Genomic DNA, 72,089 nt, shown 5'->3' on the forward strand with positions numbered 1-72,089 from the left:
CAATACTTTTTCTATAGAGGGTGTCTGCAGTGACTTGTGACATCTGTGCAATACCTTCTGTGTGTCAGGGACAGAGATAGGAAAAGTATAAGTGCTGTAATGGTAAATATTAATTATTGAAATTTAGGGTAATCTCAATAATTAATATTCATAAATAGGTGTGAGTCGTCTAGTGATGCCTCCGCCTATTTATACCTTGAGTACAAATTCACTCTGATTGCCCTACTCTATACTGAACCACCTTCGGCTATTGCTGCGGCGCCTAATGCAACAAAAAAGACTACACGCTGTGTTTAAATGAAAGGTATTTATTAACACACTACACGTCTACTGTCTAATTGTTGCTTATAATTATATATATCTATATCAATGGGAATATATATTTATATATTTAAAGCAGCACACAGTCTTATCCTCCTCCTCCACTTCTCCACATTATCCGCATGCAGCACCAGTCAGCCATCAGTCGGTAGCTGGAAGCAGTGTAGCACTGCAGTGGGGAAGCGTCAACAGGCCGTGCTGAAGCTGATATGCTTAGGGGACAAACCGCAAACCGCCGCAGAGCTGTTGCAGGGGATAAGAGACCAGACTGAGTTGTGGCTCTCGCCACTCAACCTAGAACCAGGTATGGTTGTGTGTGATAATGGCCGTAACTTGGTGGCGGCTTTGGAGCTCAGCAAGCTCACACAAATCCCATGCCTTGCCCACGTCTTAAACTTAGTGGATTAGCGGTTTCTCAAAACCTATCCCAATTTGCCAGAGCTACTAGTGAAGGCTCGCCATGTGTGTGCACATTTCCGCAAGTCATCGAAAGCTTCATCCAGTCTGTCAATGCTGCAGCAACACTTTAACTTGCCAGCTCACCAGCTGTTCGGCTCGAGCATCGCTATGCTCAGCAAATGGAGGTACTTGGCTGAGTACCACATGTGCTAGAGCGCCATGCTCGACTCTTCTCCCCACATGTTTCTTGGCTGCTATGCAGCCAACAAACGTACAGGTAAGTACTGCCATCACTGTAATGCCGTAGCCTTGTTGGTTACTGGCATTACAGTGATTGGCTGGCCGGAACACGTGATCGGGTGCTATATAGAACCCGATGGCGCATGTTCGGCTCATTATTAGTCAGGGAGAGCTGCGCTTAGGAAGGGACAGATAGTGTAGGGAGTATGATTGCAATCTATTTAGTTGAAAAACTGATATTCCGAGGAGCTCTTTTTATCGCCATTTCTTGATTTGGCCCTCTCGCCAAGCACGCTTGGAGAGGGACATGAGATCTTGTGCCCTGATTCCCAACCTCTTGAGCATCCACAGCGACAAGAACATGATGGTGGGGAATGACAATTAGTGTTTAATGAGGTGGATGATGATGAGACACCGTTGCCAATGAGTCAACAGCAATTACTGTCTCAAGAGGTTGATGAAGAGGATGAGACACAGTTGTCAATCACTGAGGTTGTGGTTAGGTCAACAAATCAAGAGGATGATCAGAATGAGGAAGTGGAAGAGGAGGTGGTGGACAATGAGGTCACTGACCCAACCTGGGAAGGTGGAAAGCCGAGCGAGGACAGCAGTACAGAGGGGGAGGGATCTGCAGCACTGCAACAGGCTGGAAGAGGCAGTGGGGTGGCAAAAGGGAGAAGGCAGGCCGCACCACACAGGCCCGCAACTGTTCCACGGAGCACCCCCTTGTGTAAATCTCTCTTGCTAAGGGGTAGGTGTTCCGCAATATGGTGCTTTTTTTTTGAAAAGTGCAAACGACAAAAGATTAGTAGTTTGCAACCTGTGCCACACCAAAATGAACCGGGGCGTGAACACTAGCAACCTCACCACCACCAGCATGATCCACCACATGGCATCCAAGCACCGTAATAAGTGGGATGAATGCCTGGGTCCACAATCTGTGTCCGCAGGTCACACCACTGCCTCCTTTTCCTCTATGGTACGTGCTGGCCAATCGCCTGTCGAAGGCACAGGCGAGGATGCCTCCCGCCCTGCACCTGGACCTTTGCAAGCACCATCAGCGACCACATTTACTTCCCTTTCCCAGTGCAGCGTCCAAATGTCATTACCCCAGGCATTTGAACACAAGCGCAAATACCCAGCCACCCACCCACAGGCCATAGCACTAAATGCGCAGCTTTGCAAATTACTGGCCCTGGAAATTTTTCTATTTATGCTTGTGGACACTGAGGCCTCTTGCAGTCTGATGTCAGCGGCCATCCCGCGGTACTCTGTCCCCAGCTGCCACTATATTTCAAGGTGTGCCGTGCCCGCCTTACACCAACATGTGTCCCGAAACGTCACACGTGCCCTGACCAATGCAGATAATGGGAAGGTCCACTTAACCACGAACACATGGACAAGTGCATTTGGCCAGGGATGCTACATTTCCCTGACGGCACACTGGGTGAACATTGTGGAGGCCGGGAGCGAGTCGTACCCGACGCCGAGGATTGCGGGCCCTAATTCCATCAGGGTTTCCGCCAGCACCTACGCTAGTGGCTCTAACCCCCACTTCTCCTCCTCCGCCTCCTCCTCCACTTCCACCTCCGTATTATCCACGTCCAGCACCAGTCAGCCATCAGCCGGTAGCTGGAAGCAGTGTAGCACTGCAGTGGCAAAGCGTCAACAGGCCGTGCTGAAGCTGATATGCTTAGAGGACAAACAGCAAACCGCTGCAGAGCGCTGCATCCCGCAAAAAATGAGCCCCTACCTAAAACAATCGCCCAAAAAATAAAAAATAAACTATGGTTCAGAATATGGAGACACTAAAACATAATTTTTTGGTTTTAAAAAAGCTGTTATTGTGTAAAATGTAAGTAAATTTTAAAAAGTATACATATTAGGTATCGCCGCATCCGTAATAACCTGCTCTATAAAAATGTAACATGACCTAACCCCTCAGTTGAACAACGTATTTTTTTTTTTTGAAAAACGGTGTAAAAAAGCAATTTTTTGTCACCTTACATCACAAAAAGTGTAATAGCAAGCGATCAAAAAGTCATACGCACCCCAAAATAGTGCCAATCAAACCGTCATCTCATCCCGCAAAAATCATATTCTACCTAAGATAATCTCCCAAAAACTGAAAAAAACTATGGCTCTCAGACTATGGAAACACTAAAACATGATTTTTATTTTGTTTCAAAAATGAAATCATTGTGTGAAACTTACATAAATAAAAAAATTGTATACATATTAGGTATCGCCGCGTCCGTGACAACCTGCTCTATAAAAATACCACATGATCTAACCTGTAAATAACAAAAAAAGGTGCTATTTCTTGTTACCTTGCCTCACAAAAAGTGTAATATAGAGCAACCAAAAATCATATTACCCTAGTACCAACAAAACTGCCACCTTATCCCATAGTTTCTAAAATGGGGTAACTTTTTGGGAGTTTCTACTCTAGGTGTGCATCAGGGGGGCTTCAAATGGGACATGGTGTCAAAAAAACAGTCCAGCAAAACCTGCCTTCCAAAAACCGTATTGCATTCCTTTCATTCTGCGCCCTGCTGTGTGCCCGTAGAGCAGTTTACGACCACATATGCAGTGTTTCTGTAAACTACAGAATCAATGCCATAAATAATGAGTTTTGCTTGGCTGTTAACCCTTGCTTTGTAACTGGAAAAAAAATATTAAAATGGAAAATCTGCCAAAAAAGTGAAATTTTTAAATTGTATCTCTATTTTCCATTAATTCTTGTGGTACACCTAAAGGGTAAACAACGTTTGTAAAATCAGTTTTGAATACCTTGAGGGATGTAGTTTCTAGAATGGGGTCATTTTTGGGTGGTTTCTATTATGTAAGCCTCGCAAAGTGACTTCAGACCTGAACTGATCCCTAAAAATTGGGTTTTTGAAATTTCAGATTTTTTTTTACATTTGATTCTAAACTTCTAAGCCTTGTAACATCCTCAAAAAATAAAATATCATTCCCAAAATGATCCAAACATGAAGTAGACATATGGCAAATGTAAAGTAATAACTAATTTTGGAGGTATTACTATCTATTATAGAAGTAGAGAAATTTGAACAATTTTCAGAATTTTTGGTAAATTTGGTATTTTTTTATAAATAAAAATGTTTTTTTTTTACTCTATTTTACCAGTGTCATGAAGTACAATATGTGTTGAAAAAACAATCTCAGAATTGCCTGTATATGTCAAAACGTTTTAAAGTTGTCACCACATAAAGTGACACTGGTCAGATTTGCAAAAAATGGCCTGGTCCTTAAGGTGAAAATGAGCTCGTCCGTAAGGGGTTAATGTACTCAATACACTGTATTTCCTTCCACCACAAAAAAAGGGTGTATGGTTAAATCTTCCTTTTCTTATCCTCCTCCTCTTCAATCATATCAACATGCTTATTCTTCACATATAATGCCCTCGCATATAATGTATATGCCCTCGCATATAATGTTTTAAAAGGTCATCTCACCTGTAGGCCGCCGCATATAATGTTTTACAGGGTCATCTCACCTGAAGGCCCTCGCATATAATGTTTTATAGGATCAGCTCACCTGCAGGCACTCGCATATAATGTTTTACAGGGTCAGCTCACCTGAAGGCCCTCGCATATAATGTTTTATAGGGTCAGCTCACCTGCAGGCCCTCGCATATTAAGTTTTACAGGGTAAGCTCACCTGCAGGCCCTCGCATATAATGTTTTACAGGGTCAGCTCACCTTCTGATGACGACAGCGAAGTCTTGCCTGTTCGTACTCTGGCACACATGGCTGACTTCATGTTAGGCTGCCTTTCCCACGACCTGCAAGTTATACGCATTTTAGACAACACGGATTACTGGTTGTTCAACCTTTTCGTCCCCCGGTACAAAGAGAACTTCTCATCTCTCATTCCTCTGGTCGAGAGGACAAGCAAAACGGTGCTGTACCAGAAGGAAGGTCCTTGTTGAAAAATTGATGCAAAGTTGATAGGGCAGACATCCAAATGGGTCTTTGCCGTCACGGGGACGTGCAATCGCCTAGAAGTTATCTAGAGTCAACAAAGCGTCAGCAAGCCTTTAACTACAAGTCCAGTCTCAGTAGCCAAGAGTCTGGTTAACACAATACTCACCATGACGGCACAATGGGTGAACGTTGTGGAGGTCGGGAGCAAGTTGGCTGCTGGCACCAGACTTGCCCTCCAATAGATCCTCGTTAACGGAAAGTGTACTCATTTCAATATCAGGGCCTCTTGTTATTTATCGTCACTATCTCCCCGAGTTAGGAGTGGGTAATTTCTGCACGCCTGCTGCCTTCCTTGGACGCTTGTGCTTTAATAACTTGACCCACCCTCTCTGGGTGGTTCACAATTATGAAAAAAAAGGGGGCAAGGCAACAATAGCCAATCAGATTTCAGCCATTGACCTCCCTTGGATGTGGTAGGCTCCTTCTCCGGCATCGAACCCTGATTCCCCGTTACCCGTTATCACCATGGTAGGCGCAGAAAAGAACATCGAAAGTTGATAGGGCAGACATCCGAATGGATTGTCGCTGTCACAGGGACGTGCAATCACCCAGAGGTTATCTAGAGTCACCAATGCAGAAGCAGGCCCTCACCCCTAATGTTTTAGATTGTCAGATCAGCAGGCTCTTGCTCCAAATGTTTTTGAGGGTCACCAGCAGGCAATCAATCATATTTTTTTCAAGGGTGTGTATGATGCCCTCCTTTATGTGTAACAAAGGGTGTTTTGGAGTGTCGGTTCCTTGTAATTTTTGGCAGCCCTTTCACTTAGTGCATAGGCTTTATGAGTGTAGGAGTCCCACTACCTGAACAATTGAACCACAATGTTTATGAGGCCATCTATTATGTGATATACAGGTTGAGCTTCCTTGTTATTTTTGGCAGCAGTTGCACTTTATATACAAGTAAATATACATGAAAGAATGTTTTTTTTTTTTTGGTTTTGTGCGTATTATTGTCAGTCTGTAAAAGTGGCGTACTAGTGGAGTCCAAGATGCATCCAGACATCCTCCCCATGCTGTTCCCGAAACATTTCGGTTCCATCAATTCCTGACCTTTTCCTATGAACCAGGCACCCTCCCCTCTTCAGATCAGGGATTGCCTGGTTTAATGCTCGGGTTCTCCCATTGACTTCCATTATACTCGGGTGCTCGGCCCCAGGGCATGTGCGGCCCCAGGAACGTCTGAAGCACTGTGCCCACTTCTATCCTCCTTTGCAGCCCCGCTTCCCTCCCTGCAGCGGCGGCTTGCTGCATACTATTTTTCTGTATTGCTGTGAATAGTACTTTTATATTACATCCTGTAACAGGCAGCACATAATAGGTGTCAAAACTTAGTTAAAACTTTGTAGACCTGGGGCCTTTCAGAAACATGGTTTGTAAAAAATTGAGGTCTATTTGTGAAAATTCCCTTACAAATGTCTCACCTCAGACACTGTTACAACCAATTGGAACGCTGTGATTTCAGCATGGGTGGTTCAATCAGATAGCCCCCGCTAGTGACTCAGTTAGACCACCAGACATTATAGAGAACCCATCACGCTTGAGACAACCGGGAGTTGTTTGCTGTGAGTCGGACCTTACTCTCCTGTAAGTCGCCCACTGGCCATTGGTATTGCCTATATGGCACAGGTAGGTTAGTGTTAGGTCCCGTGCTACTTGAGATACCTTGACGGGGTGCGCGGGCTCCAGTATGTCCTTCATATAAGGATATACTGGCTAAAGTCACATTTTAACACCAGTGAGGGCAGAGTTTGTTGATTGCATCCACCACAGTAGTGCACCTATTCCTGTAAATGTAAATTTTGCCTTCCAATCATCACCCTAATTAACTCAGATCAGCTTATATGTTCCCCAGTTTGGTAAAGAACTAATCCAGAGAGTTTCAAGATATGTATTGAGAATCAGTCCTTCACCATGAACAAGTTCAGATCACAATCTATGCAGAGTCTCCAAGATCTTCTTTGCTAAGAAGAACCTGCTCCAGAAAGTAAGCAAGATTTCTAGATGAAGTCACTGTCTAGGTTTTTCTTGTTATAGGCTGAAATCACCTTGGTTTCAGGAATTGGCGTTCAACCCTAGGTGATATTTTCACATTCACCTGGGGCTGATATTTTTCTGGGTTCTTTAGACATATAGGACAGTTGATGCACTAGTGACCCCCTTTTCCATAAAACAGAAAGAGACCAAGAGTCATTTGACAGGTTGAGTGACCTGATTGACTCTAATGGATCCTCATTTAGTGCATTGTTAAAGGTTGGCATGATGCAATGACATCAGCAGGCACATTCCCTCTCTCATGACCTTTCACAGAACCAGAGGGACACTCTAGAAGCTATGGAAATTTAAGCTGTCAAGAGTCATGGGGAGACTTTGGAATTCCAACTCTTATAGTGGCCAGACGTCTCATTAGATGAGTGAAAATGATGAGTGTACGAACGTTAATGGCATACTGATCTATAAATCCCCAGCATAATACCATGGCAGTGGTGGACTTTAAAGCTTAGAACCTGAAGGAGAATAATTAGTCTTAGGATGCTCAGTGGAAGTTTACTGGATCGTGGGTGCATCAGGTTTAGCAGATATAGTGTGTCTGAAGATAGAGATTTCTAGAGTGCCATACTACCTCCCATTGGCAGGCATTTTGTTGGGCCACTTGTTCAGCCAGCTCTTTGGCACCAGCTTAACCGATGTGTGGAGTCAAGAGATTTCCTAATATTTAATCCCATTACAGGGATCTGAACTTCAATGCAGGGAGTCCTAAGTCATAATCCTCGGAGTAGCCTTAGACCAGGCTGGACACACAAATATGAGGTCAGAAACAAGGTTGGCAACAAGAAGAAAGGAAGCCAAAGGGATGATCAAGAAGAATAGTCATGGGCTAGCCAATAATCAGGACTAGAAGAAAATGACAATGCCAGGAGAGAAACCCAAGTAACAAAAAGAAGCAAGGTTATAGACAATAGCCCACCAGTGTCTAACATGATTAGGAGGTGCAGTTTATCTTGACAACCTGACGCAGAGGGCCTAGAAGACAGGAGAGTTGTGGCATGAAACTGAAGAGCTGCTGTCCAGAACTGTAGAGGTCAAGGTGGAAGACAAATCAAGTTGTACAGCCAATTGATATAATAGGTGACTGCGACCAGGGCCGACGTCAGCACCCAGCATACCCAGGCAAGTGCCAGGGCCCGTTGCTCCTGGGGGGGCCAACTGATCACCCATAGAGATGTCCCAAACTATTCGCCGGTGAACAGTTCCCGGCGAACATCGCTTGTTCGCGTTCACCGCGGCGGGCGAACATATGCGATGTTCGGTCTGCCCCCTATTTGTCATCATTTAGCAAACGTTGACCCTGTACCTCACAGTCAGCAGACACATTCCAGCCAATCAGCATCATACCCTCCCTCCCAGACCCTCCCACCTCTTAGCAAAAAGCAAGGACAGCATCCATCTTAGATTCATTCGGAAGCTGCAGTGTTAGTGAGAGGAGGGACAGTGCTGCTGCTGCTGCTGCTGATTTAATAGGGAAATCGATAGCTAGGCCAGTGTATTCAGTGTCCGCTCCAGTCCTGAAAGACTCATCTGATCTCTGCTGTAAGGACAGCGTCCTGACAGCACCCCAAAAAGCCCTTTTTAGGGCTAGTACATCAGTCTGTTTTTTTTTTTTCCTCTGTAATCTAATTGCAGTTGCCTTCCAGCGTGTGTGTCAGGCCCACAGCGTATACTGTGCCCACTTGCCCAGTACCACCACTCATATCTGGTGTCACAGTAGATTACATAAAAAAATATATATATTTTGGGACTGTAATATAATTGCAGTTGCCTGCAAGCGTGTACTGTGTCAACTACTGCCAGTTCCCAGTGCCACCACTCATATCTGGTGTCACAGTAGCTTGCACGCATAGTACAACTAATCGGAAAAAAAATTACAGGCAGAGGCAGGCCACTCAGCAGGTGGAGATTTCCACTGGCCCTGGAATAATGCCCAGTGTTCAGAGGCCACGTACCCTGAACTCGAAAAGTTCTGAGGACATAATTGACTGGCTAACGCAGGACACCCAATCCTCCAGCTCAGCTTCGGGCACCTCTCAAGTTACCACTCGCCCGTCTGCCGCCACCACCAACACTAGCACCACAGCTGCTTCACTTGATCTGTCAGAGGAGTTATTTACACATCAGTTGGAAGAAATTAGTGATGCGCAACCATTATTGCCAGAGGATGTAGATAACAGGGATATGTCTCAGTCAGGCAGCATTACACACATGGACGTACGGTGTGATGATGATGATGTTGTACCCGCTGTTGCTTCCTTTGCTGAGTTGTCAGATACAAGTGAAGCGGTTGATGATGACGATGTGTCCGTGGATGCCACGTGGGTGCCCGCTCGAAGAGAAGAAGAACAGGGGGAAAGTTCAGATGGGGAGATAGAGAGGAGGAGGAGACGAGTTGGAAGCAGGGGGAGGTCGTCGCAAGGAGCTAGTGGCACAGTCAGACAGCATGTATCGGCACCCGGGGTCAGCCAGACAGCACACCAATAAACACATGCTGTTGCCACCACAAGAATGCCGTCATTGCAAAGCTCAGCAGTGTGGCATGCCTCTGATAACAGCGATGCCATTTGCAACCTGTGCCAAAAGAAACTTAGTCGTGGGAAGTCCAACACCCACCTAGGTACAACTGCTTTGTGAAGGCACATGATCTCACATCACAAACGCCTATGGGATCAACACATGATGACGAGTACAAGCAGCACACAAACTCAAAGCCACCATCGTCCTACTGGTCCAGCATCTTCAGCCACGTCAACTACTGCTGTCCTCCTTGCCCCCTCTCAACCGCCCGCCACTCCGCCTCTCACCTTCAGCAGTTCCTGCTCATCTGCCCACAGTCAGGTGTCTGTCAAGGGAATGTTTGAGCGTAAGAAGCCAACGTCACAGAGTCACCCCCTTGCCCGGCGTCTGACAGCTGGCTTATCGGAACTCTTAGCCCTCCAACTTTTACCATACAAGCGGGTGGAGTCTGAGGCCTTCAAAAAAAATTGTAGCTATTGGGACACCGCAGTGAAAGGTACCCAGCCGAAATTTCTTTTCACAAAGGCAATCCCCTACCTGTACTCTATTGTGGAAAAGGAAGTCATGGCATGTCTGGCACACAGTGTTGGGGCAAGGGTCCATCTGACCACTGATACCTGGTCTGCAAAGCACGGTCAGGGCAGGTATATCACGTACACTGCGCATTGGGTAAACCTGCTGATGGCTGCCAAGCATGGAATGCGTGGCTCTGCAGAGGAGTTGGTGACACCGCCACGACTTGCAGGCAGGCCTGCTGCCTCCTCCTCTACTCCTCCTACTCCATCCTCTTCGCTAACCTCCTTGGCTGAGTCCTCTTCTGCTACTGCGTCTTGCTCCACATCAACTGCACCCCCCCAGCTCCCCAGGGGCTATTCCACATCCCAGATACAACAGTGTCACGCCGTCCTGGGGTTGACTTGCCTGAAAGCAGAGAGTCACACCGGACCAGCACTCCTGTCAGCCCTGAACGCACAGGTGGATCAGTGGCTGACTCCGCACCAACGGCAAAGTGGTGTGTGACAACAGAAGCAATTTGTTGGCGGCATTGAATTTGGGCAAGTTGACACATGTGCCATGCATGGCACATGTGTTGAATCTGATCGTACAACGCTTTGTGCATAAGTACCCAGGCTTACAGGACGTCCTCAAGCAGGCCAGGAAGGTGTGTGGCCATTTCATGTGTTCCTACATGGCCATGGCTCACTTTTCAGATATTCAGCGGCGAAACAACATGCCAGTGAGGCGCTTGATTTGTGACAGCCCGACACGTTGGAATTCAACACTCCTAATGTTCGACTGCCTGCTCCAACAAGAAAAAGCCGTCGACGAGTATTTGTATGACCGGGGTGCTAGGACAGCCTCTGCGGAGCTGGGTATTTTTTTGCCGCGTTACTGGACGCTCATGCTTAATGCCTGTAGGCTCATGCGTCCTTTTGAGGAGGTGACAAACCTAGTCAGTCACACCGAAGGCACCATCAGCGACATCATCCCATTTGTTTTCTTTCTGGAGCGTGCCCTGCGAAGAGTGCTGGATCAGGCCGTAGATGAGCGTGAAGAGGCAGAGGAAGAGTTGTGGTCACCATCACCACCAGAAACAGCCTTATCAGCATCACTTGCTGGACCTGCGGCAACGCTGGAAGAGGAGTCTGAGGAAGAGGAGTCAGAGGAGGAATGTGGCTTTGAGGAGGAGGAAGACCAACCACAGCAGGCATCACAGGGTGCTCGTTGTCACCTATCTGGTACCCATGGTGTTGTACGTGGCTGGGGGGGAAGAACAGACCTTCAGGGAGGTCAGTGAGGACTAGGAACGGGAGATGAGGAGCTCGGCATTCAACCTTGTGCAAATGGGGTCTTTCATGCTGTCGTGCCTGTTGAGGGACCCTCGTATAAGAAGGCTGAAGGAGAACGGCCTGTACTGGGTGGCCACGCTACTAGACCCCCGGTATAAGCAGAAAGTGCCTGAAATGTTACCGAATTACCGGAAGTCGGAAAGGATGCAGCAGTTCCAAAACAAGTTAAAAAGTATGCTTTACGCAGAGAGAGGAGTCTGAAGAAGAGGAGTCAGAGGAGGAAGGTGAAAGACCAACCACAGCAGGTGTCCCAGAGGCTTGTTGTCACCTTTCGGGGACCCTTGGTGTTGTACGTGGTTGGGTGGAGGAAGATACCTTCAATGACGTCAGTGAGGACAAGGAACGGGACATGGCTAGCTTTGTATCCAACTTTGTGGAAATGGGGAGTTTGCGGTTGTGCAAATGGACTGTTTGCGGTTGGTTGCGGTGCGTTAAACGGGGAGTTTGGTCCGTCATAGTTTGGTCTGTCACTGTGAAGCTGGCGTAACCCTTACACTACCTGATCGATACAACATCCTAACTGATGTTTTAAAGCACATTACTCCAAACAATTTAGGAATGTTAGGTGATTTATGCCTACTATGTATTAAAACCAGACTCTGCGTGAACTATGTAATTTTCCATGGGAGTTTTGCCATGGACCCCCCTCTGGCATGCCACAGTCCAGGTGTTAGTCCCCTTGAAACAACTTTTCATTCACTATTGTGGCCAGAAAGAGTCCCTGGGTTTTAAAATTCGCCTGCCTATTGTCTGTCAATGGCGGTTCGCCCGGTTCGTCTGTTCGCGAACATTTGCGGAAATTCGCGTTCGCCGTTCGCGAGCGGAAAATTTTATGTTCGCAACATCTCTAATCACCTATGGAGTGCCACCACCAAACCCAGCAGGTCAGACCAAGCGACAAACCTCTGATCTGCCCAGTGATGGGTGCCCCCTCCACACAACCCTGTGTAATGGGCATCACCCAATAGAGGGGTACGAGCCTGGCGCCCTACAGTGACCTGAACACGGTTCCCTCTTTGGCGACTCTGCTGGGTACCGGGATACTGATGGTCCTCTTGCTGACAAACCTATGGAGAAGAACCATGATGATGACACATAGCAGCCGCTCCTAGCATGCTCTCCGGTGCCTGCGGTGTATGACCCCCGGGGCCAAGGAGAGCCCTCGCCCACTGCCGCCCACCATTGTAGGAAAACAGAGCTTTATCTCCTGCATGGAGCCGCAGCTCATGTGACTGCGGAAGGGAGGAGGACTCGGGAAGACGGGAGAGGGTGGGACCAGGCAGCTCCTGCATCATTGATTCTAGGGGAACCCCTAGGGGACCTGGCAGTGTGATGTCACCAAGGGCATGATGTAATCGCCAGGGAGACGCCTTCCTGCCACGATGGCACACGTAGTATATGCACAGAGCTCTGTTCTGTAGGGCTGTAGGATCAGGAAGCAACAGAGGTGACGTTATCCTTTGGTTTTGATGGTAAAAAAATTCTCCATTTATTTTTTTTAGAAAATATGTAAGCTTTTTTTGTTAGCATTTAAAAGTTTAGTGTGTAGCTTCTGATCACTTAAAATGCTGAAAAATGATTTTTGAAAGAATTTATTGGATTGAGGGTAAATTGGCCCCGGGGTTGTACTGCAGATGTGCCCACAGTCATGTATGGGGCTACAGCATGGGCACATATCAGGATCTCGGACAGTTGACGTTTTTTGTTTTTTTTTATGAAGCACAGGTTAGGACTACAGGGGTTTTCAGCTCCTTGGCCGGACAACCCCTTTATGTTTTTTCCAGGGCAAGTGCCAAAGGCCACTGCTACTGGGGGGGCCCACTGCGTAGTGGTGTGCCAAAAGGGGGTCAGTCCACCCCGGGGGCCAGCTCTCAGGGGGTGCTGGGCTGGCTGCTATGAGTGCTCATTGCTGGAGCACAAGGGAGCCGGTGGTCGTGTGTCTCACTGCTGCAGCGTGCCGGAGGAGAGAAGGAGCTGCGGTTAGCGAATGAAAGAACTGCTGGCTCCTCTGTGCTCCAGCAATGATAGGTATGTGAGGGGGCCACTGGGAGGTCATTATACTGTGTGAGAGCCTCTTACACAGTATAATGACCCCCAGAGCCCACATTTAGTATAATGATCCCCAATAACCCTCCATTAAATATAATGACCCCCAGAGCCCCCATTCAGTATAATGACCCCCAGCACCCCTCCATACAGTATGACCCCCAGTGAGGGAGCCACTGGGGGTCATTATACTGTATGGGAGGCCACAGGAGGTTATTATACTGTGTGGAGGCCACTGGGGGTCATTATTCTGAATGGGGCCACTGGGGGTCATTATTCTGAATGGAGGGCCACTGGGGGTCATACTGTGTGGGGGGGCATTATACTATGTGGGGGTGGGCATTGAGGGAGTCATTATACTGTGTGAAGGGCCACTAGTGGTCACTATACTTTCTGGGGGTCATTATACAGTGAGGATCATGTAATTGTAAAAAAATGCCACAAGGGGCCCACTTAGATTTATCACCCAAGGGCCAACATGAACCTGGAGCCGGCCCTGACTGCGACTACCGCCAGAGACTCAACAAAGGAGTAGGGAACAGTGAGCAACAGGCGTGAGGTATTTTCAAGGTCCTCAATGTGATTCATTACCTGCCTGTTCAATTAAAAAGGAATTTTGAAGCTTGGAGAGGGTTTGTCCTCCAAAACTTGTAGGCGATGTTCCAGGTCATCCCATCTGTCACCATTTGTAAGCTATTCCGTGCCTTTGGGGCCATGTCTGATGTTAGGACTATCATTGTGGGGACCATATTGCAGATAACCAGTCCATTCTATACCTGGAACCTTTGGATAGGTGAATCCTCAGCCCTGGAAGATATTTGATCGGTTTTGGTTGTTGGGTCGGCACTTACAGGAGAGATAATAGATCAAATGTGTCTATTCTGGTCTGTACTGGAATGAGAAGTCTATGACTACGTATTAAGAACACTGTATAGAATTGATATTGACAGGAATTTGAGTTTATTAATGGTCACACAAGTTAAATTTAGCCACCAATGCCAGGCAGCTGCTGCCAAGACAAATGAGAAAATGTACCATTTTAAGGGAAAAATATGTTGAATCAGAATTTCATGGTGTCAACAAATCCCCCAAAAGTTGGGACAAGGCCATTTTCACCACTGTGTGGCATCTCCCCTTCTTCTTACAACACTCAACAGACGTCTGGGGACCGAGGAGACCAGTTTCTCAAGTTTAGAAATAGGAATGCTCTCCCATTCTTGTCTAATACAGGCCTCTAACTGTTCAATCGTCTTGGGCCTTCTTTGTTGCACCTTCCTCTTTATGATGCGCCAAATGTTCTCTATAGGTGAAAGATCTGGACTGCAGACTGGCCATTTCAGTCCCCGGATCCTTCTCCTACGCAGCCATGATGTTGTGATTGATGCAGAATGTGGTCTGGCATTATCTTGTTGAAAAATGCAGGGTCTTCCCTGAAAGAGATGACGTCTGGATGAGAGCAGATGTTGTTCTAGAACCTGAATATATTTTTCTGCATTAATGGTGCCTTTCCAGACATGCAAGCTGCCCATGCCACACGCACTCATGCAACCCCATACCATCAGAGATGCAGGCTTCTGAACTGAGCGTTGATAACAACTTGGGTTGTCCTTGTCCTCTTTGGTCCGGATGACATGGCGTCCCAGATTTCTAATCGTGACTCGTCTGACCACAGAACAGTCTTCCATTTTGCCACACTCCATTTTAAATGATCCCTGGCCCAGTGAAAACGCCTGAGCTTGTGGATCTTGCTTAGAAATGGCTTCTTCTTTGCACTGTAGAGTTTCAGCTGGCAACGGCGGATGGCACGGTGGATTGTGGTCACTGACAATGGTTTCTGGAAGTATTCCTGAGCCCATTCTGTGATCTCCTTTACAGTAGCATTCCTGTTTGTGGTGCAGTGTCGTTTAAGGGCCCGGAGATCACGGCATCCGGTATGGTTTTACGGCCTTGACCCTTACGCACAGCGATTGTTCCAGATTCTCTGAATCTTCGGATGATGTTATGCACAGTTGATGATGATAGATGCAAAGTCTTTGCAATTTTTCGCTGGGTAACACCTTTCTGATATTGCTCCACTATCTTTCTGCGCAACATTGCGGGAATTGGTGATCCTCTACCCATCTTGGCTTCTGAGAGACACTGCCACTCTGAGAAGCTCTTTTTATACCCAATCATGTTGCCAATTGACCTAATTAGTGTTAATTGGTCTTTCAGCTCTTCGTTATGCTCAAATTTACTTTTTCCAGCCTCTTATTGCTACTTGTCCCAACTTTTTGGGGATTTGTTGACACCGTGAAAATTTGAATCAACGTATTTTTCCTTTAAAATGATACATTTACTCGGATTAAACGTTTGATCTGTCATCTACGTTCTATTACAAATAAAATATTGACATTTGCCATCTCCACATCATTGCATTCAGTTTTTTTTCACAATTTGTTTAGTGTCCAAACTTTTTGGGAATCCAGTTTGTAATTCAATAGTGAGAGAACACTTGAAATATTGTGAACATATTTGAGTCAGGTCTAAAAAAGGTGGTTGAATCTTCTTCTGGATCAATACTAAGGCATTATAGGTTGAAATCGATAAGCATATAGCTTAATTTTTTTAGCATTACTCTTTCATTACTTTCAATACATTCCCATTTTGGTTTAAAACACTATAGATGGATCTGTTCTGATACTTACTGTATGTGATTTGGACCTTGATATCATCTAATGTGTCTTCATGCAGCTCTTCTAGGTCACTAGCTGGATCCCTATTAAACATCTACATCCCTGTTTTCCATTGCGTCAGCATATTCCCTGCCTCATTTACTCTTATCCTTTGCATTTGTTCATCTTGAGGATTTGCCTCCCCTGTGATTTCAGTCTTGCACATCTCCACTATATACACTGAGTATAAATATTCAGAAACCGAGTGTGATTCTGATCTGCTGAGATCCCTGCACACGAGGTATGGCAAGGAAGTAATAGATGCTTCCATGTATATGCTGTTATTAATAGTTACAGTAGATCCTGGTTTCCTTAGCTTAATCTTTATGGTAGTATTGAGAAGAACAGGTAGAATCCTAAATATCATTACTGGTAGATTTTCTTGAGACTGGACAGGATCCTCTCAAGACAATTCATTTGCTCTGTTTGTAGATCATCTCCACAACTTGGGGCAACGTTATTCTGTAGCAAGTGTAACTGGATCGTAACTGATGGGGGCTGTATTCTCCAATGGGCCCAGATTCTGGAATGATATTGAGATCTGTAGAAAACAATCCCATCTGAGAAAAAGCTGAGCAGTCCGTCTGCTGATGGGGTTGGATTTGCCATTTTCTTGATAGTCCTTGATAAATGATAAAAACAAACACGGGGAGAACAATCATAGGAGTATTTGTAGACAGAGAGTGAGAGTGAAATGTTACTGCTGCTCCCTCCTCGCTGTGTGGAATTCACCTCTGGCTGTAGGAAACCATTTAGAAGTGGTGTGCAAACAAGGACAAGGAAAGTTGTGGCCCTGTCATGAAAGTAACATAAGCTACAACCACAATCTTCAGAAGATTTGAAAACTGGCAAAGAAATGTCAAGGTCAAGATGAAACCATCTCCAGGCACTTCGGGTTTGACAAATTGGTTAGTCTGAAGAATCACTTGGCTTAGCTGAAATGGTGATTGCATATTAATGATGACAGTCTCCCAGTTTCCTCACCTTTCTCTGCATGCTACTTCTTACCCATGACTGGTGTGTGCATTGATAACAGCAGAGCTTACCATGTATTCTTTCCCTCAGGGCCTTTAGTCCAACACCGGTCTCTTTCTACATCTACACTTTGAACAATTGTAGGTTGTCCCATCACTGAGGCAACTTCTCAAATTTTTGGGTTATTATTGCATTCCTTGAATGCTAAGTGCCTCATGCTTAATGATAATGGTCAGAATATTAGTCTCACTGATCAGAAGAAAAAAAAATCTTCCATGTTTTTATCAATTCCAATGTCCAAAATGTTTCTGATTGTGGCTCAATCATTACGCAGTTGACAAAGACTTTATGGCGCTCAACGAGGTTGTCGGTGGGGCCCATGTACAGTTAGTCCCTGGATGTTGCTGATCCTCTAGTGTAAGTAAAACACTTTGTAATGGTGAGGAATCTCTTCTTTCATAAACATTATTGGAGCGCAGCAAATATCCACTTTGCGACTAGAGGATGTCCACAGCAAATATCCCCTTTCAATGCATTTGAGTCAGTTTCAACCAGATAAGTACTGTTTGTCTGGAACTTCTTGTCTTATACTTGGGTCTTCATGCTTCTTGATGGTTGCCTCCATTCATCTCATTGTTGGTCATAGCCTTTCCCATCCACCTCTTTCAGGAGAATTGACTTCTCCATTAAGTTGTGTCTTATAATTTATTCCTAACAAAGATTAATGACTTAAAAAGGCTGTTAACCTTGCAGCGTCTTTTGATTATGCCCCCCATGGGACATAACTGTCGAGCGAAGCATGCTTACCTGCTTACTGGCTCGACACAGGTGATGTGGCCACTGCAGCCAATGACTGGCCACAGCAGTGATGTGTCTTCCATGCGTTATGTCACTGGCTCACATGACATATGGGGGATTCGTCACCACTGTGGCCAGTCATTGACTGCAGAGCCATGTGACCTGTGTCAAACTGGATGTTGACATGGGAGACCAGAGAGGACTAGTAGTGGCATGGGAGCGAAAGAGTCTGAACCCGGCCATGAGGGGCAGGTAAGTATGCATCCCTCCACAGGTCCAGCAATGTGGGGAGGTGCTCGAAAGGCCACGGGGTAGAATAAATCCTTTAATGTTCATTCTAATTATATAAAGTTTTAGTTTAAGGCTTGGGCATGACAAAGTCAATGAGTAAGTTAGTTTTTACCACATGAATATTTGTCTAGACCTTTTGTCTTCTCTTTGGTTCTTCAGGCTCCTCAATGACATTTCATGACTTCTGTGGTTGCCTTTTCCATCTAGTTCTTGGTCATTGTCCGTCTCTGTTTTTCTTCACCTCTTCTGAGAATTACTGATTTGAAATTGGCATCCTGTACATTATTAATCTATTACTTTACTTTATGGGGGTGGTCAGAGTTGATAGATTCCATTTAATTTGAATCTTCTCATAATAAGTCCATAATAAAGATTAATATTTATTCTAATCATTTATAATTTCAGTTTAATATTTGGCTAGACCAGGTCAAGGATTAAGATAGTTTTAACCTGAGGAATATTGTTTCTCTAGACCTTTCTGTCTTTTTCTTGGGTCTTTAGACTACTTAATAACCTGTTCCTATTTTTGTGGTTGTCTAGATCTCTTTGTTGATTATTGGTTTTCTCCTTTTCCATCAAATCTTCATGTCCAGAACTTCTTGTTTTATCCTTTTGTCTATAGAATGGCATCTTCAAGAGTTTTATGGTTGTCTAAATTCTTCTCAGTCTTGGTCATTGTCTTTCTCTTTTCCCTCAACATCTTGTCAGCAGAATTGTCTTATCGATTTAATTACTTCTTTTCGTCCTATAGTATGTCAATAGTTTCAGTTGAAGTCAGCTTTGACCACAGGAATATGGTCTGTCTAGACCTTACTTTCTTCTCCTTAGGCCTTCAGGCTGCTTAATGACATTCATTATTTTTTTCTTCATCTATCTCTTTATTGGTCAATGGCTTTTTTCTTTCTCCAGTACGTCTTCTAAGCAAAATTGTCTGCTCTATTGTTACATCTTCTCATAATATGTCTTTAAAAAAAAGATAATTGCTCACCCTAAGGCTTTGTTTCATTTTAAGGTTTCTTTTGACTAAAACTATGATCCACATCTTTCCTTGGTAATCCTTGAGTAATGACTCTTATACCATATTTTCTTACCATATATTCAATAACTTTTATGACAGACCTTGTGTCTTTTTTTTTTTTTGTTCAGAATCCTATGTTTAATCATCTGTGGTTTATAAAAAGGCAACATGGAAAATGACTTCAACATCAGCAAAAATCTGGTCCTCCTGGGACTCGTGGAGATGGAAGGCCTTAAATATCTGTACTGTGTCCTGTCTATTGTCCTATATTCATTCATTCTGTTTTTAAGTATTGTTATTGTCTTTGTCGTATTCAAAGATACAAGGTTACATGAACCCATGTACATTCTCATATGTAATCTGGTCCTCAATGGCATTTTTGGCAGCTCATTATTTTTCCCAAAGCTGATAGTTGACCTCATCTCCTCGTCCACGTCCATCACTCATGGTAACTGTGCTGTTCAATCTCTGTGTGTGGCTTTCTTTGCCCTCAATGAAATGAGCACTTTCACCCTTATGGCGTTTGACCGATATTTGGCAGTTTGTCACCCTCTACACTATGGCACAAGGATAACTAGTGAGAAGGTCATCAACCTCATCATTGGATCATTTATAGTGGCCTTCATTCTTGTATTCACAGCCGTGCTCCTCACATGGAAGCTTCCTCTGTGTGGAAACAGAATAAACAATGTATTTTGTGACAATATGTCCCTGATTGTCCTCTCCTGTGTGGACTCTTCCATCAGTCAATTCTACTCCGCTTCTGGGGTCATCATCTACTTGTGCGTTACCATCTTTGTCACCATTTTCTCCAATCTGCATATATTTTTTGTCTGCTTGAAACTCTCTGGAGAATCCCGTCATAAAGCTGTCCACACACTGGTCACCCATCTACTCAACTTTTCCATCTTTTTGATTGGCTTCTTATTTGTTTTCATCAGGTACCGGCTGGGCAGTGTTAAGCTCCCAATTACTATCCACATTCTTCTCTCCGTCACTTCTCTTATCATTCCCCCATTGTTCAACCCCTTGATCTATGGAGTCCGGACACATGCCCTGAGGACGAGGATTGTTCAGTACTTACAGTGGCTGAAATGGACTAAAACACATATGCAATCTAGACCTATATCTGTCATAAGTTATAATCAGAGCCAATGATAAAGCAATAAAGGTCAATTATTTGCATCTGTACTTGCTTCCAAAATTTGTGGTTCTGAAGAAATTATAAGCTCAAACACGTGATTTAGAAATATTTGCTGGGGGATATTGTGAAGAGTTGCTCTATAAAAAGTGGAAGATGAGGAAAGGAAGAAAAGTGAACAAAAACACTATTTCCTTAACTTTTAAGATTTCAGGCCATAATAAAAATAACAGCATATAAAGATATATCAGTAGAAAGAAATGTGTTCAACTGCAAAGCTAAAAGTTGTCTCTGTGTCCTCCCCATACCGGACAAATCACCACTGAATGGCCAGGGTCGGAGGAAAAAACCTGAACAGCACCTTTCTGACCATGGCCCCTCAGGTAAGTGGAGGGACATGGAGGGAACCTGCTCTGTTCATGAATCGGACATTGCACTACTATTCGGCCCTTCTGTGGTTTGGTTATTTTAAATTGTTTGGGATACTGCCAAGGCATATTTAAGAGGATTGCTGTTTAAAAAGGTGAATTACTGGAAAAAAAGTACTAGAGAAAAAGGTAATGCATTGGAAACAAAAATTACAAGAAGCAAGGATAACATGTATAATGCACCCTACTGATTATAATAGGAAAGTATGGGAGGAAGAACAGGAAAAGTTAAAGGTATATCAACTGGATAGAAGTAGGAAAGAACTACTTTTTCAAGGGATCAGGTTAGCCTCAGAGGGGGAAAAGGTTGGTAAAATTCTGGCAAATATAGTAAGAAATCAAAAAGGGAAATCCTGGATTGGGGCGATTAAAGATAAAAAGGGTGAAACAATTAGTACACCGGAAGGAATTAAAGAAGTGTTTCTGGAATATTTCCAGGAACTATATAAGTCTAGGGTACAGTACCCAAAACAAGATCTGGACCTATATCTAGACCAGATTCCTTTCAGAGAGATATCCCAGGCCCAAAAAGAATATTTAGAAAAAGAAATATCAATGGCAGAAATAAATGAGGTTCTGGGGAAAGTAAAACCTGAAAAAGCACCAGGATGCGATGGGCCCCCCTTTGAAACATATAAAACCTTTTCTCAGGTGTTAGTACCAGAACTAAAAACAACATTGAATGAGGCCCAAAAAATAGGTGATCTACCAGATTCCATGAAAGAGGCAATTATCACACTAATCCCAAAAAAGGGTAAAGAACAACTAGATCCCGGGTCGTATAGGCCAATATCCCTTCTAAATATGGATGTTAAAATCCTGGCAAAGGTTTTGGCCGACAGGCTGTCGAAGGTGATTAAAGTGGTAATAAATGAAGATCAGACAGGTTTCATACCCGGTAGAACGATATACTCAAATATAAGAAGGTTGTTTCTCAATATTGAAGCCAATAGATCAGAAGTAGGAGAGAAAGCAGTACTTTCATTGGATGCTCAAAAGGCATTTGATTGTATTGAATGGGAGTATTTGTGGGCAGTATTAAAAAGGGTCGGTATAGGGGAGGGATTTATAAGATGGATCCAGCTAATATATCATAATCCAAGGGCTAGAGTGGTCATGGATGGGAGCTTGTCCCTGCCACTTGCCCTTCATCGGGGAACTAGGCAGGGATGCCCTCTCTCCCCATCACTATTTGCTATTGCGATTGAGCCCCTGGCAAGTATAATAAGAAATGATAGGGAGATTAAAGGTTTTCAATATGCGGGAGGAGAAGAAAAACTGTTAATGTATGCGGACGATATCTTATTATTTATGCACAATACTGGGGATCAGTTTAATAGAGTAATAGATATAGTGGATACGTTTTGTTTTTTTCGGGATTAAACATTAATTGGGGGAAGACACATATGTTGATATTAGGAGATGCGCAAATACAGGAAGACTTAAGGGTGCATGTGCTTGAAAAACACGAGAATTTTAAATATTTAGGTATACAAATTTCTGGAAATATAGAAGAATATGAAAAACTAAACGTACTCCCCCTAATAAAAGAACTTAGAACCAAAATACACATTTGGAAAAGATTACCAATGTCAATACAGGGTCGGGTAAATCTAATAAAAATTGTTTTTCTCCCAAAAATACTCTACATCCTGCAAAATGCCCCATTGAGGCTACCGCAGAATATTTTTAAGCTATTCGATAGCCTAATGGGGGATTTTTTTGGGAAGGGTGCTATTCCTAGGATAAAGAAAGAGGTGCTCCAGCTCCCAGTGGAAGAGGGTGGATTAGCTGTTCCGAATTGTTTTTTTTATTACTTAATAACACAATACGGTCATATAAAAGGTAGCTTAAATGGTTTAGTGGGTAGGCAGGAAGTAAATAGATTGGGGTGGAAAGAGGAATGGAATCACTTAGAGGTGGTGGAATCAGGTGTACTGGGGAAAAATAATACAGGAAATAGGATATTACATTCACTAGAGTATATATGGGTGGAAATGTAAAAAAAATATTAGAGATTAAAGGGTTTTTGCATTTTACACCTATTTGGAAAAATTTCAATTTAAAGGAACTGCAAATGATTAGGACCTATATAGACTGGGGGAAAAAAAGGGATTAAATATCTTGGCCAGATATTTGAACAGGATAAACTGAAAGACTTTAATACATTGGCTAGGGAGTTTGAGATCCCCCAAAGGGATATATATAAATATCTTCAGCTTAGGAATGCGTTGCGGACAGTGGAGCAGGATGATACAGTCATGTGAAAAAATTAGGACACCCTTTGAAAGCATGTGGTTTTTTGTAACATTTTTAATAAAAGGTTATTTCATCTCCGTTTCAACAATACAGAGAGATTAAAGTAATCCAACTAAACAAAGAAAACTGAAGAAAAGTCTTTTCAAGATCTTCTGTAAATGTCATTCTACAAAAATGCCTATTCTAACTGAGGAAAAAGATAGGACACCCTCACATGTATTCCCTCTTAAATTGGCTCAGATCTCACACAGGTATATCACACCAGGTGCACATAATTAGTAGATCGTTACTCTGCATGTTGAATGAGGCTTGCCCTATTTAAACCTCAGACATTTAGTTTGGTGTGCTCCTGACTGTTGAAGTGAGAGTGAGCACCATGGTGAGAGCAAAAGAGCTGTCAGAGGACTTCAGAAAAAAGATTGTAGCAGCCTATGAGTCTGGGAAGGGATTTAAAAAGATCTCAAAAGATTTTGAAATCAGCCATTCCACTGTCCGGAAGATAGTCTACAAGTGGAGGGCTTTCAAAACAACTGCCAACATGCCCAGGACTGGTCGCCCCAGCAAGTTCACCCCAAGAGCAGACCGCAAGATGCTAAAAGAGGTCTCCAAAAACCCTAAAGTGTCATCTCGAGAACTACAGCAGGCTCTGGCTACTGTTGATGTAGAAGTACATGCCTCTACAATCAGAAAGAGACTGTACAAGTTTAACTTGCATGGGAGGTGTGCAAGGAGGAAACCTTTGCTTTCCAAGAGAAACATCGAGGCCAGACTGACATTTGCCAGAGATAAAGTTGACAAAGACCAGGACTTCTGGAATAATGTTCTTTGGACAGATGAGTCCAAAATTGAATTATTTGGACACAACAGCAGAAGACATGTTTGGCGTAAACCAAACACAGCATTCCAAGAAAAGAACCTCATACCAACTGTGAAGCATGGAGGTGGAAGTGTCATGGTTTGGGGCTGCTTTGCTGCAGCAGGACCTGGTCAGCTCACCATCATAGAATCCACGATGAATTCTACTGTGTATCAGAAGGTGCTTGAAGAACATGTGAGACCATCAGTTAGAAAATTAAAGCTGAAGCGGAACTGGACCATGCAACATGACAATGACCCAAAACATACTAGTAAATCAACCAAAGATTGGCTGAAAAAGAAGAAATGGAGAGTCCTGGAATGGCCAAGTCAAAGTCCAGATTTGAATCCCATTGAGATGCTGTGGGGTGACTTGAAAAGGGCTGTACGTGCAAGAAACCCCTCAAACATCTCACAGCTGAAAAAGTTCTGCATTGAGGAGTGGGGTAAAATTTCCTCAGACCGATGTCGAAGACTGGTAGATGGCTACAAGAACCGTCTCACTGCAGTTATTTCAGCCAAAGGAGGTAACACTCGCTATTAGGGGCAAGGGTGTCCTATCTTTTTCCTCAGTTAGAATAGGCATTTTTGTAGAATGACATTTACAGAAGATCTTGAAAAGACTTTTCTTCAGTTTTCTTTGTTTAGTCGGATTACTTTAATCTCTCTGTATTGTTGAAACGGAGATGAAATAACCTTTTATTAAAAATGTTACAAAAAACCACATGCTTTCAAAGGGTGTCCTAATTTTTTCACATGACTGTAAATATAGAAGGGAAAAATCAGATAGAGTGTATAAATTTACTGACGGGGGTGAAAGAGGAGGAACAACCGCAAAAAGATACAGGATTTTGATGGAGGGAAAGAAAAAATGGATTACAATACTTACCAGGAAAAAATGGGAAAACGAACTACAATCTTTTACGGAAAAGAAATGGAACGACGCTCTTATAAGTTATGCTAGGGTCTCGGATAGGGGTTTACATAAGATTTCACAGTTTTTTATAGTTCATCAGTCCCCATGGATGTTGAAAAGAATGGGTGTGAGAGCCTCGGACAAGTGCCCAAAATGTAGGGGAGAGAATGCAGATTTAATACATTGTTTCTGGAGATGTCCCAGATTGTTCAGATATTGGACAGAAATAGCAGAGACTGTATTTCTATTTTTGAAGGTCCAACTATCCGAAGATCCTGTAGCTTGTATATTAGAGGCAACTGAACATCTGAAGGTAAAAAAAAATATACGATTGGTTTTGAGCAAAGTATTATTCCAAGCTAGACTCCTTATACTTAAGAAATGGGTAAAGGTAGACCCTCCGACAGCAGGACAGTGGAGAAAAGCAGTTGACAATTTAATTAAAGAAGGTGATGGAGGGCCATAGCAAAAAATCACAATACGCTGTTGAAGTATGGAAAAAATGGTTACTTTAGGGCTGGATAGTTTTATTTATTTTTTGTTTCGGCCCCCTCCTTCTCCCTAAGGGGGGTGGGTGGGTGGGTAATTGAAAATTTGAAAATAGCTTTTCAAGTACAGAAAATTTAGCTGTTTTGATAGACCTGAAACTGTAATTATTTATTGTTATTATGGACTTTTCTATTGTTGAATTGATGTCTTTTGGGTACAAATGTATATGCCTTTATGAAATGGAAATAAAAGATATTTGGAAAGAAAAAAATAAAAAAAAATAAAGATTTCAGGCCATAATAAAAATAACAGCATATAAAGATATATCCGTAGAAAGATCTGTGTTCAACTGCAAAGCTAAAAGTTGTCTCTGTGTCCTCCCCATACCGGACAAATCACCACTGAATGGCCAGGGTCGGAGGAAAAAAACTAAACAGCATCTTTCTGACCATGGCCCCTCAGGTAAGTGGGGGGACATGTAGTTAACCTGCTCTGTTCATGAATCGGACATTGCACTCTACTATTCGGCCCTTCTGTGGTTTGGTTATTTAAAATTGTTAAAAAACAGTTTTATGTACAGGCCGGCACCACCACCAGCCCTAGTTTGTTTTCTTTAAACATGGTCTCTGCAAAATGAGTCTATTTATCTAGAAGTTTATGAGGCTATCTGGATTCTCTATGCACCATTATGCTGAGTTTTATGGATACTGAGCAATCCACCCCACGTTCAGTGGCTCACCATCCACTGGCCCATGGATATGTAGGTGCTCAAACTGCCTGGTTGCCCAAAACTGGATTTAAAAAAATGAAAAATCTTGGCTATAAATAGTTGATACTCTTGCTCGCTGGCAATTTTGGGCAGACAACACATATCTGCAAATATATAACTAAATATAGTTTATTCCAAAAAGAATTACAAAAACATAGACGAATGTAAAAACGAAATCTTAAAATCATAACAATTCATAGGTTTGTAATATTGATAATTAGCTGTTATATATGATGGTCTGAACAATATGTCATCATATATAATCATGTATATGGCAATCCACCTATGTATTCAAAGCATGTAAGCACACTTAATATATATCTATATACCGCAGGGCCCTCTCGGTTGAAATATATATATATATAAAATACAGGGAGTGCAGAATTATTAGGCAAATGAGTATTTTGACCACATCATCCTCTTTATGCATGTTGTCTTACTCCAAGCTGTATAGGCTCGAAAGCCTACTACCAATTAAGCATATTAGGTGATGTGCATCTCTGTAATGGGAAGGGGTGTGGTCTAATGACATCAACACCCTATATCAGGTGTGCATAATTATTAGGCAACTTCCTTTCCTTTGGCAAAATGGGTCAAAAGAAGGACTTGACAGGCTCAGAAAAGTCAAAAATAGTGAGATATCTTGCAGAGGGATGCAGCACTCTTAAAATTGCAAAGCTTCTGAAGCGTGATCATCGAACAATCAAGCGTTTCATTCAAAATAGTCAACAGGGTCGCAAGAAGCGTGTGGAAAAACCAAGGCGCAAAATAACTGCCCATGAACTGAGAAAAGTCAAGCGTGCAGCTGCCAAGATGCCACTTGCCACCAGTTTGGCCATATTTCAGAGCTGCAACATCACTGGAGTGCCCAAAAGCACAAGGTGTGCAATACTCAGAGACATGGCCAAGGTAAGAAAGGCTGAAAGACGACCACCACTGAACAAGACACAAGCTGAAACGTCAAGACTGGGCCAAGAAATATCTCAAGACTGATTTTTCTAAGGTTTTATGGACTGATGAAATGAGAGTGAGTCTTGATGGGCCAGATGGATGGGCCCGTGGCTGGATTGGTAAAGGGCAGAGAGCTCCAGTCCGACTCAGACGCCAGCAAGGTGGAGGTGGAGTACTGGTTTGGGCTGGTATCATCAAAGATGAGCTTGTGGGGCCTTTTTGGGTTGAGGATGGAGTCAAGCTCAACTCCCAGTCCTACTGCCAGTTTCTGGAAGACACCTTCTTCAAGCAGTGGTACAGGAAGAAGTCTGCATCCTTCAAGAAAAACATGATTTTCATGCAGGACAATGCTCCATCACACACGTCCAAGTACTCCACAGCGTGGCTGGCAAGAAAGGGTATAAAAGAAGAAAATCTAATGACATGGCCTCCTTGTTCACCTGATCTGAACCCCATTGAGAACCTGTGGTCCATCATCAAATGTGAGATTTACAAGGAGGGAAAACAGTCCACCTCTCTGAACAGTGTCTGGGAGGCTGTGGTTGCTGCTGCACGCAATGTTGATGGTGAACAGATCAAAACACTGACAGAATCCATGGATGGCAGGCTTTTGAGTGTCCTTGCAAAGAAAGGTGGCTATATTGGTCACTGATTTGTTTTTGTTTTGTTTTTGAATGTCAGAAATGTATATTTGTGAATGTTGAGATGTTATATTGGTTTCACTGGTAAAAATAAATAATTGAAATGGGTATATATTTGTTTTTTGTTAAGTTGCCTAATAATTATGCACAGTAATAGTCACCTGCACACACAGATATCCCCCTAAAATAGCTAAAACTAAAAACAAACTAAAAACTACTTCCAAAAATATTCAGCTTTGATATTAATGAGTTTTTTGGGTTCATTGAGAACATGGTTGTTGTTCAATAATAAAATTAATCCTCAAAAATACAACTTGCCTAATAATTCTGCACTCCCTGTATATATTAAAAACAATATTAGTACAATACTAGAGCTAGGGATTGACCTTGAAGACTTGCCAGACGTTCGTATCTTGGCAGACCTATGGGCAGAGGAATCCTGGCGAGGGACCGTATACTAATTTACGGTTGCCATCTACCAAAAACCCCCCTGTAGGTGACAAGTCACCTCTAGACATCTTCGTAGAAGTAGTGACAGAGGAATTATGCCACCTATAGAATAAGGTCTCTCGACATTCTAACATCCAAGGGGAAGAGTTTGAGGGGCTCCTCTCTTTGGAGGGGGATGATTCTTTCAGAATTAAACCCTCAGACAAGGGCGGCAATATTGCTATTATGGACAAAACACAATACATCACTATGTGCGACAATATTCTGAGTGACAACAAATGTTACCAAATTTTACCTAAAAACCCTCTACACATTTTTCATCAGCACTTGTTGACTCTTATTTCTGAAGCCAAAATGAATTGCCTCATTAATAATCCAGAGATGGATTTTCTGCTTCCCTGTTAGGGTACTTTCACACTTGCGTTTTTCTTTTCCGGCATAGAGTTCCGTCACAGGGGCTCTATACCGGAAAAGAACTGATCAGGCATATCCCCATGCATTCTGAATGGAGAGTAATCCGTTCAGTTTGCAACAGGATGTCTTCAGTTCAGTCGTTTTAAATGATCAGGCAAAAGATAAAACCGTAGCATGCTACGGTTTTATCTCCGGCGAAAAAAAACTGAAGACTTGCCTGAATGCCGGATCCGGCATTTTTTCCGATTGGAATGTATTAGTGCCGGATCCATCCTTCCGGTCTGCGCATGCGCAGACTGAAAAAAAGGTGAAAAAAATAAATGCCGGATCCGTTTTGCCGGATGACACCATTGGAGAATGCTATGTCTTTGGCAGTAGGGTTAGATAGACGTATTAGAGAGAGGTGTAAGGTTCCCTTCGTGCAAGGGATCCCTTCTGTGAGTGGTTTCGTCTCACCTGCTCCCCAGGGTGATATGACATGTAACTCTGGGGTAGGGGAGGAACCCATGCAGCTGGGTCAGGTGTCTATCCGTTCTGGTAGTAGGAACTTTAGGAGGTTGCATAAACTATGTTATTACTGTGGGAAAAGTGGTCATTTTATTTTTGCTTGTCCTTTTGTTAAACCGCATGTTGATGAGAAAGAATCACAAAGAGGTTTACCTAAAGAAAAAAAAACATCCCTGACTCTTGGCAGTGTGAATGGGGTGGTGGAGCAAGCAGGTATGCAAGCTCCCTGTAATACTCATTTTCTCCTTCCAGCTATGGTGGCGCTAGACTCAAGAAAATTTATTGTTGAAGTATTCATTGAGTGTGGTGCTGGGTTAAACCTTATTGATTTTCTTTTTCTTCAAAATATGGGTCTAAGTACTTGCACGTTAGAAAGAGAGATTCCGGTTTTCGCAATTGATTCTTCCCCTCTTTTTCAAAGGAGTCTCACTCATATTGCTTATGCATGGTATTCAGTTAAGGGTGGGTGATTCACATGTTGAGATCATGTCTTGTTTTGTCATAAAGGACTTGCCCGCTCCTATAGTCTTAGGTTTACCGTGGTTGACAAAACATAACCCAATTATAGATTGGCAAGCAAGACAGATCATTGGTTGGAGTGAATTTTGTTCGGACAATTGTCTTGGCACATCTATCTCTGGGGTGTCTACTATGGCTTTACCTCAGTATCTCTCAGATTTTGAGGATGTATTTTTGGAGGGTTGGGCTCAGGAATTCCCCTCTCATCGTGACTATGATTGTCCAGTTAATCTCATCCCAGGGGCTAAGTTGCCAAAGTCTCGGCTTTACAATCTTTCTCAACCTGAAAGAGAGGTCATGCGGAAGTATATTGCCGAGAGTTTGGCAAAAGGTCATATTAGGCCATCTAAGTCTCCGGTTGCAGTTGGTTTATTCTTTGTAAAGAAAAAGGATGGATCGCTGAGACCTTGTTTGGATTTCCGGGAGTTGAACCGTATTACTGTCCGTGATCCGTATCCCCTTCCTTTGATCTCATACCTTTTTGATTAGATTGTTGGAGCCAAGGTGTTCTCTAAGTTGGATTTAAGAGGGGCCTACAATCTGATCAGAATCAAGGAAAGGGATGAGTGGAAAACGGCCTTCAATACGCACGAGGGTCATTTTGAGAATCTGGTTATGCCTTTTGGGTTAACTAATGCGCCAGCTGTATTTCAGCGATTCGTCAATGACATTTTCCATCATTTTGTGGGGAGGTTCGTGGTAGTTTACTTGGATGACATTCTAATTTACTCTCCTGATCTGAAGACCCATCAGGATCACGTGAGACAGGTTTTGTCAATCCTTCGGGAGAATAAATTATATGCCAAATTGGAGAAATGTGTGTTTTCTGTGCAGGAGCTTCTGTTTCTGGGATATCTACTTTCTGACTCTGGTTTTCGCGTAGACCCCGAAAAGGTCCGGGCGGTTCTGAAATGGGACCAACCGGAGAATCAGAAAGCTTTGATGCGGTTTTTGGGGTTTACTAATTATTATAGAAAATTTATCTTGAACTATTCTACCATTGTAAAACCTCTGACCGATATGACTAAGAAGGGCGCTGACGTCTCTGTCTGGTAGGATGAGGCATTGCAGGCCTTTTCGGCTATTAAGGAATATTTTGCGTCTGCTCCCATTCTGGTGCAGCCCGATGTGTCTCAGCCATTCGTGGTGGAGGTGGATGCATCAGAAGTGGGGGTTGGAGCAGTGCTGTCGCAGGGTTCATCTCCTGGCAAATGGGTTCCGTGTGCTTTTTTTTCCAAGAATCTCTCGGTCGTCGAGAGGAATTATAATGTAGGAGATAGAGAATTGTTGGCCATCAAATTGGCCTTTGAGGAATGGCGTCACTGGTTGGAGGGGGCGTCTCATCCCGTTACGGTATATACTGATCATAAGAATTTGGCTTACCTGCAATCTGCCAAGCATCTGAATCCTAGACAGGCTAGATGGTCACTGTTTTTTACCAGGTTCAATTTTGTGGTTACTTTTCGCCCAGGGGTTAAAAACGTCAAGGCAGATGCGTTGTCTCGCAGTTTTCCTGGGGGATGTGATTCAGAGGATCCTGCTCTGATTTTGGCTGATGGGGTGGTGGTCTCCGCTCTGTACCCCGAATTGGAGATGGAGGTGTTGGGAGCCCAGGAGGGGGCTCCTGGCAGGGACGGCTCTTTCATAAGGCCAAGGGCGCAGAAAAGGAGGGGCGGCGCCGGGGCGGAAAACAATTAGCTTGCTAACTTACATTTACCTTCGCTGAGCCTGTGTGCCGAGCAGCCCGGCCGCCCCCCTGCCCTCACTCACTGTCTGAGTCACAGAGCGGCACGCAGCTGACAGGCTGAGGCAGCAGCCGCAGAAACACACTCTGAGCTACGAGACCCTGGTGTATTTAAATCTCATTTTGCATGTCTTTCAGAAAAGTTTCTCCTGGGATTCGAACTCTCGACCTTTCACATCAGAGGCAAGGCATTTGAAAGCTGTATTGCCAGTTACTTAAAAAAATATATATAAGACTTCTACTGTAGATAACTTTGATACCTAGTGTACATACACATGACAGCTGCCCCAGCACACTGTGTATGGATGTAGCAGAGCTGGGTGTGTTGGGGCAACTGTCATGTGTATAGTTGTACCCTAGGTATCAGAGTTATCTACAGTAGAAGTCTTATATATATTTTTTTTTAAGCAACTGGCTATACAGCTTTCATAGCTGTGTGGGTAAGTGCTTTGCCTCTGATACAGAAGGTCATGGGTTCGGATCCCATCACAAAATTCTATGAAAGACAGGCTAAATAAGAACACGAGCACCAAATCTTCAACACTAGAGGCTGCATTGCATCGCTGACATGGAGGTAAGTATAAAAAAAAATTTTTTTTTAAATACCGGACTGTTACTTTACTGCCATGGGGTAGGGGCTATTGGCGCCATGATACTGGCACATGGAGGGGGGAGGAGAGAGGCACTTGATACTGGCACATTAGGGGGCAGGGGGAGAGGATGGCACTATGATATTGGCACATGGGGGGGCAAGAAATGGATATTAATCATGAGGGGCAGAAATGTGAAATGATGGGGGGGTCAAGAAATGGATATAAATCATGAGGGGCAGAAATGTGAAATGATGGGGGGGCCAAGAAATGGATATGATTCATGAGGGGCAGAAATGTGAAATGATGTGGGGGGCAAGAAATGGACATGAATCATGAGGGGCAGAAATGTGAAATGTTGGGGGGGCAAGAAATGGATATGAATCATGAGGGGCAGAAATGTGAAATGATGGGGGGGGCAAGAAATGGATATGAATCATGAGGGGCAGAAATGTGAAATGATGAGGGGGCAAGAAATGGATATGAATCATGAGGGGCAGAAATGTGAAATGATGGGGGGGGGGGGCAAAATGTAGATTCGCTTGTGTTGACAAAAATCCTTGCACCGGCCCTGGCTCCTGGTTCTTGTCCCCCAGGGAGGTTGTTTGTTCCCGATGGACTGCTATACAAGGTATTCAAGGAACATCATGATACTCTCCTTGCTGGACATCCTGGTGGTAAGTCCACCTTTGATCTTGTGTCCCGGAGGTTCTGGTGGCCCGGGTTACGTAAGAGTGTTGAGGATTACGTAGCAGCTTGTGAAACCTGTGCATGGTCAAAGGTTGCTCACACTCGACCTTCTGGTTCACTTCTTCCTTTGTCTATTCCGTCTTGTCCTTGGACGCACTTGTCTATGGACTTTATTATGGATCTGCCGAGTTCCTCTGGGAAAACAGTAATTTTGGTGGTTGTTGACTGTTTTAGTAAAATGGCTCACTTTGTATCGTTAGCTAGTCTGCCCAATGCCAAGACTCTTGCTCAGATTTTTGTGGATAATATTGTGAAATTACATGGCATTCCCTCGGATGTGGTTTCTGATAGGGGCACACAGTTTGTCTCCAGGTTTTGGAGGGCGTTCTGCTCTCGGCTTGGCATTCAACTTTCGTTCTCTTTGGCTTTTCATCAGCAGTCGAATGGGCAGACAGAGCGTACTAATCAAAACCTGGGGACCTACTTGAGGTGCTTTGTGGCTGAGAATCAGGAGGACTGGTCCTCCTTCTTATCCCTAGCAGAGTTTGCTTTGAATAACCGTAGGCAGGAGTCCACTGGTAAGTCGCCATTTTTTGGCGCATACGGTTTTTATCCTCAGTTTGGTACCTTTTCTGGGACTAGTTCCTCTGGGATGCCAGAGGAGGAGAGATTTTCTTCTGCCTTGTCTTCTATCTGGCGGAGGATTCAAGTGAATTTGCAGAAGTCGGGTGAGAGGTATAAGCAAATGGCTGACAAGAGACGTATGACTGGTCCGCACCTGTGTGTGGGTGATCTGGTGTGGTTATCTACTAAAAATATTAAACTGAGAGTACCATCTTGGAAACTGGATCCAAGATTTATTGGACCTTACAAAATATCTGCGGTGGTCAATCCTGTAGCGATTTATCTGGATCTTCCGCAGACTTGGAGGATCCATGATGTGTTCCACAGGTCGATACTGAAGAGATATGTGAAACCGGTGGAACCATCGCCATTGCCTCCTCCCCCTGTTCTGCTTGATGGAAATTTAGAGTTCGAGATCTCTAGGGTTCTCGACTCAAGAGTTCTTCGGGGTTCCCTCCAGTACCTGATACACTGGAGGGGATACGGCCCTGAGGAGAGGATGTGGGTTCCGGCTGTGGATGTTAGTGCCAGCCGACTGGTAAGGGCTTTTTCAAAGATCCCACCCAGATAAAGTTGGGCCGGGGTGTCCGGAGGTCACCTGTAGAAGGGGAGGTACTGTCATGCCCTGCTCAGGTCATGTGCAGAGGTCTGCTAGGTTAGCAGCACATGTGTAGCCTTTTCTTATTGTTTTGGAGTTGAGCTGTATCCGCCTCCCTTCAGGTGCACTGGGTGGGGTCGTTGGTATGAGTTTAAATTACGCCCACTCCCAGTGTCCTGTGCGGGTTACAGCTTCTGTCTTGTTCAGAGGAAGGAAGGAGGGAAGGATTGCTGTTCCTGCTCAGTACAAGATAAGTTGGTTTTGTTTTCTTGTGATTGTCTGTCTAGGCTGAGAGAGAGACGCCTGCCTCCTCCAGGTTCTGAGGGAGCAAGCTGCCTCTTTCCCCCTTTCCCCATCTTAGGGATATCTTCAGCCTAGGCACGAGGATACGTTCATTCCCACCTTCAGGGTCTGAATGTGGGCATAGAGGTCTAGGGAGAGCTGGTAGGGATTTGTCAGGAGGTGACCTTTATCCCCAGCTTCTTGCCTAGACATTTGTTTTGTTGTATTCTGTGTATCTTGTATCCTGTCCAGCGTGACACCTAGGTAAATAACTACAACTCCCAGCATTGCTCTGTCTCTCCCTTCACTCGCTTCTCCTCATGTAGCAGACATCACCACAGCTTCTTCTCCAGGACTTCTCTTCACTGCCGTCCTCTCCTGCACTGGTCACTTGATGGTGACATCATCGCAGGTCCTTTTCAGCTACTGCATTTAGAACTGATTACATGGACTGTGATGTCATCACAGGTCCTTCAGCTCTTGCAGTGCATTAGATTCAATTGTATTGCCATCCTGAGGACTTACAATTGTATCTATGTGGCAGGCAGGACATTCGGGGCCTGGGACAAAACCTCAGGGGCCCAGGACCCGAATGTTTTAGGGTACTTTTACACTTGCGGAACTGCCTGCCAGATCCATTAAAACGTATGCAAACTGATGGCATTTGTCAGATGGATCAGGATCCTGATCTATATGACAAATGCATTGAAATGCCGGATCCGTCTCTCTGGTGTCATCCAGGACAATGGATCCGGCATTTATTTTTTACACATTTTTTTTCTGCAAGAACGGATCTGCTTTGCCGGAACACTCGGGGACGGATCTGGCATTAATGCATGTCAATGGAAAAAAATGCTGGATTCGGCATTCCAGCAAGTGTTCCGAAATTTTGGACAGAGATAAAACCACGGCATTATCTCCGTCCTGAAAAGGCAAAAAGACTGAACTGACATCCTGATGCATCCTGAACGGATTGCTCTCCATTCAGAATGCATTAGGATAAAACTGATCAGTTCTTTTCCGGTATAGAGACCCTAGGACGGAACTCAATGCCGGAAAAGAATAACGCTAGTGTAAAAGTACCCTTAACCTAGCAATGCCCCTGCTTAGCAACATGTGTCTGCAGACTCCAGTACGTCAGAAAGACAATAAGTGAATTGAGGCGGAGAGGAGGGGAACACCTCAATGATATTCCTAATAAAAAGGATACCCCTATCGCCAAACACATTGGTGAAAACCACTCAGGGAACACCACTGTGATCAATTTCAAAGGTGTTGAGCATGTCTGACAACTACCTAGAGGAGGTGACCTTGACAGGAGACTCCTCAGAAAGAAAGTCGAATGTATTTTTCGTTTAAATACCGAAACACCAAAAGGATTAAACGAAAGGGGCAGCTTTGTGAGTTTTAATGAATAAATTTGCCCCCCCCCCCCCGTGTCTGCCTGCTATTAATTTTGAGTGCAAGTTTATCACCTAACAGAGCACCTCTGCCTAATCCTGTAGGTGCATGGCATTGTGCAATGGACATATGTTCATGTAGGGCCCGGTTTTAAGTGTTTTGGGAAGGCTTTCTTACATATCTTGCCCCCCATCTCTCTCTTATCCTTCATATGTGCTTAGTGCAGTGTCCCACTTATGTGTGTATAAGTGGTCCCCTTAAATTTCTGTATATGTATTTAATGTATTGTAATTCCTAAGTTCAGGCTGGCATTGTCATTACATCCATTCGCCCCTAGGTGGTGCTGGCGCCACATATTATATATAGCTTGGGGTGTGCTAATAAAGTTAGTCCAAGAGGAAATGTAGGAAGCAGAGAGGAGAAGGAAGTGTATGGAGGAGCAGAGCAGGCTCAGTCCAAGATGTAGCTGCCTTTCTTTCCTCTGGGCCCTGATCAAGCCTGGAAAGGACAGACCGAGTAGTCACGGAAGCCCAGCACAGACATGTAAGTCTATGTACGAATATAGAGAAAGTCTAGTGAAGATTAGAGCTGAGTCTAGCCAAGGGACTTCACAAAGCACCAGAGACCAGGAGGAACTTAAAGGTACCTGGACACAACTGGATGATTAAATGCCATAGTTATCCTTTTTCAGTACATGCCTTCTGGGACATAGTGAACATGAATATTTCAGGAGATCATCCTGCATCAAATAATGTAGCAGAGAGTTTGCCTGCCATGAGGGAGAACGCCCTTATTGGATTGCTCAATATAAAGTAAGGATACCATTATATTCAGTACCTGAGTGCTAGAGATTGGACTTAAAGTAGAACTATATAAGAGAACTTTTGTCTTACCTGTAAAGTAACAGCATTAGAAAAACTCCTCAACTGACAATTGCCAGACCTGTTGTAAGGATTACAGCTAAACTAATTTCTGAATCCTCCTTTATGCCATACAAGTGCACTGTACTGATAAACTGTACCAACGGTCTTGAGACATTTGATTTAAGTAAATATTCAACTGTTTATTACAATTCACTCCTCATCCTTTCTACTATTCTCAACATTTGCACCTTACGGTGCTGGCGTCACGAACAACACAGGGGCCCAGCCACCAAAGCACCTTAAATACCCATCACCATCAAGGGCACCTCAACCACTATCTGGCTGGTGTTCCCTGCAATAGAGAATGCCCCAGAGGATTTTGTGCTATCTTTCCCTCCACTGCAGGCCGGTCCAGGGGACAACTGGACTGTGAGTACTACTACCCTCACTCAGCACATCATCACCACTACACTCACATAACACCCCTAGGGCGCGGGCGTTGCATTAGCAACTTTTTTGTTCACAAGTAGTGATGAGCGGCAGGTGCCATATTCGATTTCGACAAAATTCGCGAATATTCGATAGAATATTCGTTTTATATTCGTCGAAATCGAATATTCGTCATTATGCTAGTTATCGCGAATAATATGCGATTTAAAAAATCGCATATGCGATTTTTTTTTTTTTTTTTTTTTTTTTTTTTTTTATACTTAAAGGCTACTCTCCTATTGAAATCGCAAATGCGATTAATATAACACGAAATAATCGCATTTGCGATTTCAACGTAATTCTCAAATCCGACAGTACATTCTAGTATATGGAGACGTTACCATGGTGATGGGGACGCTCCATGAGCATGGAATATAGCAGGGATCAGCAACCTTCGGCACTCCAGCTGTGGTGCAACTACAACTCCCAGCATGCACACCTCCATGGCTGTTCTCAGGACTCCCAAAGAAGTGAATGGAGCATGCTGGGAGTCGTAGTTTGACAACAGCTGGAGTGCCGGAGGTTGCTGATCCCTGGAATATAGCATTACTAAGGTGAAATCGCAAATGCGATTATTTCGTGTTATATTAATCGCATTTGCGATTATCTATTTTTTATTTTATTTTTTACTATGGTTGGCTTCAATGGTAGAATTAGCGAATATGACGAATATATTCGTTATATTCCACAAAACGAATATGGCGAATATATTCGTTATATTCCACAAAACGAAGATAACGAAGTATTCTGCATCTCAGTTATATCTACCTATTCATCAACTTCGCTAATTCTAGCAATCATATAGGACAGTTTACTATAGAGACAGATAAGTATAATTCGCTATGCGATTATATTACTTTGCTTTTTTATATAAATAGATTATAATAATTATCAGGTATTATAATTATTCTATTTATATAAAAAAAAAGCAGTCATATAATCGCATAGCGAATTATACTTATCTGTCTCTATAGTCAACTGTCCTATATGATTGCTAGAATTAGCGAAGTTGATGAATAGGTAGATATAACTGAGATGCAGAATACTTCGTTATCTTCGTTTTGTGGAATATGACGAATACATTCGTATATTCGTTTTGTGGAATATAACGAATATATTCGTCATATTCGCTAATTCTACCATTGAAGCCAACCATAGTAAAAAAAAAAATAATCGCAAATGCGATTAATATAACACGAAATAATCGCATTTGCGATTTTTAACTTAGTAATGCTATATTCCATGCTCATGGGAACGTCTCCATATACTAGAATGTACTGTCGGATTTGAGAATTACGTTGAAATCGCAAATGCGATTATTTCGTGTTATATTAATCGCAATTGCGATTTCAACGTAATTCTCAAATCCGACAGTACATTCTAGTATATGGAGACGTTCCCATGGAGATGGGGACGCTCCATGAGCACGGAAGGCGGCAGAAGCGGCAACGGGCACTGACTGGAGCAGCCAGGAAGCCAGGAATCCAAAGGACAGGTAAGAACAACTTTAGGGAAGTGGGAAAGGAAAAAAAAAAACAATAAAAAAAAAAAAACGAATATTCGAAATAGCGAATTTATAGCACTATATTCGAAATATTCGCGAATTAGCGAAGTGCCGATATTCGCGAAATAAATTCGCTATTCGAATATTCGCGCTCAACACTATTCACAAGGCTAATTGGTTTTTCACCCAACCAATACCTTGTGGCATTGGCATTGACTTTGTATCCATTCCCGTTTCGCTGATCCTCATTTTGGGGGGTCTCCCCTGTCACAGTGCAGCCTTTAGAACCTTATTCACAACCCTTATTCTTATTCATTACCCATGGTACTTATAGGTTAATAGAATCCCTTTTGGCATCACCTTCATAACCCTATAGTACCTCTTTATGTATGACTGCGGACGTTTTGATTGATGTGTCTGCAGTCTTTCATGTCCCCACCCTGAGATACGTTATTTGGGGTAATTTGTTCTTTATTTTCCCCTAGCCTCCAATATTCCACCCACACTGAGCTATTCATCCCTCTTGTTCTATGATTTTCTATATGCCGCCTATAGTTCCCCACGCTACTCACTGGTTTTGAGTGGGAATATGTGCAGATACGGATGGAGTAGAGTTAACACTCCTGTTTACTGAGATTACTGAGTTGTGTTATCTAATCTAAGCAAACACCTTCAATTGCTTTTTGATGGCTTTTATCTCAAAATAATGAAATGAGTTAAGAAATTTGAGTTAACAGCGGGAGTGCTAACCATGGTACATCTTTACCTGTACAGTATGTGGTGCAGTAAGTTTCAGAGCGCTCCCATCTGTTATGGGCACCCCTCACTTCTACTATTGGCCATAGCCTGCAGCACACACCTCCCATCTTGTATATATAACGAGCAGGAGCAGGCGGGCGCGCACGACCATGCTAGTGTCGGTTAGACTGCACACCACACGTGCAGAGTCACCACTCCTCAGCCTAAGTCAGAAACATGGCTGACACCCTCAGACACCTCCTCCCCTGCTGCACTCTCTTATAGTGGATTTCAATTCACTCACACCCCCTGCCCCGGCTGCAAACATGGTGGAGGAGTTGGTATTCTCCTATCAGACACCTGCTCCTACAGCCCAACTCCACTGCCACCCTCCATTACGCTCACCTCATTTGAAGTACACTCTGTTCGCATCTACTCTCCCTCCAACCTTCAAGTAGCTGTCATTTACCGCCCTCCAGGCCCAGCCACCATCTTTCTTGACCACTTCAACACCTGGCTACTACACTTTCTTTCTGCCGACATCCCCACTATCATCATGGGTGACTTCAACATCCCTATTGACACCTGCCACTCGGCCGCCTCTAAACTCCTGTCGCTCTCTTCCTCCTTCGGCCTATCACAGTGGTCCTCAGCTCCCACCCACAGAGATGGTCACACTCTGGATCTGATCTTTACCCGCTTTTGCTCCCTATCTAACCTTTCTAACTCGCCTCTACCCCTATCCGACCACAACCTACTCACCTTCTCTTCACTGGTCTCTTCTGTAGCCCCCCCGGTCCACACACCAGCACACCCCCGCAGGAACCTTAAACATCTCGACCTTCGCTTGCTTTCTGACTCTCTTCTCCCACTCTCTACCATCTGTTGCCTCCAAGACCCAGAAGCTGCTACCACCCTATACAACACCACAATAAGTACAGCTCTGGACACTGTTGCCCCCTCACACACAACAAAATCCGGAAAATCAACAGACAACCCTGGCACACCAACCTGACCAAGAAACTCAGACAAGCTTCCAGGGCTGCTGAGCGACGATGGAAAAAATCCCCTTCTATAGATCATCTCACTGCATACAAGCAATCCCTTCTCATATTCAAATCCTCACTCGCTGATGCAAAACAGGCCTACTTCTCATCTCTCATATCTTCCCTGTCACACAGCCCTAAACAACTTTTTAGCACTTTTAACTCCCTTCTCCGCCCCCCAGCGCCCCCACCCTCTCCTCTCTTCTCAGCTGAGGACTTTGCCAAATATTTCAAACAAAAGATAGTCCACATCAGAGAAAGCTTTACTACACAGTCCCCACAGACCCTCTACACAACTGCTCGGTCCTCTCCCCCTAAAACCCGCTTCTCCACCATTACAGAAGAAAAACTCTCCACTCTACTCTCCAGATCACATCTCACCACCTGTGCACTTGACCCGATCCCATCCCACCTCATCCCTAACCTCACCACAGTGTTTATCCCAGCCCTAACTCATCTCTTCAATCTATCACTAAACTCTGGTGTCTTCCCCTCTGCTTTTAAACATGCTACCATTACACCCATCCTCAAAAAGCCTTCACTTGACCCATCTTCCTTGTCCAGTTATCGCCCCATATCACTTCTTCCGTATGCCTCAAAGCTACTTGAACAACATGTCCATTCTGAACTGTCCTCCCACCTCTCCTCTTGCTCCCTCTTTGACCGCCTACAATCCGGCTTCCGAACCCACCACTCGACCGAGACTGCCCTTACCAAAGTCACCAATGACCTACTGACAGCCAAAACCAAGAAACAATACTCTGTCCTCCTTCTCCTTGACCTGTCCTCTGCCTTCGACACTGTTGACCACACCCTTCTGTTGCAAACTCTCTCATCTCTTGGCATCACTGACCTGGCTCTCTCCTGGATCACATCATACCTCACAGACCGGACGTTTAGCGTCTCCCACTCCCGCACCACCTCCTCGTCTCATGCCCTCTCTGTTGGTGTCCCGCAAGGCTCTGTCCTAGGACCCCTGCTCTTCTCAATCTACACTTTTGGCCTGGGACAGCTCATAGAGTCCCATGGCTTTCAGTATCACTCCTATGCTGATGACACACAAATCTACCTTTCTGGTCCAGACATCACCACCTTACTATCAAGAATCCCACAATGTCTATCTTCTATATCATCCTTCTTCGCCTCTCGCTTTCTTAAACTTAACATGGATAAGACAGAATTCATAATCTTTCCCCCATCTTGTTCAACCCCCCCAACAGACCTATCTATCACGATCAATGGCTGCACATTATCCCCAGTCAAAAAAGCCCGCTGCCTTGGAGTGACCTTAGATTCTGCCCTTTCCTTCCGACCGCACATCCAAGCCCTTTCCACCACCTGCCGCCTCCAACTCAAAAACATCTCCCGCATCCGTGCTTTCCTTAACTTCGAATCTGCGAAAATGCTCGTACATGCCCTCATTATCTCCCGCCTAGACTACTGCAACATTCTCCTCTGTGGCCTTCCATCTAGCACCCTCGCACCCCTCCAATCTATCCTCAACTCCGCTGCCCGACTAATCCACCTCTCACCTTATTACTCCTCTGCCTCTCCCCTCTGCCAATCCCTTCACTGGCTCCCCATTGCCCAACGAATCCACTTCAAAGTACTGACAAACACATACAAGGCCGTCCATAACCTGTCCCCTCCCTACATCTCTGAGCTACTTTCCCGATACATCCCCACACGCACTCTCCGATCCTCACAAGACCTCCTTCTCTCCTCTCCTCTTATCGCCTCTTCCCACAATCGACTCCAAGATTTCTCCCGTGCATCCCCCATACTCTGGAACTCGCTACCCCAACATATCAGACTCTCACCTACAGTGGAATCCTTCAAAAGAAACCTGAAAACCCACCTCTTCAGACAAGCCTACAACCAATGACCCTGCTGCCTCTATACCGCCATGACCAACTCAACCCGCACCTACTGTGTCCTTCTCCCATACCATGTAGATTGTAAGCCCTCACGGCAGGGCCCTCTCTCCTTCTATACCAGTTTGTAACTCATCTTGTTTATGATTAGTACAATTGTCTGTTATGTATGTGCACCGCTTATCATATGTACAGCGCTATGGAATGAATGGCGCTTAAATAATAAATAATAATAATAATAATAAGTTAGGTAGATTACCAGTCTCAGGGCCATAAATGAGACACAAGAAACGCGTTGAGCAGAGTTAGGCCACTGGAGAGTTTGTATAAGAAGTTGTTCTTCTTAGGGCTTGCATCAGTATTATCCACAACAGGATACAGTGTTGCGGCGTATGAGGAATTTGTTAGTTTGCTTCCTCCGGGAATGGCACCACAGGGCTCACGACTGTTGTATAACTAGTCCCTTCTCTGTTACATGTGTATCTGTTGGGTACAGTGCTGTGGAGAGACTTTTACTCTGCAAAGAAGGAGCAATTCATTTATGCTTCTTCACAGAGTGCAGGGTACTCTTACTTCTTCTCTTTTGGGGTTTTGGTCCATCCGACACAAACCATTACCACCTAGTGGTCATTTTTGAGGGTGCTGCGCAAATATCCATAGGCGTGCACCCTTTTTGTCAGGTTTATGGACCTTTATGCCTTTTAGGGCAATTTCACACTAGCGTTATTCTTTTCCGGCATTGAGTTCTATCCTAGGGGCTCAATACTGGAAAAGAACTGATCAGTTTTATCCTAATGCATTCTGAATGGAGAGCAATCTGCTCCGGATGCATCAGGATGTCTTCAGTTCAGTCTTTTTGCCTTTTCAGGACGGAGATAATACCGCAGCGTGCTGTAGTTTTCTCTCCGGCCAAAAAGACTGAACACTTGCCGGCATTATTTTACATTGAAGTGTATTAGTGCTGGATCCGTCATTAAGTGTTCCGGCAAAACGGATCTGCATGCGCAGAGCGAAAAAAATGCAAATAAAATTTTATACGAATCCATTTTTCCAGATGACACCGGAGAGACGGATCCGGCATTTCAATGGATGACAAATGCCATCAGTTTGCACTAATAATCTGGTTTTAAAAAATCACCCTTTTTTGGCAATATATAACATCTGGTGCATTTGCAAGATTAGTCAGTGTGCAATTTAAGCTAGAAATACAGCCAACATTTTCTGGGTTTTTCAAAACACACTTTTTGCCAAAATACTTTAGTTTACATCCCTAGCTGCATCTGGACATGTCAAATTCAACCGTTATATACAGCTTTCATATTCTGTTAGTAAAAAAAATAACTTTTTTTGCAATATAAAACATCTGGATTAGTCACTTTTTTTGCAATATACAACATCTGGATTAGTCAGTGTGCAATTTATGCTAGAAATACAGCCATAATTTTCTGGGTTTTTAAAAACACACTTTTGTTTTGCCAAAATCCACTACTGTATTTTACAGATCTGCAAGTGTGATATTCAAGTTTAATATATATAGCTTTGATATTCTGTTAGTAAAAAAAACACACTTTTCTGGCAAAATACAACATCTGGATTAGTCAGTGTGCAATTTAAGCTAGAAATACAGCCTTTATATACAGGGGTTCTATTCTTCTATTCATAAAACACCCGTTATTGGGCATAACACACAATATTTCCGCCCTTGCAGCATCAAGACGTTTGAAATTCCAGGGTTATATACTGCTGTCATATTCCGTTATAAAAAAAACACCAGTTTGGGCAAAAAAAGTTTATTTGGCAGCCTTTGCTGCAGATGTCATTGTGAGATACACCCTTTAAATACAGGGGTTGTATTCAGTTATTTGAAATACAGCTATTTTGGCACAAATCTTTAACTGCTGCCTAGTGTGGGTCAGGGCGTGTGAGATACATCCTTTAAATACATGGGGTTATATTCAGTTATTTGAAATACAGCCATTTTGGGCACAAATCTTTAATTGCAGCCTAGTGTGGGTCAGGACGTGTGAGATACACCCTTTATATACAGGGGTTATTTTCTTCTATTCATAAAACACCCTTTTTTGGGCAAAATACACAATATTTCCGCCCTTGCAGCATCAAGACGTTTGAAATTCCAGGGTTATATACTGCTGTCATATTCAGTTATTTAAAAAAACACCCGTTTGGGCAAAAAAGTTTATTTGGCAGCCTTTGCTGCAGATGTCATTGTGAGATACACCCTTTATATACAGGGGTTATATTCAGGTATTTGAAATACAGCCATTTTGGGCAAACAAATTTAATTGAGGCCTCGTCTGGTTCAGGGCGTGTGAGATACACCCTGTACATACTGTTGTTCTATTGTACTATTAATTAAACACCTATTTAGGGCAAGATCCTAAATTCGAGAAATATGAGAAGAGCGTAAAATAAGGGACATGGCCCAGGACGTGGTGCTGCTGGTGGAGCTTCTGTTGCAGGGAGAGGACGTAGTCTATCTGTGCCAGCTACACGCACAAGTGAAAAACCCTTCCTCAGGTGCGAGTAGGCGACAGAACCTGCAGCGGTATTTGGTTGGGCCTAATGCGGCTCTACGAATGGTGAGACCTGAACAAGTAAAGGCGATAGTAGATTGGGTTGCTGACAGGGCCTTCAGTTCCTTCACATTGTCTCCCACCCAGTCTCCTGCTGAAAGATAAGAGTTGGCACCTGCAGCCCATGGCCATCAGTCTTTCACCTCACCCCCTTGCAAATCAGCCAAGCAGTCTGAGCCTCAAGTCATGCAGCAGTCTCTTCTGCTTTTTAAAGACTCTGTTAGCAGGGTTTCCCAGGGCCATCCACATTTCCACTTCTGGGGCAGGGCTGAGATTGAGTGCACCGATGCCCAACCACTTATCTTTTAAGATGAGTACATGGGAGGACCATTGCAGCACGTCTCGGATGATGACGAAACACAGGTGCCAACTGCTTGGGCTTTCGAAAGTGTGCAGACCAACAAGGAGGGAAGGGGTGAAGACTGGGTGGAAGATGATGTTGAGGACGATGAGGTCCTCGACCCCACATGGAATCAAGGTCATGCGAGTGACCGATGTAGTTCGGAGGAAGAGGCGGTGGTCGCACAAAGCCACCAGCACAGCAGAAGAGGGAGCAGGGTGAAAAAGCAGAGCGGCCGTCCTCTAGACAGTATGCCTGCTACTGCCCACTGCAGCAAGGGACAGACAAGCGCAGCCGCCTGTCCACAGCCAATGTGGACAAGCTCACGTTCATTAAAATGAACCAGGCATGAATACCTCAGGACTTGTCCGTACCTTGTACAGAATAGACATGTATACCTGCACTAACCAGCCATTGTTATACTGCAGCGCAATTGCTCTTTCTTGTATTTTGGATATTTCACACTCTTTCAGAGGTTACACTCATTTAAAAAAAAATTAATTAAAACCAAAAACCAGTGTTGGCTACCTCGTCCTCCTCCACCGCCGCTTCCACCTACACCGCTACGTCCACCGCCTCCTCAAACTCCACCTCATAAATAAAAATAAATAAATGTATTTGTACGTATTTTATTATATTTCACTACCTAATTTTCTGGTGAAATTGAATTTTTTTTGGGTGTGATGTATCACTGCTATACCTAGTAGGCAGGTTAAAAAAATATTATTATTTGTCAGTTACATTTTCTGGTGAAATTCACCAATTTTTGGGTGTTAAGTACCACTGCTATAACTAGTAGACAGGTAAAAAAATAAAAAAATTGTTAGTTACATTTTTGGATGAAATTCACAAATTTTTGGGTGTAATATACCCCTCCTCTACCTAGTTGACAGCTTAATAAATTTCAATAATTTTTCTTTTACATTTTCGGATGAAAATAAACAAGTTTTTTTCTGTCCTACCAAGTAGACAGGTTAATACATTTCTGTAATTTTTAAGTTACATTCTTGGGTTGACATTTTACAATAAAAATTCTGAAATTCTTCTTTAATTGATGTGCGCCACCTTCTTTCATTCACTGCTTAAAGTTTAACAAGTTGTACCACATTTGCACTTCAATAATTTGTCCCACATTTCCGCTTTACTCATTTGGCCAACATTTGTGCTTCAATAATGTGTCCCACATTTCCGCTTTACTCTTTTGGCCCACATTTGCGCTTCAATAATGTCTCATTCAATGCTTAAACTTTAAAAAGTTGTCCCACTTTTACGCTTTAATACTTTGTCCCATATTTTCGCTCTATAATTTTAAATTTGAAAAAATGAATCCTCCCTTGGATGTGGTCTCTCTTTCTCAGGCTTCCTCTCCGGCCTGGAACCCTGATTCCCCGTTACCCGTGATCACCATGGTAGGCGCATAAAAGAACATCGAAAGTTGATAGAGCAGATATCAAATTTGATTGTGAACATCACGGGGACGTGCGACATGGTGGGGCAGTAAGTGTGCACACGCCTACACGAACTGGCTGACAGGGGTCAGCCCCTGCAACTTCTGGGTCTCCAAATTGGGCACATGGCCTGAGCTTGCCCTTTACCCCTTGGAGGTGCTGGCCTGCCCTGCAGCCGGTGTATTGTCTGAACGTGTGTTTAGCACGACTGGGGGGGGTTATCACAGGTTATATTTCCCAATGTTTTGGGGTGTACCCTAATTTAAAAAAATACAAATACATTTAAAACCAAAAAGCAGTGTAGGCTACCTCCTCCTCCTCCACTGCCGCTTCCACCGACACCGCCACATCCACCGCCTCCTCATCCTCCTACTCCATATGGACCATGTCCTCCTAGATCAAGATTATTATTTTTTATTTTTATGTATTTTATGCTATTTAAAGTCATTTCCCTATCCACATTTGTTTGCAGAGCACCTGCCATGCTCTTAACCACATTTTGCTGCCATTTGCAGCCCTCTAGCCCTTTCCATGAAATTTTTACAGCCATTTTAGTGCTCAAAAGTTCGGGTACCCATTGACTTCAATGGGGTTCGGGGTCAAGTTCAGGTCCCGAACTCGAACTTTTTTCTGAAGTTCGGTCGAACCCGAACATCCAGGTGTCTGCTCAACTCTAATTAAGAACACTGTATAGAATTGATATTGACAGGGATTTGAGTTTATTAATGGTCACACAAGTTAAATTTAGCCACCAATGCCAGGCAGCTGCTGCCAAGACAAATGAATTTTAGCATGGCATAGATGCTCATGGCAAGAACATGTTTTTTTTCCTATATAATTCAATAGCGAGAGAACACTTGAAATATTGTGAACATATTTGAGTCAGGTCTAAAAAAGGTTGTTGAATCTTCTTCTGGATCAATACTGAGGCATTATAGGTTGAAATCGATGAGCGTATAGCTTACTTTTTAGCATTACTCTTTTATTACTTCCGATACATTCCCATTTTGGTTTAAAACACTATAGATGGATCTGTTCTGATACTTACTGTATGTGATTTGGACCTTGATATCATCTAATGTGTCTTTATGCAGCTCTTCTAGGTCACTAGCTGAATCCCTATTAAACATCTACATCTCTGTTTTCCATTGCGTCAGCATATTCCCTGCCTCATTTACTCTTATCCTTTGCATTTGTTTATCTTGAGGATTTGCCTCCCCTGTGATTTCAGTCTTGCACATCTCTACTATATACACTGAGTATAAATATTCAGAAACCAAGTGTGATTCTGATCTGCTGAGATCCCTGCACCCGAGGTATGGCAAGGAAGTAATAGATGCTTCCATGTATATGCTGTTATTATTAGTTACAGTAGATCCTGGTTTCCTTAGCTTATACTTTATGGTAGCATTGAGAAGAACAGGTAGAATCCTAAATATCATTACTGGTAGATTTTCTTGAGACTGGACAGGATCCTCTCAAGACAATTCATTTGCTCTGTTTGTAGATCATCTCCACAACTTGGGGCAACGTTATTCTGTAGCAAGTGTAACTGAATCGTAACTGATGGGGGCTGTATTCTCCAATGGACCCAGATTCTGGTATGATATTGAGATTTGTAGAAAACAATCCCATCTGAGAAAAAGCTGAGCAGTCCGTCTGCTGATGGGGTTGGATTTGCCATTTTCTCAGGTTATGCCCCAAAGTTTAGTCCTTGATAAATGATAAAAACAAACACTGGGAGAACCATCATAGGAGTATTTGTAGACAGAGAGTGAGAGTGAAATGTTACTGTTGCTCCCTCCTCGCTGTGTGGAATTCACCTCTGGCTGTAGGAAACCATTTAGAAGTGGTGTGCAAACAAGGACAAGGAAAGTTGTGGCCCTGTCATGAAAGTAACATAAGCTACAACCACAATCTTCAGAAGATTTGAAAATTGGCAAAGAAATGTCAAGGTCAAGATGAAACCATCTCCAGGCACTTCGGGTTTGACAAATTGGTTAGTCTGAACCCAAATCGCATTAAAATTTTCAAAATAATCACTTGGCTTAGCTGAAATGGTGATTGCATATTAATGATGACAGTCTCCCAGTTTCCTCACCTTTCTCTGCATGCTACTTCTTACCCATGACTGGTGTGTGCATAGATAACAGCAGAGCTTACCATGTATTTTTTCCCTCAGGGCCTTTAGTCCAACACCGGTCTCACATTCTACATCTACACTTTGAACAATTGTAGGTTGTCCCATCACTGAGGCAACTTCTCAAATTATTGGGTTATTATTGCATTGCTTGAATGCTAAGTGCCTCATGCTCAATGATAATGGTAGGAAAATTAGTCTCACTGATCAGAAGAAAAAACTCTTCCATGATATGTGTTTTTATCAATTCCAATGTCCAAAATGTTTCTGATTGTGTCTCAATCATTACGTAGTTGACAAAGACTTAATGGCGCTCAAAGAGGTTGTCGGTGGCCCCAATGTAGTCCCTGGATGTTGCTGATCCTCTAGTGTAAGTGAAACACTTTGTAATGGTGAGGAATCTCTTCTTTCATAAACATTATCGGAGCACAGCAAATACATAATTTGCGACTAGAGGATGTCCACAGCAAATACCCCCTTTCAACGCATTTGAGTCAGTTTCAACCAGATAAGTACTGTTTGTCTGGGTCTGTAACTTCTTGTCTTATACTTGGGTCTTCAGGCTTCTTGATGGCAAGTTCATGAGTATTATGGTTGCCTCCATTCATCTCATTGTTGGTCATAGTCTTTTCCATCCACCTCTTTCAGGAGTATTTACTTCTCCATTAAGTTGTGTCTTCTCATAATTTATTCCTAATAAAGATTAATGACTTAAAAAGGCTGTTAACCTTAGAGCGTCTTTTGGTTATGCCTCCCCCATGGGCAGGCCTGTGGAGCGAAGCATGCTTACCCGCTCCCTGGCTCGACACAGGTGATGTGGCCACTGCAGCCAATGACTGGCTGCAGCAGTGATGTGTCTCCCATGCTTTATGTCACTGGCTCACATGGCATATGGGGGATTCGTCACCACTGTGGCCAGTCTGACTTCAGGGCCCTGTGACCTGTGCCAAACTAAATGTTGACATGAGAGACCAGAGAGGACCAGTAGTGGCATGGGAGCGAAAGAGTCTGAACCCAGCCATGAGGGGCAGGTAAGTAGGCTTCCCTCCACAGGTCTAGAAATGTTAGCTGATAGATTCCATTTAAGTTGAGTCTTCTCATAATAAGTTCATAATAAAGATTAATATTTATTCTAATCATTTTTAATTTCAGTTTAATATTTGGCTAGACCAGGTCAAGGATTAAGATAGTTTCAACCTGAGAAATATTGTTTCTCTAGACCTTTCTGTCTTTTTCTTGGGTCTTTAGACTACTTAATCACCTGTTCCTATTTTTGTGGTTGTCTAGATCTCTTTGTTGATTATTGGTTTTCTCTTTTTCTATCAAATCTTCATGTCCAGAACTTCTTGTTTTCTCCTTTTGTCTATAGAATGGCACCTTCATGAGTTTTATGGTTGTCTACATTCTTCTCATTCTTGGTCATTGTCTTTCTCTTTTCCCTCAACATGTTCTCAGCAGAACTGTCTTATCTATTTAATTACTTATTTTCATCATATAGTATGTCAATAGTTTCAGTTTAAGTCAGCTTTGACCCCATGAATATGGTCTGTCTAGACATTACTTTCTTCTTCTTAGGCTTTCAGGCTGCTTAATGACGTTCATTATTTTTGTGGTTGTCTTCATCTCTCTCTTTATTGGTCAATGACTTTTTCTTTCTAAAGTACATCTTCTAAGCAAAACTGTCTGTTCTATTGTTACTACATCTTCTCTTAATATGTCTTTAAAAAAAGATAATTGCTCACCCTTAGGGTTTGTTTTCATTTTAAAGTTTCTGTTGACTAAAACTATGATCCACATCTTTCCTTGGTAATCCTTCAGTAATTACTCTTATACCATATTTTCTTACCATATATTCAATTACTTTTATGATTGACATTGTGTGTTACTTTTTTGTTCAGAATCCTATGATTAATCATCTGTGGATTATAAAAAGGCAACATGGAAAATGACTTCAACATCAGCAAAAATCTGGTCCTCCTGGGACTCATGGAGATGGAGGGCCTTAAATATCTGTACTGTGTCCTCTCTATTTTCCTATATTCATTCATTCTACTCTTAAGTATTGTTATTGTCTTTGTCGTATTCACAGATACAAGGTTACATGAACCCATGTACATCCTCATATGTAATCTGGCCCTCAATGGCATTTTTGGCAGCTCATTATTTTTCCCAAAGCTGATAGTTGACCTCATCACCTCGTCCACGTCCATCTCTCATGGTAACTGTGCTGTTCAAGCTCTGTGTATGGCTTTATTTGCTATCTATGAAATGAGCACTTTCAATCTAATGGCGCTAGACCGCTATTTGGCGATCTGTCACCCTCTGCACTATGGCCTCGTGATAACTAATGAGAGGGTCATAAACTTAGTCACTGGATCATTTTTAGTGGCTTTCATACTTGTACTTACAGCCGTGCTCCTCACATGGAAGCTTCCTCTGTGTGGAAACAGAATAGACAATATTTTTTGTGACAACATGTCCATGATTGTCCTCTCCTGTGTGGACTCTTCCATCAGTCAACTGTACTCCGCTTCTGTGGTCATCACCTATTTATGTGTCACCATATTTGTCACCGTATTTTCCAATCTGCAGATATTAATAGTCTGCTTGAAATTGTCAAGAGAATCCCGCCAGAAAGCCGTCCACACCCTGGTCACCCATCTACTCAACTTTTTTACCTTTTTAGTTGGCTTCTTGTTTATTTTCATCAGGTACCGGCTGGGCAGTGTTAAGCTCCCGGTTATTATTCATGTTCTTCTTTCTGCAACTGCTCTCATTGTTCCACCATTGTTCAACCCCTTGATCTATGGAGTCCGGACACATGCCCTAAAGACAAGGATTGTTCAGTACGTACAGTGGCTGAAATGGACTAAAACACATATGCAATCTAGACCTATATCTGTCATAAGTTATAATCAGAGCCAATGATGAAGCAATAAAGGTCAATTATTTGCATCTGTACTTGCTTCCAAAATTTGTGGTTCCAATGAAAATATAAGCTCAAACACGTGATTTAGAAATATTTGCTGGGGGATATTGTGAAAAGTTGCTCTATAAAAAGTGGAAGATGAGGAAAGGAAGAAAGGTGTACAAAGACACTATTTCCTTAACATTTAAGATTTCAGGCCATAATAAAAATAAAAGCATAAAATACATATCAGTAGAAAGATCTGTATTCAACTGCAAAGCTAAAAGTTGTCTCTGTGTCCTCCCCATATCGGACAAATCACCACTGAATGGCCAGGGTCGGAGGAAAAAACCTTAACAGCTCCTTTCTGGTCATGGCCCCTCAGGTAAGTGGGGGGACATGGAGGGAACCTGATCTGTTCATAAATCGGACATTGCACTCTACTATTTGGCCCTTCTGTGGTTTGGTTATTTTAAATTGCAAAAAACAGTTTTATGTACAGGCTGGCACCACCGCCAGCCCTTGTATGTTTTCTTTAAAAATAGCCTCTGCAAAATGAGTCTATTTATCTAGAAGTTTATGAGGCTATCTGGATTCTCTATGCACCATTATGCTGAGTTTTATGGCTCACCATGGATATGTAGGTGGCTCACCATCCACTGGCCCATGGATATGTAGGTGGCTCACCATCCACTGGCCCATGGATATGTAGGTGCTCAAACTGCCTGGTTGCCCAAAACTGGATTAAAAAATAAGAAAAATCTTGGCTATAAATAGTTGATACCTTGCTTGCTGGCAATTTTGGGCAGACAACACATATCTGCAAATATATAACTAAATATAGTTTATTCCAAAAAGAATTACAAAAACATAGACAAATGTAAAAACTAAATCTTAAAATCATAACAATTCATAGGTTTGTAATATTGATAATTAGCTGTTATATATGATGGTCTGAACAATATGTCATCATATATAATCATGTATATGGCAATCCACCTATGTATTCAAAGCATGTATGCACACTTAATATTCATCTATATACCACAGGGCCCTCTCGGTTGAAATAAAAAAAATATATATATTAAAAACAATATTAGTACAATATTAGAGCTAGGGATTGACCTTGATGACTTGCCAGACGTTCGTATCTTGGCAGACCTATGGGCAGGGGAATCCTGGTGAGGGACCGTATACTAATTTACGTTTGCATTTACCAAAACCCCCCCTCTAGGTGACAAGTCGTTTCTGGACATCTTCGCAGAAGTAGTGACAGAGGAATTATGCCACCTATAGAATAAGGTCCCTCGACATTCTAACATCCAAGGGGAAGAGTTTGAGGGGCTCCTCTCTTTGGAGGGGGATGATTCTTTCAGAATTAAACCCTCAGACAAGGGCGGCAATATTGCTATTATGGACAAGACACAATACATCACTATGTGCGACAATATTCTGAGTGACAACAAATGTTACCAAATTTTACCTAAAAACCCTCTACACATTTTTCATCAGTACTTGCTGACTCTTATTTCTGAAGCCAAAATGAATTGCCTCATTAATAATCCAGAGATGGAATTTCTGCTTCCTCCCCAAGATTCACAAGGAAGTGAACCCTCTCAAGGGTGGGTAGACCCATTGTTTCCGGGATGGGGAGCTTGACCCAGAACATCAGTGTGTACATAGATAGTATTTTACGACCATTTGTGGTCACGTTACCCTCGTTCACTAGAGATACTATGGATGTTCTGAGCAGACTTAATGGTATTACCTGTGACGAGGACACCATGCTTGCCAGCCTGGATGTGGAGGCGCTGTATAGGTCCATTCCACATGATAAGGGCATCATGACTACACAGTAATTCCTGAGGGAAAGAGGGGTACATTGAGAACCATATAATCAGTTTATTGTTTCCCTTTTGGACTTCATCCTGAAGCATAATATATTTATGTTTAATGGGAAGATCTTCCGCCAGCTCAGGGGAGTAGCTATGGGAAGTCCCTGTGCACCAACTTTCGCTGACCTCTACCTGGGCTGGTGGGAGAAAGAGGTGGCCTTTGGCGAACAGTTTGAGGAATGGGCAACATGTATTCAACTGTGGTTGTGGTACATAGACGATATTTTGATTCTATGGAAAGGGAATGCAACATAATTTAAGTTGTTTGTGGAGAAACTGAACATAAACGACTTGGGCCTGTTTTTCATATCTGCAATTGACCAGTGTGAAATGACTTTCCTTGACCTTACAATCAGTAAAAACAGGGAGGGTGTTTTGAAAACCCGGATGTACCAGAAACCCACGGCAACTAACAACTTGCTACGATGGGAAAGTTGTCATCCTTGAGCCCTCATGAAAGGAATACCGAAAGGGCAATAACTCAGAGCAAGGCAAAATTGCTCTGACTTTTCCGATTTTAAATATGTGGCTGATGATCTGAGATTTAAAAATAGGGGGTATCCCGATCGTATACTCAACGGTGCATATCCCCATGCCGCTGCAGTGACCGTAATACCCTCCTCACCCCTAAAATAAGTAATGAGATTGAGGACATTGTGCGGATCATCGGCACATATGACAATGGTCACAAGGAGGTGAGAGACATCCTCACAAAATTCTGGTGTATTCTCTGGACCGACCCTAATGTGGGGGGCTTGCTGGGGGAGTTTCCGCTTATTATATATCACAGGGCTAGGAATCTGAGGGACTGACCGGCTGGTCCACAGTGTCCTACAACCACCACATCCTCGAACATGGCTGTCATCCACCCTGAAAAGACATACAGATGCAGCGGTTGTGTTGCTTGTGGATCCATTCTAGTAGGCTAAACCTTTAGCAGCACATCAACAACAAAAACATACGAAATTAAAACTTTCCTTAATTGTGAGACCGCAGGTGTTATATTCTTAGCAACAGGGGTGTTGCTAGGGTCTGAAACAATCTGGGGACTTGCATATGGCCCAATTCAAAGTCGACCAATATTGCTCCGTTTACTGTCCTCAGAAATCATAATTCCTCAGCCCTCCACCATTCAGTCCCATGTAAATAACATAATTTCCCTCCTCCGCCATAGAGTCCCAAGTAAATACCATCACACCACCTATACAGCCCCGTCCAAAATACAGTCCAACGTGAATACCATCACCCCCTCCAACATACAGTCCCATGTAAATAACATCACATAAACTCTCCCGCCCCCTCCAATATACAGTCCGACGTAAATAACATCACCCCCTCCAACATACAGTCCCATGTAAATGACATCACCCTGCCACAGCCACCTCCAACATGAATTCTCATGTAAATAACATCACTCCACCCCACTGTCGCATATAAATAACTTCACTCCCTTCAGCCCCAACATACAGTCCCAGTTAAATGACTTCAACTCCCAGCATTGCTCTGCCTCTCCCTTCACTCACCTCTCCTCATGTAGCAGACATCACCACAGCTTCTTCCCCAGGACTTCTATTCACTGCCATCCTCTTCTGCACTGGTCACATGATGGTGACATAATCGCAGGTCCTTTTCAGCTACTGCATTTAGAACTGATCACATGGACTGTGATGTCATCACAGGTCCTTCAGCTCTTGCAGTGCATTAGATTCAATTGTATTGCCGTCCTGAGGACTTACAATTGTATCTATGTGGCAGGCAGGACATTCGGGGTCTGGGACAAAACATCAGGGGCCCAGGGCCCGAAAGTTTTAGGGTACTTTCACATGTCGCCGGAACTGCCTGCAGGATCCGTCAAAAGTTATGCAAACTGATGGCATTTGTCACATTTTTACAAATTTTTTTGCGGTCTGAGCATGCGCCGACCGCAAGAACGGATCTGTTTTGCCTGGACACTCGGGGCCCGATCCGGCATTAATGCATGTCAATGGAAAAAATGCCAGATCCGGCATTCCGGCAAGTGTTCCGCAATTTTGCATGGAGATAAAACCGCTGCATTATCTCCGTCCTGAAAAGGCAAAAACACTGAACACATCCTGATGGATCCTGAACGGATCGCTCTCCATTCAAAATGCATAAGGATAAAACTGATCAGTTATTTTCCGGTATAGAGCCCCTAAGACGGAACTCAATGCCGGAAGAGAATAACGCTAGTGTGAAAGTACCCTTAACCTAGCAATGCCCCTGCTTAACAACAGTACGGACTCCAGTACGTCAGAAAGACAATAAGTGAATTGAGGCGGAGAGGGGGGGAACACCTAAATAAAATTCATAATAAAAAGGATACCCCTATCGCCAAAGACGTTGGTGAAAACCACTCAGGGAACACCACTGTGATCAAATTCCAAGGTATTGTGCATGTCTGGCAACTACCTAGAGGAGGTGACCTTGACAGGAGACTCCTCAGAAAGGAAGTTGAATGGATTTTTCGTTTAAATACTGAAACACCAAAAGGATTAAACGAGGGGAGCAGCTTTGTGTTGTGTTTTAATGAAAAACAGAGCACCTCTGCCTAATCCTGTAGGTGCATGGTGTTGTGCACCGGACATATGTTCATGTAGGGCCCGGTCTAAAGTGTTTTGGGAGGGCTTTCTTATATATCTTGCCCCCAGCTCTCTGTTATCCTTCACATGTGCTTAGTGCAGTGTCCCACTTATGTGTGTATAAGTGGTCCCCTTAAATTTCTGTATATGTATTTAATGTATTGTAATTCCTAAGTTCAGGCTGGCATTGTCATTACATCCATTCTCCCCTAGGTGGTGCTGGCGCCACATATTATATATAGCTTGGGGTGTGCCAATAAAGTTAGTTCTAGAGGAAATGTAGGAAGCAGAGAGGAGAAGGAAGTGTATGGAGGAGCAGAGCAGGCTCAGTCCAAGATGTAGCTGCCTTTTCTTTCCTCTGGGCCCTGATCAAGCCTGGAAAGGACAGACCGAGTAGTCACGGCAGCCCAGCACAGACAAGTGAGTCTATGTACGAATATAGAGAAAGTCTAGTGAAGATTAGAGCCGAGTCTAACCAAGGAACTTCACAAGCACCAGTGACCAGGAGGAACTTAAAGGTACCTGGACACAACTGGATGAATAAATGCCATAATTATCCTTTTTCAGTGCCTCCTGGGACATAGTGAATCTGAATATTTCAGGAGATCATCCTGTATCAAATAATGTAGCAGAGAGTTTGCCTGCCATGAGGGAGAACGCCCTTATTGGATTGCTCAATATAAAGTAAGGATACCATTATATTCAGTACCTGAGTGCTAGAGATTGGACTTAAAGTAGAACTATCTAAAAAGAGAACTTTTGTCTTGCCGGTAAAGTAACAGCATTAGAAAAACTCCTCAACTGACAATTGCCAGACCTGTTGTAAGGATTACAGCTAAACTAATTTCTGAATCCTCCTTTATGCCATACAAATGCACTGTACTGATGAACTGTACCAACGGTCTTGAGACATTTGATTTATGTAAATGTTCAACTGTTTATTACAATTGACTCCTCATCCTTTCTACTATTCTCAACATTTGCACCTTACGGTGCTGGCGTCACGAACAACACAGGGGCTCAGCCACCAAAGCACCTTAAATACCCATCACCATCAAGGGCACCTCAACCACCATCTGACTGGTGTTCCCTGCAATAGAGAGTGTCCCGGAGGATTTAGTGCTGTCTTTCCCTCCACTGCAGGCCAGCCCAGGGGACAACTGAACTGTGAGTACTACTACCCTCATTTGGCACATCATCACCACTACACTCACATAACACCCTAGGGCGCGGGCGTTGCATTAGCACTTTTTTATTCAGAAGGCTAACCTTGTCGCATTGACTTTGTATCCATTCCCGTTTCGCTGTTCTTCGTTTTGGGGGTCTCCCCTGTCACAGTGCAGACTTCAGCACCTTATTCACAACCCTTATTCTTTTTCCTTACCCTTAGTACTTATAGGTTAATAGAATCCCTTTTGGCATCGCCTTTATAACCCTATAGTACCTCTTTATGTATGACTGCGGATGTTTTGAATGATGTGTCTGCAATCTTTCATGTCCACACCCTGAGATACGTTATTTGGGGTCATTTGTTCTTTATTTTCCCCCTAGCCTCCGATATTCCACCTACACTGAGCTATTCATCCCTCTTGTTCTATTATCTTCTATATGCGCCTATAGATCCCCACGCTACTCACTGGTTTTGAGTGGGCATATGTGCAGATACCTGTACAGTATGTGGTGCAGTAAGTTTCGGAGCGCTCCCATCTGTTATGGGCACCCCTCACTTCTACTATTGGCCATAGCCTGCAGCACACACCTCCCATCTTGTATATATAACGAGCATGAGCAGGCGGGCGCGCAAGGCCATACTAGTGCCGGTTAGACTGCACACCACACGTGCAGCGTCACTGCTCCTCCACCTAAGTTAGGTAGATTATCAGTCTCAAGGCCACCCTAATGCTCCTGATGAGGTGTCCATAAATAGGACACAAGAAACGCGTTGAGCAGAGTTAGGCCACTGGAGAGTTTGTATAAGAAGTTATTCTTCTTAGGGCTTGCATCAGTATTATCAACAACAGGATACAGTGTTGCGGCGTATGAGGAATTTGTTAGTTTGCTTCCTCCGGGAATGGCACCACAGGGCTCACGACTGTTGTATAACTAGTCCCTTCTCTGTTGGGTACAGTGCTGTGGAGAGACTTTTACTCTGCAAAGAAGGAGCAATTCATTTATGCTTCTTCACAGAGTGCAGGGTACTCTTACATCTTCTCTTTTGGGGTTTTGGTCCATCCGACACAGACCATTACTGCCTAGTGGTCATTTTCTAGGGTGCAGCGCAAATATCCATAAGCATGCACCCTTTTTTGTCAGGTTTATGGACCTTTATGCCTTTTAGGGTACTGCCGTTCTACACCTTATTCCAGTAGCCTCTGAGCCATACATCTCATTGGCCTGTTTTCATAATCTTATGTGGGTGAATATTACACATCTTTTATTGGCTTTGTAATACAGTTTTTTGTTTTTAACGTCTTGGACGGGCAGTTAGACAACCAGCAGTCTTATTAATTCCAGGAGTGAGGCAAATTGATAAAAATCGTTGGTGAAGGTCATTTGCGCTGTATATATAGGGTAGATGATGGAGAGTTCATTAATGCAGTGTTTTCCAACCAGTGTGCCTCCAGCTGTTGCAAAACTTCAACTCCCAGCATGCCCGCACAGTAAAAGGCTGTCCGGGCATGCTGGGAGTTGTAGTTTTGCAACAGCTGGAGGCACATTGGTTGGGAAACACTGCCTTAATGTGCAGTCTGTGCCCCTTACGGCAGTTCAATTATATCTCTCCTATTGGTGATAATTATTTATATATGGATACAATGTTTCCACCTTATAATGCTTCAATAAGTTGTACCATAATCATTATTCGTTGTTGGTCGCATGTCCATATGTGCCCGCATTGCTGAGAAAAATGATGTTTTAATATATGCAAATGAGCCTCTAGAAGTAATGGGCTCAGCTCTCTCTGCAATGACAACACCCCCTGTTGCTCCTAGACGATCATTTCCATATATTAAAACATATTTTTTTCTCAGCAATGCGGGCACATATGAACATGGGACCAAAACAGGTGTCTTCAGCTGCCAAGTGCACATATAACAGGTCAGCCAGTGTCATAGGGACAAACCTGCTGACAGATGCCCTTTAAATGGACCCCTGCTATACAGTTGAATCCAAGAGGGCACCTGCGGCCTCCGGACAGGTACCTATGCACCTGGCGCTCCCCTAGTTAATACTAGGAGTGTCCGAATGTTGTTACTGGTCTGCAGCCATGAGGGTGGCTTGGGAAGCCCCCAGGGCATTGGCCCACTGGGAATTCTCTCAATAAGGTTTTTGGCCAATCCACTTCAAATATAGAGGACACCATTAGGGTCCATTCACACGTCCGTTTTTTCTTTCCTGATCTGTTCCGTTTTTTCAGGAACAGATCAGGACTAGTGATGAGCGGCAGGTGCCATATTCGATTTCGACGAAATTTGCGAATATTCGATAGAATATTCGTTTTATATTCGTCGAAATCGAATATTCGTCATTATGCTAGTTATTGCGAATAATATGCGATTAAACAAATCGCATATGCGATTTTTTAATTTTTTTTTTTTTTTTTTTTTAAACTTAAAGGCTACTCTCCTATTGAAATCGCAAATGCGATTAATATAACACGAAATAATCGCATTTGCGATTTCAACGTAATTCTCAAATCCGACAGTACATTCTAGTATATGGAGACGTTCCCATGGTGATGGGGACGCTCCATGAGCATGGCATATAGCAGGGATCAGCAACCTTCGGCACTCCAGCTGTGGTGCAACTACAACTCCCAGCATGCACACCTCCATGGCTGTTCTCAGGACTCCCAAAGAAGTGAATGGAGCATGCTGGGAGTCGTAGTTTGACAACAGCTGGAGTGCCGGAGGTTGCTGATCCCTGGAATATAGCATTACTAAGTAAAAATCGCAAATGCGATTATTTCGTGTTATATTAATCGCATTTGCGATTTCAATAGGAGAGTAGCCTTTAAGTTTAAAAAAAAAAAAAAAAAAAAAAAAATTAAAAAATCGCACAAAACGAAGATAACGAAGTATTCTGCATCTCAGTTATATCTACCTATTCATCAACTTCGCTAATTCTAGCAATCATATAGGACAGTTTACTATAGAGACAGATAAGTATAATTCGCTATGCGATTATATGACTGCTTTTTTTTTTATATAAATAGAATAATTATAATACCTGATAATTATTATAATCTATTTATATAAAAAAGCAAAGTAATATAATCGCATAGCGAATTATACTTATCTGTCTCTATAGTAAACTGTCCTATATGATTGCTAGAATTAGCGAAGTTGATGAATAGGTAGATATAACTGAGATGCAGAATACTTCGTTATCTTCGTTTTGTGGAATATAACGAATATATTCGTATATTCGTTTTGTGGAATATAACGAATATATTCGTCATATTCGCTAATTCTACCATTGAAGCCAACCATAGTAAAAAAAAAAAAAAAAAAAAAAAAAAAAAAATTCGCAAATGCGGTTAATATTTGCGATTTTTAACTTAGTAATGCTATATTCCATGCTCATGGGAACGTCTCCATATACTAGAATGTACTGTCGGATTTGAGAATTACGTTGAAATCGCAAATGCGATTATTTCGTGTTATATTAATCGCAATTGCGATTTCAACGTAATTCTCAAATCCGACAGTACATTCTAGTATATGGAGACGTTCCCATGGAGATGGGGACGCTCCATGAGCACGGAAGGCGGCAGAAGCGGCAACGGGCACTGACTGGAGCAGCCAGGAAGCCAGGAATCCAAAGGACAGGTAAGAACAACTTTAGGGAAGTGGGAAAGGAAAAAATATAACAATTAAAAAAAAAAAACAAAAAAAAAAAAACGAATATTCGAAATTGCGAATTTATAGCACTATATTCGAAATATTCGCGAATTAGCGAAGTGCCGATATTCGCGAAAAAAATTCGCGATTCGAATATTCGCGCTCAACACTAATCAGGACCAGATCTGGACCCATTCATTTTCAATGGGTCCTGGATAAAATCGGACAGCACAATGTGTGCTGTCCGTTTCCGTTGTTCCGTTCCGCATGTCCGTTTAAATATAAAACATGTCCTATTCTTGTCCTGAAAAATCGGATCCTGGTACAATACAAAGTCAATGGATCCGCAAAAAACGGATGACATTCGGATGTCATTCCGTATGTCATCCGTTTTTTGCGGATTCCGTTCCTGGAAACACATAACAAATATTTTTATTTTTTTTTATTTTTATTTTTTCAATTTTTTTTCAAAGAAATCCAAACAACTTTATTTGATTATTGAAATGTATACATGTTTCCGTTTTTTGCGGATCCGCAAAAAACGGATGACATACGGAAACATTTTCAGGAACAACGGATCCGCAAAAAACGGACCGTTTTTCAGGATGAAAAAAAACAGGACGTGTGAATGGACCCTTACTGTGTGGGCAGTCTGGGCACTCCTACTGTTTGAGAAGCACTATGCCTGAGTTGGAGACAAAAGAGCAGTATGTTTTACTACTGGGGCCAGGGGTGCACCACCAATGAGGCCAGGTGAGGCGATCGCCTCAGGCTGCACCAGGTAGGTACAAGAGAGGGGCAGCCTGGGCCATGAGCTGAAAGGAAGGGGTTAGGTTAAGAAATTGACATTGGGGAGGGAGGGGCGCACATCACGGTCTCTGTTAACTGACATGGCAGCAAAGTATAGTAGCACTATTAGGCAGTAACCCAGTCCCTCATTACCAATTCCCTAGTTAGTAATGCAGGACACAGTCCCATTAGCACAGTCACTTGCTTGTGGCAGACCCCATAAGGGGAGCACTTATAGTTGCAGATGCTTTCATGGGGCTGGTTCACCTCAGATGTAGGTTGGCGCATTCCTGTAGTCGTCACTGGCTGTCTTGATCCACTGCGGCTGGATCCAGGATGACATGCTCTGCTGGTGCTGGACCTTATCCTGTTCATGGCTCAAACTTGCAGCGGCCAACGCTACGCTGGGTCCCCAAGACACTGTTGAAGTGTCACCATGTGTTGCTGCTCTCCGGAAGGGATGGTAAGACGTGGTGCACCCCAATGCAAAGTAAGTCCAGAGAGTCAGGGTCTACAGTAAACCAGTGTCTTCTTTACTGGAGGGATTCAGGTCCAACACAATACAGACGAGGCATAGGGCTGGCTTATCCAGTCTCCTCCCTGGCAGAAAAAGGGTTTGATGCTGAGGAAAGGCCTGAGCTAGCTGTTCATCTCTCTCTCAGAAGGCTGGTACCCTGGACAAAGGCTGGTGGCCCAGGGTCTGTGGCAGAGTATCCCCGTCTCAGCGTCTTCCTCTGGTCACTTGGTAGTCTGGCAGAGTTTCCTCCTTCAAGCACTGGTCCCTAACTGCAGCACCCTAGGGGCTCTGACTGCTATCCTTATATACAGTTTTTGCTAGACTAGAAGCTTCAAGTGGGAGGAATGGAGAAACTCAGCACAAACAGATACATTGTATCAACTCCCGTCTGGTATATACTTACATTAGAGCTTCAATGATACTCAATGGCAATGACACAAGTTTCCAGACATAACAACATGGCTAAAACCAGACATTCGAAAGGTCAGGCTGTCTGCTTTTGGTGGTAAACAACGTCTGGCTTTATCCCTTCCAAAACCATCTCTTCTTCAACCTTTTCAAGTTCGGCGGATTTTCTTTCTTTTTTTTTCCTTTTTTCACTCCGGCCCTCCCAAAGCCATAACTTTTTTATTTTTTCATTCACATAGTTGGGCTTTTTTGGGGGGGATAAGATGTACATTTTAATGACACCATTCACAGTTGCATACAATGCGGTGGAAAGCAGGGAAAGAATTCCAAATAGGGTGGAATAAAAAAAAATTCTCCCAAAGTTTTATGTTTTTACACCTATGTGGTACAACTGACCTGTTACTTTTATTCTCCAGGTCAGTAGGATTACTACAATACTACATATGCTTTTTCTTATGGTTTAATACTGAGAAAAAAAATGTACTTTTTTATTTTTATGTGAACAGAGCTGTGTGAGCAGTGGGAAGGGGGGGCGCCCCAGCTGCCGACTCTCAGCGCTCATCTATTTACTAGGGTACCTTACTCTCATCTCCGGTATCAGGCAGTGCTGGCGGCGCTCACTCACTGACGTCACGTGCCTGATTAAAGTTACGGATTACAGTTTATAAATGTCCTCCTATAAGCGGCGGTGAGGGGGATCTGTGGATGGCACTGTTATAGGGAGGGGGATCTGTGGATGGCACTGTCATGGGGAGGGGGATCTGTGGATGGCACTGTTTAGGGGGGATCTGTGGATGGCACTGTCATGAGGGGTGATCTGTGGATGGCACTGTTATGGGGAGGGGGATCTGTGGATGGCACTGTCATGGGGGGTGATCTGTGGATGGTACTGTTATGGGGAGGGGGATCTGTGGATGGCACTGTTAAGGGGAGGGAGATCTGTGGATGGCACTGTCATGGGGAGGGGGATCTGTGGATGGCACTGTTATGAGGAGGGGGATCTGTGGATGGCACTGTCATGGGGAGGGGGATCTGTGGATGGCACTGTTACGAGGAGGGGGATCTGTGGATGGCACTGTCATGGGGGGGGATCTGTGAATGGCACTGTTATAAGGAGGGGGATCTGTGGATGGCACTGTTTAGGGGGGGATCTGTGGATGGCACTGTTACGAGGAGGGGGATCTGTGGATGGCACTGTTATAAGGAGGGAGATTTGTGGATGGCACTGTTATGGGGAGGGGGATCAGTGGATGTCACTGCTATGGGGAATCTATGGATGACACTATATAGCATCTTATGCTATATGTGTCATCCACAGATCCACCCCATAACAGTGTCATCCACTGATCCCCCTCCCCATAACAGTGCCATCCACAGATCCCCCTCTCCATAACAGTGCCATCCACAGATCCCCCTCCCCATAACAGTGCCACCCACAGATCACCCCCCATGACAGTGCCATCCACAGATCCCCCCTAAACAGTGCCATCCACAGATCACCCCCATGACAGTGCCATCCACAGATCCCCCCTAAACAGTGCCATCCACAGATCCCCCTCCCATGACAGTGCCATCCACAGATCTCCCTCCCAAACAGTGCCATCCACAGATCCCCCTCCCCATAACAGTGCCATCCACAGATCACCCCCCATGACAGTGCCATCCACAGATCCCCCTCCCCATAACAGTGCCATCCACAGATCACCCCCATGACAGTGCCATCCACAGATCACCCCCCATGACAGTGCCATCCATAGATCCCCCTCCCCATAACAGTGCCATCCACAGATCCCCCTCCCCATGACAGTGCCATCCACAGATCTCCCTCCCAAACAGTGCCATCCACAGATCCCCCTCCCCATAACAGTGCCATCCACAGATCCCCCTCCCCATAACAGTGCCATCCACAGATCACCCCCCATGACAGTGCCATCCACAGATCCCCCTCCCCATAACAGTGCCATCCACAGATCACCCCCCATGACAGTGCCATCCACAGATCCCCCCTAAACAGTGCCATCCACAGATCCCCCTCCCCATGACAGTGCCATCCACAGATCCCCCTCCCCATGACAGTGCCATCCACAGATCCCCCTCCCCGCCGCTTATAGGATGACATTTATAAACTGTAATCCGTAACTTTAATCAGGCACGTGACGTCAGTGAGTGAGCGCCGCCAGCACTGCCTTATACCGGAGATGAGAGTAAGGTACCCTAGTAAATAGATGAGCGCTGATTAAAGTTAAAGTTACGGATTACAGTCTATAAATGTACTCCTGTGAGCGGCAGGGCCCTGTATATTCTAACCGCCAGGCAAGCATCCCCGTCACCATGGGAATGCCTGGGGGTTGGAATATACCATCGGATCTGAGTATACCCGGCGTATAAGACGACCCTCGACTTTTGAAAATAATTTCTAGTGTTAGAAAGTCGTCTTATATGCCGTAAAATATAGTATGTCTTTAAAGGGGTTGTCCGCTTTTTTTTGTACGAGCGCTGCCTTCTCTGCTCAGCACTGCAAATGCTACAGCGATCAGGTGAACAGAACTGAGAAAACAGCTCTCATATGAGCGCTGCCCTCTCTTCAAACAGCTGGGGGCACAGAGGGTATTATTACTATGGAAGGGGGACAGAGGGCATTACTAATGTGAAGGGAACACAATGGGCATTTCTACTGTGGAGGGGGCACAGAGCCAGAGGGCATTACTACAATGAAGGGGGCACAGTGGGCATTATTACTGTGAAGTGGGCACAATGGGGATTATTACTGTCAAGGGGGCACAAAGTGGGCATTACAACTGAAAGGAGCACAGAGAGGGCATAACTACTGTGAGAGGGCACAAGGTGGGCATAACTACTGTGAGGGTGCACACATCTGTACAAAACTACTGTGAAGGTTGTACAATTATACACTCGGTAACACTGACATGGAAAAGGACCTAGGAATTTTAATAAACAGCAAACTAAGCTGCAAAAACCAGTGTCAGGCAGCTGCTGCCAAGGCCAATAAGATAATGGGTTGCATCAGAAGGGGCATAGATGCCCATGATGAGAACATAGTCCTACCACTTTACAAATCACTGGTCAGACCACACATGGAGTACTGTGTACAGTTCTGGGCTCCTGTGAACAAGACAGACATAGCAGAGCTGGAGAGGGTCCAGAGGAGGGCAACTAAAGTAATAACTGGAATGGGGCAACTACAGTACCTGAAAGATTATCAACATTAGGGTTATTCACTTTAGAAAAAAGACGACTGAGGGGAGATCTAATTACTATGTATAAATATATCAGGGGTCAGTACAGAGATCACTCCCATCATCTATTTGTCCCCAGGACTGTGACTGTGACGAGGGGACATCCTCTGCGTCTGGAGGAAAGAAGGTTTGTACACAAACATAGAAGAGGATTCTTTACGGTAAGAGCAGTGAGACTATGGAGCTCTCTGCCTGAGGAGGTGGTGATGGTGAGTACAATAAAGGAATTCAGGAGGGGCCTGGATGTATTTCTGGAGTGTAATAATATTACAGGCTATAGCTACTAGAGAGGGGTCGCTGATCCAGGGAGTTATTCTGATGCCTGATTGGAGTCGGGAAGGAATTTTTTATTCCCCTAAAGTGGTGAAAATTGGCTTCTACCTCACAGTTTTTTTTTTTGCCTTCCTCTGGATCAACTTGCGGGATGACAGGCCGAACTGGATGGACAGATGTCTTTTTTCGGCCTTATGTACTATGTTACTATGTTATTATGGCAATACTACTGTGAGGGGGTACAATTTTTTTTAAGTATTGGGGGGGAGTGCCATAGAAATGACCCGCCCTGGGTGCCAAACACCCTAAGCATGTCACTGTGTGTGAGGCCTCATTTTTTGCAGGACGATCTGTACTATTCATTCATACCATTTTGGGGTGTGTGACTTTTTGATTGCTTTTTCTAAAAAAAAATTGTGGGAGGTGAAGCAACCAAAAAACGGCGAATTGGCCATTTTGACTCTTTTTTTCAGTTTCGCTGTTTGCTGTATGGGATAAATATTTTTTAGATCTTAATATAAAAATATATTTTTATCTTTTTATATTTTAATAGTACAGGCGTTTTCGCATGCGGCAATGCCCATGATGTCATTTTCCACAGCTACCACGAGGTTTAGCCCCTTCCCGACCGCCCAACCTAAATTTATGTCGTTGGACGGGCATTTAAAAATGGCAAGCGTTTAAGCTGTGGGCACTTGGAAGCCATCACAGTCATGCCTAGGGGTAGGACTAAGGGCGAAGCCATAGGGGGAGGCCATCATGACGATGGTTTGGGTAGTGAGGGAGATGCAGTTAAGGGTTAAGTGTAAGAGGCAGTTGGGGGGTGGAGTTTTTTGTTATGGTAATGGGGAGGGGTGGGCAGGCCAGTGGGCTTAAATTAGGAGGAGCAGCCTAAGCAAGGCACCATTTTGTGTTGCCAGCAAGGCAAACTAACCTGACCATGTCCGTGGAGGATCTGCTTGGTCAGCTAAGGTGGTAGGTGGAGGTGCGCAGGCCTGGCTGGCTCAGGGAGCAAATGAGTGGGCTGCTAGAGGAGTCCACAGGAGAGGAGGCTACCCCTGATATGCGGGCTAGACGGCCGCGGCGTGTCCACCCGCCGGCGTGCTTGAGGCCAGTGAGCACCCCCAGGGTCCGGCGCCGAAATAGAAGCCCCTCAGGGGACCCTCCGCGGCGGGGATCGCCGAGTGGGCCGGCAGCAAGCCGCTCCCGTCGCGGGAGGAATCCGGTTGGACGGCGGGACCCGGAGCAGAGTGGGGCGGGATCAGGACCAGGTTCTGTGCACCGGCCCAGCCTACCTGCAGTCAGGCGGTCCACTCGGCGAGGTCAACAAGTCCTTCGAGTTCGGGCTGCACTGGAGATGAGGGAAGATCAGTGCAGGCCCAGCGTATCTGTTAGTGAAGGAGGAATCTCCGCCCACCACGTGGCAGGAGCCATGTTGGCACCAGGATCCGGACCATCCAATGGCTACCAAGTTTCCTCCCCTGTCTACAGTGAAGAGAGGCTAACTACATCCAGGAGCAGCGCATCTGGATTCCAAGAGCGTCAGGACACAGGATCTACGGCAGCGGGAGTGACAGCACCCGTGGTGCCTGGTGAGCTATCTTGGGGTACAGCGTTATCACTTGCCCAGTGGGGATTGGGAGTGAGCAGGTCACTGGGGATTTAGATAGGGGGTTAGGCCAATTTTTAGGAGGTCTGGCGGGGTGGTTGACCAGCCTTGGGGGGGTGGGGGGTTGGGGGGTCCCCACTGCCAGCTTGGGGGGCAGTTCCTGCACCAAATATGGTGTTGGGTTAGGGTTGGCTAGTAATGTGGCGGCATCGGTGTCAGTTCAGACTCAGGCGGGCGGAGAGGAGGATAGACCATGGGTGGATGATAGGGCAAGGGGCGAGATATACGTGTGCTTTGAAGCCCCCTTGGGGGCTCATTTGAAGCAGGAGGTTAAGGAAAAAATCTGTAAAGGGGAGTATGTGGAAATTTTTTCCCTGCTCCCCTTTAGAAAGATTTAATTTAGATAGGAGTAGGAAAGACGACGGTAAAAGAGAGAGAGAGGAAAAACGCTGTTATCACTTGATTCCGTGCACTTTCACCAATTGGCTACAAGCATTTGCTGTTTTAGCAAGTGTCATTGGGGAAAAGGTGCCAGAGTGCTGCTCGGCGTTATTTTGCTATCAGGATGCGATAGGGAGGCTTACCGAGTTTATGGAGGGGTGGGTTGGCTCCACTACGACGAACAGTTTCGGGAACGGAAGGCGGTGAGGCCCGATATACAGTGGGATCACAAGGACGTCGAGCTTTGGTTGAGGATGACGGCATCGGCCAGGTCAGGTCAGCCCTTTTTGGGGGGGTCAACATCGGGACCTATGGCGGCGGCATCGGCAAAAGAATTATGTTTCCTTTTTAATGAAGGAAACTGCAAATTTGGGGCAAAGTGCAAATTCAAGCACGAATGGTCCTCGTGTAGGGGTTCTCACGGAGCCAGTCGTTGTTTTAGGGGAAGGCAAAGAGGGGGAGATACCATTGGAAAAGGGCCGGACGCCAGTACGGGCGGAAAAGATGCGGGAGTTCCTAGATAGATACCCTGATCGTGAAGCGGCTTTTTTGTTATACAACGGTTTTAGTTTTGGTTTTCATATTCCGTCGGTTGCATCGGCGGGGGCCCGGGTTCACAAGAACCTGAGGTCGGCGCTCGCCCATCCTGAGGTAGTTTCGGAAAAGTTGAGAAAATAGGTTAGGGCATATGGCGGGTCCGTTTAGTGAACCGCCAGTAGCTGATTCATTAGTTTCCCCACTGGGGGTGGTGCCTAAGAGGGAGCCGAATAAGTTTCGGCTCATTCACCTGTTGTCATTCCCGAAATGAGCATCGGTCAATGATGGCATAGATCCTGAATTGTGTTCGGTGGTGTATACATCATTTGATGCGGCTGTGCAGTGGGTGACAAAGTTGGGACAGGGCGCGTTATTGGCAAAAATTGACATTGAGGCGGCGTTTCGTTTGCTACCGGTTCACACGGACAGTATGCGTTTGTTGGGTTGTTTTTGGGACGGGGTTATTTTGTGGAAAGATGTTTGCCCATGGGGTGTTCATTGTCGTGTGCGTACTTTGAGGCTTTTAGTTCATTTTTAGAATGGGTTGTAGTTGACGTTTCTGGTTGCTCATCCATTATTCGGATGATTTTTTGTGCCTGGGGCCAGCGGATTCGCAGGTATGTTCTTTGTTATTACATACGTTGCAGTCCGTTTTTGAGCGTTCTGGGGTTCCGATAGCGGCTGAGAAAACGGTAGGCCCTGTGACGGAGTTGTGTTTTTTAGAGATTGTCATAGACACAGTTAGAATGGAATGTCGGTTGCCGAAGGACAAGCTGTTGAATTTGCGGCATGTTTCCCATAGTTTTGGCAGTGGTGGTGTGGACGGAGCGATTCGCTAATAGTAGGTGCGTTTCCACTGCGACAATATGGGGGTGGTGCAGGCTATCAACAGTTTATCAGCATCTTCCCCGCCAGTGGATAGGCTCTTGCAATTTTTTGTTTGAGGTGTTTGTCTATTAATACTTAGATGGTTGCTGTGCATGTTGCTGGGGCTGCTAACTCAGTAGCGGATGCTCTTTCTCGTTCACAGTGGGAACGGTTCCGGCTTCTTGTGCCAGAAGTGGAGGACGAGGGTCTAGACTGTCCGAATTGGCTGTGGGAAGTCTTGGAGGAGCGGTAATAGGGCTTTTAGGGGACTCTTTAAGTTCATGAACGTGGACTGAGTATGGTAAGGCGTGGTCGACGTGGGAGAGTTGGTGAAAAGGGTTGGATGCGAGTGCAGAGGACGGTGAGATGGGGTTATTACTTTTGTTAGGTCATTTTAGGGAGGGGGGTTGGTCGGTCTCCCAGTTAAACAGTTTAATGGCTGGTCTAGCGTTTGGGTTCCGGTTGCGTAGTTTACCGGATCTTACAAAAACTTTTCTGATTTGGCAAGTTCTTAAAGGTTGGCACAGGGATAAAAGGATTGAGGATCAGAGGAGACCAGTTTCTTTTAAGTTACTTTTGGAGATGGGGAGGAGTTGGGTTCGATTTGTAGTTCAGCATGGGAGGTGGGTCTGTTCAGGCGGCATTTGCATCAGCTTTTTGGGGGGCTTTTAGGTTGGGGGAGTTGGTGAGCAGCAGTGTGACTAGAGCCGGGGGGTTGAGGTGTGAGGATGTAGATTTATACCCAGATAGGGTGGTGTTGAGAATACGTAGGTCCAAAACGGATCCGGAGGGTAAGGGCATGCAGCTGACTTTGTTTGAGGTTCCTGGTTGTACCCTGTGTCCAGGGGAATACAAAGGGGCATTTGGGAGGGGTGTGACTCCTTTTCTGCGGCATGAGGATGGTTTGTTCCTGTCCCATTTTCTATTTTTAGCTGTTTTAAAAAAATGCTTGAAAGCATTAGGAATCTGTGACAAAGGGTATACGGGGCATTCCTTCAGGATAGGGGCAGTGACAGGGGCAGCCAGATTGGGTTTGAGTGATGCTGTTATAATGAGGATCGGGTGGTGGGAGTCTGTGCGTTTTCGGTCGTATGTTAGACTTGGGTTTTTGTGAGGATTGTTATTGTACTGATTCCTATTTTGTTTTGTTCCGGTGTTGTTGCAGGTTTACCGTTCGCGCTAGTGTGGATCGTGGGTCACTCGTACGCGTTCTGGGGGGGGGGCGCTTAGGGCGGATGTCAGGCCGAATGGGCGTCAGCTTGGTTTTGGGACCGATGTTGCTGTGGTACGGTGGATAGTTACTAGAGGTATGTTGTGGGGCGGGGTGATGTGGAAAGTCCATCGTTTTGTTCGACTGTATCGTCCCCCTGACATTTTAGTTCTGCATGTTGGGGGTAACGATTTGGGTGCTCAGCCTTTTAGCCTCCTGCCCTATGGGTGCTTAGAGTAAGGTAAGTGAGGTGTTTTAGGCAGATGGGTGTTAAAAAAAAAAAAAAAAAGTGGTATATGGACAAGATCAATGAATGAGTATGGGGCACAGTGGGGGCGTTTTAGTAGTAATGTTGGGGTGAATGGGGTAGGTTGACATTGTATTAGTCGCGGCAGTTGTGAGGAGGGGAGGTCCTCGAAGTTGGGGAATATGGTGGCACTTGAGAAAGGGAGGGCCCCGCGGGAGAGGCTGGGCTCTCATGGAGGATCTGGAAATTGAGGAATTAGGCGTCCATCAGTTGGCTTCTAGGACCTCCCTTGTCTGTGCTTTAAGGGATGTTAGGTTGGTTATTTAACTGTTTTTATGTTATTTATTTTATTTAATAAAAATGCTGCTGTGGCCGATTAAAATCCGAACCGTTGTCTGTGGTTATTTAATACGGGGAATCAAGAGTTGGTGGTTCTTAGGGTAGGGACCCAAACAGGTAACCAATACCATTGTCATGTCTCAGCCTCTTACTCCCCCTCTGGAGCGACAGAGCCTCTTGCCTCCCCGCAAACAGAGGATGTGGCAGCGACACCACCACCTCCGTCACCGTCACCTAGCATGTCCGCACTGTCCCATGAAAGCGTCCAGCTGTCCATCCCCCAAACATTAGAGAGAAAGAGGAAGTACCCCCCTACCCACCAGTGATCCCTGGCCCTGAATGCCAGCATTTCAATTCCTGGCCTGAAATGCTGCTGTTACGTCTGTGTCACGGACGGTGTACAGGAAACAAGGCAAAGCAACATGCATAAATGACTCGCTGGATCCAAAAGCTAAGGAACCAAAGGGAGACCCCTGCAGAAGACCTGGCACTTTCCCTGGCTGCTCAGCCTATGCAAAGATCCGAATGGTGGAAGTTTGCATATCCACGTACCTTGACTATATAACCCCTGAGCACCCTACAATAGTGAGGGGACACGACCACCGGCTCCCTACACAAGATACGGAGGGAGTCAGGGTCACCTGGGATCCAGCAAACAGAAAATAACAGATAAATGTTCAACACTTAACTTTTGTAGCAGACAGGAGAACAAGATCAGCATGCACACACACTCCAGGAAGAAGCATAAGCCGCCCAGAAAAGCATTCTGGGGAGGAATTTAAAGGGAAGCAATTAGTCCAACACATGACAGCTGAGAGA

At 44.2% G+C, this 72,089-nt stretch overlaps 2 protein-coding genes across 2 annotated transcripts; both read left to right on the top strand.

The window, feature by feature from the left end:
- Positions 1–19,387: 19,387 nt before the first annotated feature.
- Positions 19,388–20,386, top strand: LOC122930703 (olfactory receptor 4C6-like). Its single transcript, XM_044284264.1, has one exon. The coding sequence runs from the start codon at positions 19,397–19,399 to the stop codon at positions 20,384–20,386; it is 990 nt and encodes a 329-aa protein (XP_044140199.1). The 5' UTR covers positions 19,388–19,396.
- A 30,075-nt stretch (positions 20,387–50,461) lies between these two features.
- LOC122930704 (olfactory receptor 4C6-like) lies at positions 50,462–51,460 on the top strand. The gene has a single exon (XM_044284265.1). The coding sequence runs from the start codon at positions 50,471–50,473 to the stop codon at positions 51,458–51,460; it is 990 nt and encodes a 329-aa protein (XP_044140200.1). The 5' UTR covers positions 50,462–50,470.
- The last annotated feature ends 20,629 nt before the right edge of the window (positions 51,461–72,089 follow it).

This window comes from Bufo gargarizans, chromosome 3 (assembly GCF_014858855.1).
Source record: "Bufo gargarizans isolate SCDJY-AF-19 chromosome 3, ASM1485885v1, whole genome shotgun sequence".
Classification (NCBI taxonomy): Eukaryota; Metazoa; Chordata; class Amphibia; order Anura; family Bufonidae; genus Bufo; species Bufo gargarizans.

Excerpts from the sequence above, each read along its gene's own strand:
- LOC122930703 (XM_044284264.1), top strand. The coding sequence starts at position 19,397 with ATGGAAAATGACTTCAACATCAGCAAAAATCTGGTCCTCCTGGGACTC.
- LOC122930704 (XM_044284265.1), top strand. The coding sequence starts at position 50,471 with ATGGAAAATGACTTCAACATCAGCAAAAATCTGGTCCTCCTGGGACTC.